This window comes from Gopherus evgoodei, chromosome 2, assembly GCF_007399415.2.
Source record: "Gopherus evgoodei ecotype Sinaloan lineage chromosome 2, rGopEvg1_v1.p, whole genome shotgun sequence".
NCBI classification, from domain to species: domain Eukaryota; kingdom Metazoa; phylum Chordata; order Testudines; family Testudinidae; genus Gopherus; species Gopherus evgoodei.
In genome coordinates, this window is record NC_044323.1 from 293036964 (window position 1) to 293107975 (window position 71012).

General features: G+C 47.1%; 3 protein-coding genes and 1 long non-coding RNA gene across 6 annotated transcripts in view; 3 read left to right on the top strand and 1 right to left on the bottom strand.

Moving 5' to 3' along the window:
• LOC115645074 (ly6/PLAUR domain-containing protein 2-like) overlaps positions 1-3049 on the top strand; it is a 5964-nt gene extending 2915 nt beyond the window's left edge. Inside the window, exons 2-3 of the mRNA XM_030549475.1 lie at positions 1865-1984; positions 2844-3049. Coding sequence (XP_030405335.1) covers positions 1865-1984; positions 2844-3049 — 326 coding nt within the window. The remainder of the gene's footprint in view (positions 1-1864; positions 1985-2843) is intronic.
• Positions 3050-8016: 4967 nt separating this feature from the next.
• THEM6 (thioesterase superfamily member 6) lies at positions 8017-13833 on the top strand. The gene is made up of 2 exons (XM_030553905.1): positions 8017-8614; positions 13616-13833. The coding sequence occupies exons 1-2, from the start codon at positions 8051-8053 to the stop codon at positions 13727-13729; spliced, it is 678 nt and encodes a 225-aa protein (XP_030409765.1). The 5' UTR covers positions 8017-8050; the 3' UTR covers positions 13730-13833.
• Positions 13834-27554: 13721 nt separating this feature from the next.
• LOC115647148 lies at positions 27555-56571 on the top strand. The gene is made up of 3 exons (XR_003999223.1): positions 27555-29508; positions 54356-54496; positions 55607-56571. It is a non-coding gene; the product is annotated as an uncharacterized LOC115647148 (long non-coding RNA).
• LOC115647147 (ly6/PLAUR domain-containing protein 2-like) lies at positions 33083-53282 on the bottom strand. 3 transcript variants are annotated; one of them, XM_030553906.1, is made up of 3 exons: positions 52623-53282; positions 35248-35367; positions 33083-33869 (listed from the first exon to the last, which is right to left on the bottom strand). In XM_030553906.1, exons 1-3 carry the CDS (start codon positions 52750-52752, stop codon positions 33658-33660), a joined length of 462 nt encoding a protein of 153 aa, XP_030409766.1. In that variant the 5' UTR covers positions 52753-53282; the 3' UTR covers positions 33083-33657. The 3 variants fall into 3 exon arrangements, with proteins under 3 accessions (XP_030409766.1, XP_030409768.1, XP_030409767.1); XM_030553908.1 differs by lacking the exon at positions 52623-53282 and adding an exon at positions 43746-43911; XM_030553907.1 differs by lacking the exon at positions 52623-53282 and adding an exon at positions 43342-43538.
• Positions 56572-71012: the final 14441 nt, after the last annotated feature.

Consider the following 71012-nt stretch of genomic DNA (forward strand, 5'->3'; position numbering starts at 1 on the left):
AGTAATATATCATTAGAAACAAATATCAGAGGGGTAGCCGTGTTAGTCTGGATCTGTAAAAGCAGCAAAGTATCCTGTGGCACCTTATAGACTAACAGACGTTTTGGAGCATGAGCTTTCGTGGGTGAACACCCACTTCATCAGATGCATGTAGTGGAAATTTCCAGGGGCAGGTATATATATATATATGCAAGCAAGCTAGAGATAATGAGGTTAGTTCAATCAATGCGTCTGTTCCAGCACGCCCTGGTAGCGGTTACCAATCCATGAGAGGACCTGCCCTTTAATCCCGTGACAGCTTACTTTGCTTAAGAGCCTTTTGTGAGGGACTGTGAATGGCTTGCCAACTACAGAACCAGTTTCTCCTCCCTTGGTTTTCACACCTCAACTGCTAGAACAGGGCCTTATCCTCCCTGATTGAACTAACCTCGTTATCTCTAGGTGGCTTGCATATATATACCTGCCCCTGGAAATTTCCACTACATGCATCTGGCGAAGTGAGTATTCACCCACAAAAGCTCATGCTCCAAAACGTCTGTTAGTCTATAAGGCGCCACAGGATTCTTTGCTGCTTTTATTAAAAACAAAAATCATTTCTTTCTACACTTTCACCAGGAGGTGGCAGTAGAAACATTTGTTGCATTTTAAAACTACTACTAGACTGATGTTTATAAAAAGGACACATAGGAAAGAAGGTTTCAATAGGTCAAAGGTCTTGACTGTGCAAGCAGCTGCTCTTTGCACATTACAAAACAACTGTAACATCATCAGCGGTTTTATACGGCAATAGATGAGTGCATGTCCTCGCTCTGTCCTCAGTAACTCGGGTAAATCTGAAATTCACTGGCCCATATTCTGATATCAGTTACATCAGGGCATTTCACACACACACACACACACACACACACACACACACACACACACACACACACACACACACACACACACACAACTCAGATGATGGCTGAAACAAGTTAGTCTAAAAAACAACTAACTACGTAAAATTCTCTTCTGAGCGGAGAGAACGTGCATAGAAAAATTCATCCCGAGAGGAATTTCTTTTGAGAACCCTCTGAGCAAGTGAAAGGGATCCTTGGAGTGGACACCGGAGCTCAGATATAGTGGTTGCTATGGTAGGGATATAACTAAGATTCGTTTTGTTTCTTGTGAACGGCACCTTGAAATGACAGCAACCACTTTGCCCTGGGTGCTGCAGCAGTTTGATCCAGAATACACACACAAACATGCACACACACTCATGAGAAAACATCCCTTTTGTTCTTCGTTGCTTTTCTTAATCTAAAACCGAAGTCATTTCAGGCAGCTGGAACACATTTGCTTTTTGTGCACTGCCGCACAGCAGCTCCCAGCACTGGCTCTCGTGTATATAAACAGGCATGACAGGAACAAGTGCCTGTACTGCTTGGCAAACATGCTGGCCATGCAGGCACCTGATATAACCTCAGAGATGGCAATCCTACATGGAAGTAATGAAGATTGCCAGGCAGATGATTCGTACCAGATCCCTGCACTTTTCAAGTTGCAGAACCCAAACTAGGAGACTATGGCTCTTAGGTCCTTCCAAAATAAAATAATATCAATAATTAATGAGCCAGCTACAGCTTGGGTTGTTAGCTCAGCTGGTAGAGGTTTATGCTTTTAGCTCTGAAGATCTGGGTTCAAATACCACTGCACATGGCTGGTTATCAAGGTACCTGAACCTCTGACTTACAATCTCAGCATACCCTGGGGGGAAGGAAATCTGCTGTTCTAAACAGCCATTTAGCACAATTGCAGGTTCTCCAAAGCTGACCAAAAAAAGCAGAGCCACACTCAGCTCCTGCTATTTTGTTCCTCTTGACAGCCCAGGCCTTGCGATGCTACACCTGCAAAGAACCGACAGATCTCTCAGCATGCATCTCGGTCAGCAACTGCTCTGAGGACGACACGGCGTGCAGGACAACTGTGCATTCTGTAGACTCTGGTAAGTCTCATCCGATCACAGCAAATACAATAAACACAGCAAAGGAAATGCATCCCTGATGTAACTCAGTTATAATTTCTCACACACCCTCTTCTCTCTTTTCCTCCTACCCACTTCCCCAGCCAGTGTGGCATTGCCCCCTAGGCTGTCTTTGAGGAACCCAGATGGAGAAGTCCAAATTTAAATTTATAGAAGAAACAGAATAGTCTATTTAACTCTACCCTAGTGGTAAATCACCAGGATCTGGGCTCTCTCTCCTTACTTTGCTTCATCTATGTATCAGGTGATCTTACCTCTCTAGCTTGTGGGGATTGGGACTCCCTTTGTTCACTTTGCTTCACAGAAGCTTTGGCCAGCGCTGGTCGTTTACAAAGGAGGATAACAATGCGCCGGTGCTAATTTTGCAGTAGCGTCTCCTGAACCCTCTGAATCGATAGTCTGCACTGTGCCATTATCGGAGAAACTAAATCCTGCTCATATGGCTCTTCCCCATCATAATATGCAGTGACTTTTCCCTTAACTTACATGGGCATCAGCTCAGAATCAGGCCCCTGAAGAGGACGGAAATACCAGCTGGTGCCTAGGTCTGAATTCCATTTAACTTTGGCACAGTGACTGTGTCTTCACATGCACATACAGAACTAGCACACTGTGAGTACCACCAGCTTATAGATACTAAGAAAAGCCAATGAGCCTTTTTTCCACTTGCACTCAGGCTCTTAAGTTTGTTTACCCTTTTAAGGCCCCTTTCTAGTTGCAAGGCAGTGTCAAGTGGCCTTAGCATAAAGGAGAACCTAAATCTATAAACCTCCCTTCACCATTTCTCTTTCCCTGGTTTTTCCTAATCCATCCTTTATAGGTTACCCCTTTTTCGGGAACATCACCGTCTCCAAATCCTGTGCTAAGATGTGCATACCCTCCGACCCGGATGGAATCGGGGAGTCCCACCCTGACTCGTGCTGTCACACCGACCTGTGCAATACCGACGGCGTGCCAGGGCTGACAGCCAATGCCATGGCAATCACAGCTGCCGCTCTCTGGACCCTCCTGAGGGTCATGCTGTAGCACAGCGGGGTCTCAGGCAGAAGTCCTCCTGGCCAAGCTGCCCAACACGTGGAACTGTTAGACACTTGAGGGAGCTATTTCTCCAGTTAACTGTGGCTTCTTTGATCGATGCCGGGAATTTAATGGACCATTGGAGATCAAACCCACCCAGCTTTGAAATCCTGGGCAGTGCTCTGCTCCCAGCTGCTAATCAAGGGGACATGTTGCTTCAGCATTGACTGCATCCTGCCACTGCACCCCTCCAGGGATGGGGACACGGGAGAGACGTGGCCGTTCTGCATTGCAGGAGTTGTCAGGAGACAGAGACTGTGGGGGGGTGGGCACTGTTCTGTGCTGGGGGGTGGGGCAAGAGCAGGACAGGGCCATGGCAGGCAGGTCAAAGAACTACCCAAACTCAACTCTCACCTAAAGGCTGTTTTCTTGCGCAGGGGATCCAGCATTTAACCCCAGTCCTGCCACATTTGATTCCTTCCTCGCAGCTCCCAAGCACTGCAGTCACCCACTTCCTGTCCCATAAATAGCTTAACGTAGCGATTTCCTGTTCTCTGGGGGCATCAATTTCCACTTCCCATTTTCTCAGCATGCTTTTATTTTGAACCCCAGGAGGACTGTTTTCAAATGCTGCTTAGGACAATGAGTGAGCTCATCTGAGAGTTCCTCTAGGCTGCACATCCCGCTGCCCAGCTCAAGAGAGAGGCCCCGAGTTGGAAGGGCAGGGTGGGTTGTGCAGATCAGAAACGAGGGGCGGTAGCAGAGCTGCAGGTGCAGCCAGTAGGGAATCTGCCTGCCCTTTGCCTGAAGTGAAATAGTGATCTCAGGCCTTTACTTTCAATTGCACTAAAATCCAGACAAGTTCCCAACTGACTTCAAACACCTCCCTCCACCCGCACCCCCACCCCAAAAATAATAAAAGGGAAATGTATTACTGGGCCACATCCAGTCTTCATAGTCCATTGAAGCATGTTCTCTGCTGAGGATCTGACCCTGCTGAGGATCTGGCCCCTGACTCTTGAGAAATGTTTCGGCACATTTGCCCCACCTCTGCAGTAAAACTGGATCCAGCATAACCGGATCCAGTTTGGAAACGGCTTGCCAGGGATTCCTAGCTCTGTCCCGTCTAGGGAGGAGAATTTGAACTGTGCTCCACTCTCATTCCCATGACAAAGACTTTGGTGTGTGAGCTGCCCCGTTGAAATCAACAGGATGACTCACGTAAATGAGGGAAGGAGGTCTGGGCAGCAGGCCCTGAATTCCAGTTATAAATGTTTCTCTTTGACCAGCCTTTCCTCTGTGTTACTTTCCCATGCGTGGTAAGATCCAGCTTCGCTCCCATGAACTCTGGCACATGGAAACTGACCAGAAACCTGATGGGCAAGATGTCTGCTCTGTCCTCTGCTGCACACTGCCTCTAGCTGGTCCTTGCACTTGGCCTGGCTTGAGCCCGTATGTTTGGAGTCCCACAAGGGGGCACAGCATGAGCTTGTGGCAAGGGCAGAGAACTTGCCCTCTCATCATGACTCTGTCACTGACTCCATGTGCGACCCTGGGTTCAAGTCATGGGTTCATTGCTCTGTGCCTCAGTTTCCCCAGCTGTAACATGAGGACAGCTTCGTTGACACAGCTTTGTAAAGTGCTTTGAGATCTAGGAGTGAAAAATGCTGATTATTGCCATTAGAGGGGGCACACTGCCTCAGGCAGAGCAAGGTCTTGTCCTTGGGTTACTGCTGCCCTTCCATTTCAGACTGGTAAGCCCCTTTCCTTCACATACCTCTGAGAGTCTGAACTCTAAATGCCAGATTAGACCAACCTCACCATTATTATTTTTTAAAAGAAGGTCCCGCTTTCCCCACTGTAAAGACTGGAGTTCAGCATTATCTCTCTGGTCTTTTGATGCAGATCCCAAGCCAGAAGTGGTGACACAAGCAGAGCTGAATTCTCCACATTGTATTGTCTGAACATGTAAAGTTATTTGCCATGGTCTATACGAGGGGGAAGCTGGCAGGGGCCCTGAACTCCCAATGGGGTATTGTTCAGGCTGGCAGGCCTGTGGAAGGATCCAACAAGCAAAGTCCCATTCACCAGCTTTGCATCTGTTCCTGCACAGTTTCAAACCATTGCCCAGGGACCGACTCCCCCCCTCCAATGGGGAACAACAATCTCATCACAAGCAACTAAAATTTGATAATGGGCATTTCAATCTAGCAGACAAAGACTGAACAAGATCCAATGGCTGGGACCTGAAGCTAGACAAATTCAGACTTGGCAATAAGGTGCAAATTTTTTATGGGGGGTTAATTACAGAGGGTAATTGGAACAATTTACCAAGAGTCGTGCTTGATTCTGAATCACTGGCAATTTTTCAATCAAGATTGCGGGGTTTTTTTCATTTTTTTAAATCTGAAAAATCTGCTTTAGTTCAACAATTCAGGGAAGTCTTATGGCCTGTCTTAGGCAGGAAGTCTGTTGTAACCAATGGGCCTACAAATTCACCCTCCTTGTGAGCAGTGCTGTAAAAAGTAAGTGAATGTTTCGAAGATGTCACAACAACAACAACCCATGTTGCTGAGAAAAGGCACAAAAAGACTGAACTAGTCCAAACAAAAACGCGGACCAATAGAACTCGGGCTGTGTTAAGATCATGCCTCGTAAACTATAGGAATTGAGGAGCAAAAATTAATAAACCAAAATTGATATGTCAGATATTAGGCCTAACTGGTGGACAAAATAACTTAGGGATGGGCTATTCCACCCATCACTGCCTTTTGGGGTCCTTAAGAAAGAGACTTAGGAGAGAAAAACTGGCAACTGGCGTGAACTTTGCCACCCCTACATCTCCTGAAAGATATCCTGGCCAGATTGGGCCAGAGAGAGAGGGTGCAGATGACATTACCACCGCTACCAGCTTCCACTAAATCCTGAATACCACCTGGGATGTGAGACTTTGTCTCTGCCCTCCCGCACCTTGTGCTTTTCCTTCCCTGCCTGGCTTTTTTCTTGTTTCTATCCTTTTTTTTTCCTTCTGGATGAGCTAGCCGAGATGGCATATTTTGCAGCACTTCTGTAAGCCTCTGACCCGAAACAAGTGGCTAAAAGCACTGCCCTAAACAACCCAATGCTGGCATGAGTTTGCCAGCATTGGGTTGTTTAGGGCAGTGCTTTTAGCCACTCAGAGTGGCTGATCAGCCCCTGTGCTGGGCCTGTTTGTCAGCATTGAGATTGTATGTGAGAGTTACCACCAGAGACAGAAGCTACATTGTCTCTCTTTGCTGTTCTTTTCTCTCTCCTTTTGTGTGTGTTGGTCTTGTTTTGTCTTCTCGGAAATGAGACTGGATTTTAACAACAGCTCCCAGCCCATCTCTTCCCCGCTCTCCCCAATCACATCTTGAATAACATCAAAAATACTGTCAGATAAGGGGAGTTTTCCTTCTAAAAGCTCTCTCCCGCTAAAGGAAAAAGGGTTGCAGTTAAAAGCCTGACTTGATGCTTTCCATGTCAAATGCTTGAACTTTTTCTTGCTTTTCTGTGACTTTAATAAAAAAGTCAAACAAAAATTCAATGGTGGGTTTGCCATGGCACTAAGCAGGCTGAGGTCTCTGTGTACTAAACCTAGCCCTTGCTGGACACTGTTGGGTTATGTTAAGATCTTTGGCCCAAACATTCCATCTAAGTGAATGCAGCAGATCAGACTCCATCCCAGGGCTCCCTTCCGGCTTTATAATCTCAGCCAGCCACTCTGCAGAGGGAGCCTGGCTCAGGAAGCCCAAGTCCCTGGGCAAGCCCTGGAAAGGTGACTTCGTCTAAGGCTCTGTCTACACTTGCAGAGTTTTGGGGCTGTCAGTTTCACCGGTGACAGTGAACCGGTGAGAGAAAAGCGCTGGTTTGTGTACTCCCTTACTTCCTCCAGCCTCAAGAGTGTTTACATTTGCAGCACTGCCATCCCCACTAAGAGCAGAGCACTGAGGGCAGCTATCCCACAGTGCAGCTCTCTGCATTTTGAGGATGGGTCTTGTGGGAAGGGGGGAGAGGGGGGGATGATCATGGCACATTCTGGGTCCCTGCACAGCCTCCTCTCCCCAAACCCTGATCAGCTCCAGCAGCTCAGCATTGCTCCAAGCAGGGGAGCCTTTGCTTCGTGGGGCAGCCATTGTCACCTGGCCAGATGATAAGTGAGCACTTGCAAAGAAAACAGGAAGGGGAGTTTCAAAGTTCCCGGGGCTTCACAGAGGGAGGGGTGGACGTCTGTTTACCTGGCCTCAGAGCAGCAGAGCTGCTGGCCAGAGTGGCCACCTAGGCACCCTGGGATATCCTGCGGAGGCTAAAAACTCTGTAAACAAGAAGAGCGTGTCTTCACTTGCACATGGCCGCAAAAGGATCACCGGTAAGAGCCGCACGCCGCTCGTGCAGGTGGTTTTCTTTTTGCAGGGAAACTGCGGCGTGAGACACTCCCAGGGGTTTTGCACCAAAAAGGGACTTTTCCCGCTTTCAGTGGCAAACCTAGACGTGTCCTAAGGATCCTGGCTGAATCATGTGCCCAGACGGGCTGGCTGTAGCCCGCAAGCTGCCTCTGGAGATCCTGAGCACAGTCTGGGATGGAGGGAAGGAGGGGAGCGGCTCCTGCAGCGATCCCAGGCACCCGAGCGAGGCTGGGAGAGGACTGAACAGGGAACCAGAGCTGCAGGAGCCGGAGAGAAGCCGGGACAGGGCGGAGGCCAGGGCTGCACTCACTGGGGCAGGGGGATACCATGCACGGAGACCGGCGTGGCAGGAAGGGGACAGCCGGGCTTGTGATAGTCCTCGTGCACTGAGAACCTCGAGATGCCTGCTCCAGCGCGGGCCCATATTGCTCGCGGGGGGAGCAGAGGCTGGGGGCTGGGCTGGGCTGGGGGGCGGACTGAATGGGGCCTTGCGGAGCAGGAAGGGGAGGAAGCAGCCGCGGCTCGGAACCGGAACAAAGGGCGGGGGCGCGCAGCTGCTCGGTCCCTCCCCTTCCCGGCTCTATAGATGCTGCCGGGAGGCGGGGGGCGGCGGTACTCGGGCGTCCCCCCTTCCTTCGCTGCGGTGATGCTGCTGCTGCTGCTGGGCGCGGGGGCCGCGCTGTTCTGCCTGCTGGACGCCTGGTTCCTGCTGCGCCTGCCGCTGGCCTTGCTGCACGCCCTGTGGCTGCAGCCCCGGCTGCGGGACGTGCTGCAGGAGCAGAGCTGGCCGGGCCTGGTGCTGCCCTCGGACCTGGACTGGCTGCTGCACATGAACAACGCCCGCTACCTGCGCGAGGCCGACCTGGCGCGCAGCGCCTACCTGGCGCGCTGCGGCATCTTGGACGCCCTGCGCGCCCTGGGGGGCAGCGTGGTGCTGGCCGCCTCCTGCGCCCGCCACCGCCGCTCGCTGCGCCTCTTCGAGCGCTTCGCCGTGCGCACCCGCCTGCTGGGCTGGGACGGCCGCGCCTTCTACCTGGAGCAGCGGTTCGTGAGCCCCCGCCACGGCTTCGTCTGCGCCCTGCTGCTCTGCCGCCTGCACGTGGTGGGCAGCAGCCCCGGGCGCCTGGTGCAGCACCTGTACCAGAGACAGGTGAGGCCACGCCTGGCCCATCGGGGGCAGGATAAACGGGCTGGGGGGGGGAACAACGCCCTGGGGAAACGGGCACCGCGGGCAGCACAACCCACCCAGAAACGATGATGGCCAGAGAGCAGCTCAGGCCAAGAATTAGTATGAGTAGGAGCATTGCCAGTGATTATTCCCCGCTATTCCGCACCGGTGAGGCCACATCTAGAGTATTGTGTCCAGTTTGGGGTCCCCCATTGCAGCAAGGATGTGGACAAACTGGAAATAGTCCAGCGGAGGGCAATGAAAATGACCAGGGGGCTGGGGCCAGGGCCAGCTCCAGGCACCAGTGCAGGAAGCAGGTGCTTGGGGTAGCCCATGGAAGGGGGCATGCAGTGTAAAGGCCCCATCTTGCCAAGCTGCTGTTCAGATGAGTAGATGTGTCCATCTGCTCTCCAGTCAGACTGGTGTGAATCATGTTACCTTGAGACGATCATTGTGTCTTGCATGTTTACAGACTGGATACAAAACGTGCCTTCCAGGGCTGCTCTACACTACGAGGGGAAATCGATCTTAGATACGCAACTTCAGCTACGTGAATAATGTAGCTGAAGTCGAATATCTAAGATCAGATTATTCACCCGTCCTCACCGCGTGGGATCGATGTCCGTGGCTCCCCCTTTCGATTCCGCAACTCCGTTGGGGTTGGTGGAGTTCCGGAATCGATATAAGCGCGCTCGGGGATCGATATATCGCTTATAGATGAGACGCGATATATCGATCCCCGAGCAATCGATTTTAACCCGCCGATACGGCGGGTAGTCTAGACGTAGCCCCAGTGTGACTGGTTGGTAGCCTGTGACGGGTTGGATCACTGATTTCCTCAGATCACCCTATCTTGAAGCTTACCCTTCCCCACAGGGGAATGAGCAGGGGGCTCATCCTCCCCTTCTCATAGCTGGGGCTATTGGGTGGGAGTGGGACACTGTTGGATGCTCATGGTCATCTGTGTTGGAACCCTGTGTCTCTATCTGTGTGACAGGGGCCACTCCAATGGAGCTACGGTGTTGCCTTTACCTCATCTTCCCTCCAGGCCCTTGTCCTCCTCTCCCGAAGGCTCCCACAGCGCTCATAAGGAACAGCTAATGCAGCTTCAGGAGTCGCTACCTTCCCTTGGGGCTGGGGGGATGGGCTGCTGTCCTTCCCCATCTCCACTGGGGCCCAACCCCTTCCACACACGTGTCTACTTCTCCCTTTCCCCTGCATAGGAAGGGCCACCTGTGCCGTCAGAGGACTTTCACCATGTGTCCATCTCAAGGAATGAATGCCCATACGACCCATGAGCTGGGGAAGAGATCAGAATGGCAGGAGGCTACTGCAGTGTCCCAACCATGAGGGAGCAATTATCCCTCAGATTACCAGAGAAAGGTGGGGAGGGATAGCTCAGTGGTTTGAGCACTGGCCGGCTAAACCCAGGGTTGTGAGCTCAGTTTTTGAGGGGGCCACTTAGGGATCTGGGGCAAAAATCTGTAAGTGACAGTACTTGGTCCTCCTGTGCAGGCAGGGGACTCCACTCAAAGGCTCTTAAAGGTCCCTTCCAGCTCTATGAGATAAGTATATCTCCATATAATAAAAAACATACAATAAAGGTGTCACTCAGGGAGGCCAGGCCACACCCAGACAGAGCCCCTCTAATTCCATGAGCATTCATGGTCTGCCACACAGGTTTTTATACCTAAATGTGGCCCTCAGGCCAAAAAGTTTGCCCACCCCTGTGCTATGGCATCACCTTTTCCAGGGGTTAGTGCTACTTTCCAACTTGGATATCACACTGCTCATGAACAGTGCCGCTACCTACACAAGGCCAACATAGACTCATTCGTGTCCCGCTGCAGGATGTTCCAGCCCCTTACAGGGCAGCATCATGCTGGGTGCCTCCTGCTCCCTTCCCCACCACCCCATGCTCCTCCTTAAGCACTTTGCCGTATGCACCCACCTGCTGGACTGGGACACCCATGCCTGCTCCCTGGAGCAGCACGTTGTCAGCGCCCACCACGGCTTTGTCTGCGTTGTGCTCTTTGCTCACACCATGTGATTAGCAGCACCCCTGCCAGGAGAAGGTAAAGCCAGGTACATCCGAGGGGTCTTGAAAGCCATCAATGTGCAGTGTGGTCATAGGGCTAACCCGTCAAAAGAAGACAGGAAATATCTGGGCACCAAAGCATGGTATGAGTAATACAGCAGCCAGGCTAGCCAGTCAGCTACAGCTGCAAGCATGGAGGGAAGCTGGCACAGTGGGTTGCATGCTTACCTGGGACTTAAGAAACCTGGGCTCAAGTCCCTACCCTGGCATGGGCTCCTTGTGTCACTCAGTCTCTCTGTGTCTCAGTTCCCCATCTGTACAATGGGGATATTAGCACTGTCCTGCCTCACAGGTGTAAGGGGAAGAGAAATAGATTAAAGGTTGTAAGAACCTCAGATACCATGTTAAGAGGGGGCTGTCAACTGCTCTTGGGGCATTCTCTCTGTGGGTTTGAACTGATCCCTTACAATTAGACTAGTGCATAGTCTCAATTTAGGTTGCGTTCATCAGCCCTCAGACTCTAGCATTTGCAGTCTTCTTATGTCTCTTTGTCAGTTTCTTAGAGGCAGCCTGGATTGGGGCTGTTGCAGGTCTTTTCCTCTCTGTTCTCCCTCCTTTATAGCTGGGCTTGTTTCTTTAGGGATTGCAGCCGCGGGTACCTGCCTCCAAAACTGGCTATTCTGGCAGCTGGGTGAGGATGTGTTCAGTGTGATAACCTTGGAGCAGGGAAAGCCTTCCCTGCCATTCTGCCTATGTTCAGTATGGGGTTTGTAAACCCCATTGCAGGGCCAGATAAATACCTACGGTAGATGTATGGACAGTTAGTTAAGTGAGAATTGAGCTGTCTATAAATGCATACGGTGGGTCTGACTTGCTGCCGTATCGCCTTCAGTCAGTGATGGAAAAGTGGAGGAATGCAGTGATCAACTGGGATCAGGGTGACCAGACAGCAAGTGTGAAAAATCGGGATGGGAGTGGGGGATAATGGGCACCTATGTAAGACAAAGCCCCAAATATCGGGACTGTTTCCTATAAAATCAGGACGTCTGATCACTCTGGCTGGGACCTATGTGTTCTGTATTGTGGTGGATTCTTTTTTAATGGTATATCAGTCCAGAAGTTTCTCCCGTGCTGCTGTGTGAAAGACCTGGGCAAACAACCATGGGGACTGACTACCTGACTATATAGGGGAAGGAGTCGATCCTGTGCAAAGTGCTGCCCAGATACACACAGTGAATAACAGAGAAAGAAGATTTTCTCACTGATGTCTCAGTTCCAGGAATCTTGGCTGTTGCTTTGCAACAAGAGTAGGGACATATTTACAGATGAGTGTGATTTTTTTTTTTCTATTCAGTTTTTTCAGTCTGACAACATTCCTGTTAAAGAAAAAAAAATTTCACCCTTACAGAAAATTGTAGAGGATTTAGAGCAAGGGTCTCAAAATGGGGGTTGTGACCCCCCCTCAGGGGGGGTCACAAGGTTATTACGTGGGGGGGGTCACAGTCTGTCAGCCTCCACCCCCCAAGCCCCACTTTGCCTCCAGCATTTATAATAGTGTTAAATACACAAAAAGTGTTTTTAATTTAAAAGGGGAGGGGGTCGCACTCATAAGTTTGCTGTGTGAAGGGGGTCACCAGGACAAAAGTTTGAGAAACACTGGTTTAGAGAATACTCATCTTTCCTTAAAAATTTAAGGAATTTAAGCCAGTTTTACAACGTTAATAGGCTACGGTTCTCCATAAAATCCTGTTGTTTTTTTATGTGAATTTATGTATAAACTTATTCAGTTGCTGTAGAATCGTATTGGTTTAATCCCTATTCAATTGCAAAGGACTTTTCTATAAGAGAAATGTTTCAGATATTGCCTTTTTTGTGCTTTTAAAGGTAGATGAAGGGGATTTATTAGTAATGGGTTAATAGAAAAATGACGTAAGCTTAGTTAGTATCACTCTGCTAGTGAGAGAAAAATCATACCAGATCTTCAGCTGGTGTAAATGAGCACTGAAGTCAGTATTCACCAGCTGAAGATGATGTTGATAGCTCGGTGTGATGCCGACAGAAACGACAGACCAAAACTGCCAAGCTTGGGTGTCCCAAGTCAGACCCTAGAATCTGAATTCAGCCCCTTGAACAGAAGTGAGCTGACTCTCCGCGGTGCTGGGGTTTTGTAGCTCCCCCTGACCATCAGTGGGTGCTGTCTGAGCTCAGCACCTCTGAAAACCAGACCCCTTCTACTTTGAAAAATTGTGGCCCATAGCGCTAGGCACCGGAGGCTACTGAACTAACTTCTGTGCATGGCACCGTGCCCAGAATGGACTGTTGCAATAGGACTAGGGCCGTGTGGTAGCTGCAGCTGCTACCATGTGCAGCAGCCTACACCTTGGCAAAGAAAGGCTGTGAAATGCTGCCCGTGTTTCTTGAGGGCCAGCAGTAGATGCAGGCTGAGAAGGGCTGGATTCTGGAGATGCTCACGGTAGGTGGAGCTGTGTAACCCAGAGAATGCATCTGTATGTTGTAACTAGAGCTGCAATCACTGGTAAGGAGAGGAAAGCAGACCTAGCTTGGGAGTTGGAAAGTTAAGAAACATGAACAGCAAGTAGAAAATAGGTAAGATTTTTAGCCCTGGAGTATTCTTTTGTTAAAGAACTTATTTCAGTCTTATAGGGCGCAAAATCAGAGTGGTCTGGATATACTAGTCCTTGATACTTAGTCCTGCCATGAGTACAGGGGACTGGACTAGATGACCTCTCGCGGTCCCTTCCAGTCCTACCATTCTATGATATCCAAAATCTTGGGGGAAACATAGTGGACAGAAAGGGGAGTCGTGCATATTGCTGAACTAATGGTGATTTTGGGATCAACTGAGTTATCTTATATGTGACGCTGGCAGGGAATCTGTAAGACCTGGACCCTGAACCAATCTATCCTGCCTCTGTCTCCTCCAGGTGAACTCCCCCGAACTTCCAGAGGAGGTGCAGCATTGGATCAGCTACAACGAAGCCAGCAGCCAGAAGCTAAGAGCTGAAAGCGGCCTGGGAATCAATACCAAGGATGAGTAACCAGATGTTGTTTTCCCCTGCCTGTCTTTCTCCAGACTGTAAAAGCAGCAAAGAGTCCTGTGGCACCTTATAGACTAACAGACGTTTTGGAGCATGAGCTTTTGTGGGTGAATCCCCACTTCGTCAGATGCATGTGATCTGACGAAGTGGGTATTCATCCACGAAAGCTCATGCTCCAAAACGTCTGTTAGTCTATAAGGTGCCACAGGACTCTTTGCTGCTTTTACAGATCCAGACTAACACGGCTACCCCTCTGATACTTTCTCCAGACTGCAATAGACCAGTGCTCCAAACAGACCCAAGTGCTGTATTCTCATCAGCTCTCCTGCTCATGCCGCTGCGGATAAGAGACTGAGCCAGATTGCCATCAGCTTGCTAGACAAAAAAGCCAAACAGCTGGCTAGGAAAGGACCCCCAGAAACCCCATTATGTTGGTTAAAGCCCTCTCTGATCTCAGTGGTACACTGAGCTCTGTGGTGGCTGGGTAGCACCTAGAGCCCAGCATAGTGGGGAGTGGCACCTTTTGGTCTTTAGAAGGGAGTTTGCTTTCACTAAAAAATTTTATTTCCAGAGACTAGTAATATCAGGAAAACAAAACTTTAGTGCAGCCCAACCTGCAGGGGATCTGGGGCATCAGCACATCTAACATCCTCCTCCCCGCCAGGAATTTGAAACATCCATGTTCACTGGCTGATGTACTGATGTCTCCGCTGTACCCACAATCCTTTGCAGTAGCCCTGCCTCCACACGCCTTCAGTCATTAACACTAGCACTGTTTAAAAAATCCTGACCCCAGCCGCATATTCATTAATAACAACCCTATCCTGGGATTTGTCTGGAGGGAAATACATCAGTGCCATGGCAGGGAGGCTAACTTGGTGTTTGCTAGTAAATAAGGCTTCACCACATACATATGTTGTCTCCGTCTTTAGACAGAATGAATGTGATCACCAGGGTTATTCCAAGCGTATTTGGGAGAAGTAGGTTAGGACCAGGAGCCTCCTGCGTTCCCATCATGGCTGTACCACTGAATTACTGTGTGACCAATCTCTCTGTGTCCTGGATTACTCAGCTGTGAAAGGGAGATGCTACCTCCCTACCTTCCAGGGGTAGGGGTGAGAACTACCGTAGTTCACTGATGTGCTTTGAAGAGGAAAAGCACAGCGCATGTGGTAAAGTATCCCCTGGCCCTGCTTTTCTTATCTCTGTAGCTGCAAATGGGTTGTGCAGTGTCTTGAAATCGTGACTAACACAAAGTCCTAGGAGTGCTGGTTCAAGGTGCTAGCTAAGAGCTTTCCTGATGCCTTCTAAAATTTCCTAGTGTAGACAAAGCAGTGTACATGGCACATGGTAATGGCTACACTAGAAGATTAGAACGTGTCATGTCTTAGCTAACGACAAACCTTGAAATCCTAGTCGAGATGAAGCCTTTGAGTATTTGCACTTGGGAAAACCGGGACTGTAACACTCCACAGGTAGGGTACTTGTAAACAGGATTCAGAGCAGGGTTAGAGGACGCAGCGGTAAATACATTGGAGCCCATTCAGTGCTACAATCTCTCTTTATTGGTACACACCATTGGAGGGGCAGTAAAAACACAAATGGTCCCAGCATAGACATGACCCAGGTGTTGCAACCTGCTTTAGAGCAGGACTCAGGGAATTCAGGTCCCCTTTGCCCATGTAACCAAACAGGGCAATTTTGTTTGTGATTGTTGGATATTTGATTGTATTTATATTTGGAACAGTTCTCGTTATGTACTTTATAAATGGAAGATTGCTGTATATTACATGAACATTTTCCTCTAATGAGCACTTTACACCAGGATTGTATTGAGGGAACATTTTGAAGTGTGGCTAACCTGTGAATTTGTGCATGTGTTCTGTAATCTAAATACCAGCGCCTCCTGCAATGGTCTGAACCCAGACAGTGAGATAGCTGTGAATTGCCTCTGAATGTATATTTATTGCCTCTTCTAATGGTTTTCTTGACTTGCAACTACTACTTACTGGAACTGCTTAGCTACAGTATCTTAACATTTACTTGAAGACATTAAAGAATTCTAAATGAGATGAAATCCTGAGAGAAACTTTGTTTTTTAAAGGAATAAATGGATCTATTTGCACCGCAATCTAGCAAAGCTGTCAGGCATATGCTTAACTTTAAGGAAGTGGAGGCTGCTCCTGGCTAGAACAAGGCTATGGGGTATAAACATTAACCAGACACTGTCAGATGGTGGGGAGAGAATCATATTAAGTGTAGGACTGGAAGGGATCTCAATAGGTCATCTTGACCAGTCCTCTGCACACAAACCAGGACTAAGTAATAACCAGCCCCTCCCTGACAGGTGTTTGTCTGAGCTGCTCTTAAAAACCTGCAGTGATGGAGATCTCATCCCCTCCCTAGAGTTGGAGGAACTCCACCAGGCAGTGAAAAAAACAATCCAGTAAAGACAACTGGTGGCCACTGCAGACAGAATCTCACTCAGTCTTTCCTGCAGTTGCACCTGACGGTGCCACATTTTAAATACAAAGAACCAAAACCTGAAGCCTGTCCCCTGCCAGCAGGGAAGTAAGAGAGGGGAGTTGCTGCTGTTGTGACTCTGTGGAGGTGTCACTGTGGTGGCAGATGCCAAGTTTGGGACGTACATAGGTAGGCGAGAACTTACCTTTGAGCTGGATCCTGCAAGTTGTTGGGAACTCTGGGCCCGATTCTGCAAAGCTTTAAGCACATGCTTAGCTCGAGGCACGTGAGTGTCCTCATTGAATTGTGTCAGAGGGACAAAGCACAGAAGGCCAGCCCTCTACCACAGATGGGGACCAACTTGAGAATGTATCTCTGCCTTTCCCCACTGCCGTGAGCCTGTCCCTGAAACCAAGCACTGCGCGAGCCTGTTAGCAGCACAGCTAACAACTTCATAGATCACTGACAGCTCTGCCAACCTGAAGTATTCAGGAGCATGAGTCAGGCCCCAAGGAGTGAGGATGCTCTTGGTTCACATTTTTGGGCTTTCCTTTACAATCAAGGGTGAGAAACTTTTTTTCTTTTTTTAATGAAATCTGAGATTCGCGTGTACTGAGCTGACCCAGAGAGCTGGGCCTTTGAGCTTGAGACTCGATATTGCAAGGCTTGCGATAAAGTATCAAGACTTGACAATGTTGCATGTTTGACCAACTGTCCTTTTAATCCACCCAGCCTCACTCTGTGATCCGTTGTCATATGCAGAGGGAATTACCACCCATCCCTTATTACTAATCACTATCTGAAAGTCCCTTGTGTTGCACAGGTGTCATTCAGAAAGTCATACAATACATATGGGAACAGATTGCAAATACCAGTGATGACTGAACCTGATGATCCTGGGAACAAAAATTGCTCTCCATCATGCGTGGCAAAGCATCTTTTTCACCACGTCAGTCTCTGCCTTTCTTCTGCTTTTGGGACCACAGGGGCGTGGAGTAAATCAGTCCTACCCTGGAGGTTATTAGTTCTTCTCTTTGGTTTATTTACAACATTGACAAGGCAGTCCTGAGTTGATCTCTTACGGAAGAAAACCCACAATGCAAAAGAAACATATTTCCTTGTGCCCACCAGAACGTTGGTGCTGGGTTCTGGTCCCCAGCTGTTCCCCAAACAGAAGTAAACTCAGTGTTTTCCTGAGAGGGAGGAGAACATGCCTCTACGTAGGAGAAACCTTTTCTCACTACTGCAACTTATTTCTTCAACCTCCTCTTGCTTCCTTAGCAGAACAGGGATTTTGAAAGGTCACTGGCAACCTCTTAACTGGAGTCAGATGTCTCTAATTAACCCCTTTTCAGTTCGTAGTAAAAAGGGCCTTCACTATACTAGCACTGAGAGACCTGTCTTCCTTCACCCTTATCCTGTCAGATCTGACTTTTGTCTCACATGCTTGTAGCTGTTTCTACCACTTCACACTGACTCAACAGACATTCTAGGCTTCAGCATGACACGACATTCCCAGCACCGTATTATGGAAATTATTGTTGCTTAGTTTACGCAAGCAAAAAACTAAAGACTTACAGTTTGCTAGACACAATATTCATCTCCACTATTCACAGAAGCACTAAAATATCATGCATTTCTCAAGTATATGGGGGCTATTCTACACCACCCATTGTGTCCTCTGCTACTTTACATGCTGCTAAAATGGCTTAGGCCATTCTTTCCCTCTCCCACACCTGGCCCTAGAGGGGTCAAGTTTTGCACACTAACATGTGTAATATTTCTTCCTAGGGAGAATGAGTCCCTGATCTCTCACTCAGGGTGCCCCAAGCAATAAGGGAGATCTCTATCCCTCATCCCCCCAAGCAGATAGGGAAGGAGCCAGTGGAATGGAGTGTAGGATAAGCCTGGAGAGCTAGAAGGAAACAGTGTTGGATGAAGTCAGGGCACCTAGGAGCAGTGTTTTATAGGTGCCCCAAACACAGTCCTTGCTAGCAGATAGTCAATCTTCCCTATAGAATATTTCTCCCCCTTTTCTGTTCAACTCATGGCGAAGTCCTACTCCCCAGCAGTACATGATTGAGGTTTAGTTTATGGTGAACCCTCTTTCAGGGCATATTAAGTACAGTTCTGTTGCCTGTTAGTCACATAATAAGGATAGTACCAGTATTATTTTAATTATAGCATTATCATTACTCCTACATCCTAAACTTAAATGAATTTTAACCAAAATGTTCACCAGGCATAGTGGATATCTGCCATGCAAATAAAGGCTGATATTTTGCCTCTTCCTGTATTTCCTTGTAGCATGGAATACCAACATTACAAGTGAGATTAATGCATGCAGCATCTTACAGGCATTTCATAGAATCTAAACACATCCTTACAAAGTACCCATCACATATCCTGAATGATATAAACATCAGGTGAGCTGGTCTGGTTTCCAGTTATGAATGTGTCAGTCCTCAGCTGATGCCTAAAGACTTGGAAGAGTTGGCACCTGGTTTATCTGCATCCCATGGGGTACCTCAACCAGTGCATCAAATGCCCCGGTAACAATTATATGGGTGAAATCAACCAGTGTGATCAACAGTTCCTTTGACCAACTGTGAGCCCCACCCATTAAATTCCTTGGGAATTTTGAAAAGTCCCCTTCCTGTTTGCTCGGTGATGCGTGCTGTGGTCTCAGCGCATCTCTCCAAGTGGCCAGAATGAATCACCTGGCAATGGCCTGGCACATGACAGCGCTCCGTGTTCTCAACCCTTTTTGGGCTGTGCCGGGTTGCAAAACAGAGTTTTCAGCTGGCAGGGCCTGCTGCATAAACCCCGATTCCATGGTAGTCCAGGGTCAAGCACCTACTGAAAAAAAATAGGAGGTGCACAGCACCTGGAGGGCTGGACTAATCTTTTGTGGGCCCTGGAGCCCAAACCATAACCTTGACCCCTGCTCTACCCGCCCTCCACCTCGAGGCCCCGCCCCTACTCGGCCTCTTTCCCCTGATGCCCCGCTCACCACTCTCATGGCGGGGAGCCTGTGGTCTGCTGCCTCCCTATTTGATTACGTTTGCTAGAAGAGCCTGCTGTAATGGAGCTTCCCCACAGTGCAGCTTGTGGTTTCCTGTAGATCACTGACAACGTTCACTCTGCTACCCTGGCCCACCCAGGCCTGTGGTTGTAGAACTTTCCTGGTTGGTCTTTTCTCACCCTCTGTCCCTATGGAACAGAACCACAGCAGGCCTCTGCTTGGGACTTCTCTGGCTATGAAGAGACCAGGAGCCTTTGCTCCTTAATGCTTACCCTATATAGGAATCCCATCAGATCTCTGATATTTGGGAATCAATATTATGTCCACACCACAATGGACAGGAGGACCCACATCCACTGCAGCAGAGGGTGGAATTTGGATCTTAATTAGAAAGTGACTATACAAATGCAAGCATTAAGATTGTCAATGGGGATAAAACCCAGGGTCTTCAGCACCATGGGATCCTCACTGTCGAGCCAAAGGGGCAGCTCCACTAGCATTTGGAGGTAGTAAGTTGTTATCCTTTATGTAGATTAGCATAGAAGGGGGAGCGGGGGATATGACACATACTTTGCAATCCTGTTACCTGTTTCCCCTGTGCAGGGCAGCTAGGCTAACACATCTGTGGTCCACAAGAGGTTGCATCCCCTGGGTCTATTATTCCTCCCATTTGGGCTGTCACTTTTCTGTCAGCACACACTGTACAAACGTGTTATGCTCACGTCCTTCAGGATATTTCTTTCCCAGCTCAAGCTCAGAAGGTTTTTGGAGAAGAAAATGGATTTTTTTGCTTCCATAGCAGGCATTGCCACCGCAGGAATTCATGGTAACCCTAGAAATGTCACTAATAAAAATTTTCACTGCCTTGTAGAACATGAGGTGGGGCCGGTGACGGGGAGAGGAATCTTCAGATCAGGGCTCTGGGAACAGAGAAGGAAGCCGGCATTGTTTCTGAAAGGTGGCATTTACCTTTTGGCTGTGCCAATAGAAAGCCGAGTATCAAGAAGGTCGGAGCAAAGGTACCTCCCTGGGTGCAGCCAGGACAATAGGATGGTATGTCATAATGGCTCCACTTAAGGGAAGCCTTCCCAACATGCTGCCAAGACATCACTCAGCCGCTTCTACTTTGCCTTCACGGTGTGATTCCCAGCTCAGAGATAACCCTGGACACCTGCTTGCTTTCTTCTCAGAGACGGGGGCCTTGTCTACACTGCCAAGTTTCTGCGCAGTAAAGCAGCTTTCTGCGCTGTAACTCCTGAGATGGACACGCTGTCGAGCCACTTAGTGTGCAGAAACTGGGCAGTTGCAGCGCTGTAAAAAACCCATCCCAATGAGAGGCTTAGCGCTTTCTGCGCCAGGGCTACAGCACTGCAGTGCCAGTGTAGACACCCTGGTCGATTACAGCGCTGCCATTGGCCTCTGGGAGATGTCCCACAATGGCTGTTCTTGCCTCTCTAATCATCGGTTTGAACTCTACTGCCCTGCCCTCAGGTGACCAACTGTGAGCCCCACCCCTTAAATTCCTTGGGAATTTTGAAAGTCCCCTTCCTGTTTGCTCGGCAACGCATGCAGTGGTCTCAGCGCATCTTTCCAGGTGGCCAGAATGAAGCCATAGAGCGGCTCTTAAATGTTATGGAGTACCAAACAGACATGCTCCAGGTGCTGCTAGCACTGCAAACCAAGCAGCTGTGCGCCCGCCCTCCCCTGCAGCTGCTGTCACAAAACTCCTTCCCATGTGCCCTCCCAGACACTGCCAACACACTCTTAACCTCCTGGCTCCAGTCTGTACTCGCTGCATTCCACTCCTGCCCCGCCATCGTCCCGCCCTGCAGACTCCCACTGCCCACTGCACTCAACACCCATCCCTCTGCAGTTTGGCCTTGCTGAAGTACCGCACTCGCTGCACTGTACTCCAAAGGGCAAGGCTGCATATGATCCCTGGACATACACAAATCTTTCACCCTCCTGGGACCCCACCTCCTCTTGGGACCCTCCCTTCCCCCATCCCCCACAGTGCTGTTGTGATTTTTTGTTTGTCTCTCTCCTCCTGTTGTTGTTGTTTAATAAAATAATGGTTTTGTTTGAAAGCATCTTTATTCCATTAATTGATAGTAAACAGAGCCCTGCAAAGCCACAGGCAGTTTTCTTAAACCTTCACAGCGCATCGTCTGCACCAATCACAATCACCTCCTAGCATTGCAAGCACTGCACTCCGGAGCACAGCAACAATTATTAGTGGCTTTCAGCTTCAGACTGCAGCCTCAAGGCATCCTTGATCCTTATGGCCCTGCACTGGGCCCCTCTAATAGCCCTGCTCTCTGGCTGTTCAAATTCAGCCTCCAGGCACTGAACTTCTGCGGTCCAGCCCCGAGTGAAGCTTTCACCCTTCCCTTCACAAATATTATGATGCGTACAGCACACAGCTATAAGCATAGGAATATTGTCACTGGCCATGTCCAACCTCCCATATAGGCAGTACCAGCGGCCTTTAAACAGCCAAAAGCGCATTCAACAGTCATTCTGCACATGCTCAGCCTGCTGTTGAATGGGTCCTTGCTGCTATCATGAGCTACGTACAGCATTAAGGGGTAGGCAGCCTCTCCCAGGATCACAATGGGCATTTCGGCTTCCCCTATCGTGAAAGTCCCTGGGAAGAAAGTCTAGGAAGAAAGTCCCTGCTTGCAGCTTCCTGAACAGGCCAGTGTGCCGAAAGATGTGTGAAAGATTAACCAGCCTGCGTTAATGTCTGTGAAACGCCCACGGTGATCCACAAGTGCCTGGAGAACCATTGAGAAATACCCCTTGCGATTAATGTACTCAGTGGCTAGGTGATCTGATGCCAGAATTGGAATATGCATGCCATCTATCGCCCCTCCACTGTCAGGGAAGCCCATTTGTGAAAAGCCATCTACAATGTCACACATGATGCCCAGAGTCACGGTCTTTCAGAGCAGGATGCAATTAATGGCCCTGCACACTTCCAGCAACACATGTCAACTTTCCCACTCTGAACTAGTTAGTGACCCACTGGTAGCGGTCTGGAGGAGCCAGCTTCTACAGTGCACGTGCTCCTCCAAAGATAGGGCAGCTCTCATTCTCGTGTCCTTGCACCATAGGGCTGGGGCAAGCATCACACAGTACCATGAATGTGGCTTTTCTCATCCAGAATTCATCCCACCTTTCATTTGGGCTCCAGCATAGCAACATAAGAATGGCCATACTGGGTCAGACCAATGGTCCATCTAGCCCAATGTCCTGTCTTCTGGTGTTGGCCAGTGCAATGTGTTAATACCCACCCTAGGGGCATCTTTGTGGATACAAGCTTACCAAAGCTTCAGCTCAGAACAAGCATGTTCATACTATGTTCAGTTTCCTTTCTATACAGATCAGGAGTCTTTGATCTGGAGTTCCCAGAAGCAGGTAATTAGAACACAATGGGCCACTTTCCTCAAGGCATATCGTCAAAGAGTTGGCTTTGGAGGGGAAGAATTGGCATTCCTCTCACCTCAGGGTATTTCCTAAGGAAATCCCCTTCATGGATATTAATCCAAAAAGATCATGGAACTGCCACATACCCCCAGAGATTGCATAAATCTTGTCATTCTGCTCAAGAAATTCCATGCAATCTCAATACACCATTATTTGCATTTGTAATACAGTGAACTCCAAAGGAGTAAACCCTAAGTCACTAAGGTTTAACTGAATTCAATAAAGCTTATCGTAATTCCATAAGATTTGTTCAGGATATTACAGGATACTGTCAGCCTGTCACCCAGGCTCTCTGGACGCTGCCATAACACCAATGATAACAAACAGATATTGACAAACTGGAGGGAGTTAAAAGCATTTATGACGGAATGATTAGAAAGATAAGAACTAGTTACATCTAGCTTCTCAAAGTAGTGACAGCTCCATGGCTACTCTATAACTGCCTCTGGTCCTTGAGTGTGCAAACACCAAAGAGGGATTGGAATTATTTAGTGAATATAAGAACAAAAGAACGTCCATACTGGGTCAGACCAATGGTTTTTCTAGCTCAGCATCCTGTCTCCTGATTGTGTCTGGTGTTAGGTGCTTCAGAGGGAAGGAACAGAACAGGGCAATTTGGAGTGATCTATTTCCTGACATCCCATCCCAGCTTCTGGCAGTTCATAGAATCATAGAATATCAGGGTTGGAAGGGACCTAAGGAGGTCATCTAGTCCCACTCCCTGCTCAAAGCAGGATCTAATCCCCAACTAAATCATCCCAACCAGGGCTTTGTTAAGCCTGACCTTAAAAACCTCTAAGGAAAGAGATTCCACCACCTTCCTAGGTAACCCATTACAGTGCTTCACCAATCTCCTCGTGAAATAGTGTTTCCTAATATACAACCTAAACCTCCCTTGCTGCATCTTGAGACCATTACTCCTTGTTCTGTCATCAGGTAGCACTGAGAACAGTCTAGGGCCATCCTCTTTGGAGCCCCCCTTCAGGTAGTTGAAAGCAGCTATCAAATCCCCCCTCATTCTTCTCTTCTGCAGACTAAACAATCCCGGTTTCCTCAGCCTCTCCTCATAAATCATGTGCTCCAGCTCCCTAATCATTTTTGTTGCCCTCCGCTGGACTTTTTCCAGTTTGTCCACATCCTTCTTGTAGTGTGGGCCCCAAAACTGGACACAGTACTCCAGATGAGGCCTCACCAATGTTGAATAGAGGGGAATGATCACGTCCCTTGATCTGCTGGCAATGCCCCTACTTATGCAACCCAAAATGCCGTTAGCTTTCTTGGCAACAAAAGCACACTGTTGATTCATATCCAGCTTCTCATCCACCATAACCCCTAGGTCCTTTTTTGCAGAACAGTTGGAAGTTTAGGGACACTCAGAGTATGGGGTTGCATCCCTGACCATCTTAGCTAGTAGCCACTGATGGACCTCTCCACCATGAACTTATCTAATGCTTATTTTACTGCAGTGAAGGGAATATCGACAGAAAGACTGGAATTAAATCAGTCCAGTGTGGTTTGTATATGTTTACCCATCACCATGCTGTCTGAGAACATAAAGAACTGTGCTGGAGAAGTCTGTCTCTGACAGTCCTGATCCAACGCCCATTAAAGCCATTGGGAGATTTCTATGGGCTTCAAAGGTTTTTAGATCCAGCCATAAGGAAGAGGGGAAAAGCCCCTTAACATTGAGCTTTAAAAACAACTGTAGATTGAGTAAATACCCAGAAATGGATTGTAATAAACAGTGCTGCACTGGCAGAGGGGGTGGGAGAGACAGATCTAACCTAGGTGATGAGTGCTAGATAGGATAAACCCTTTCAGATACCTCAGGGATGGGTGCAGTAGGGAACTCTAGACAGATCTAATCTCTCTGTCTATCCAACAGGGGATGACAAACAGATTGGATAAACCAGAAATCATAGACTATAAAGCCTCGAGGAACCACTGTGATCATTTAGTCCAGAGGTTCTCAAACTGAGAGGGGCGCGAAATGTATTCGGGGGTGGGGGGCATGAGAAGCAGCCACCCAGAGCTCTTCGGCTGCCCAGCTCTGAAGGCAGAGTGGTATTCATATCAGTACAGGCACTTGTGTGGCAGTGGGAATAAATTACTACAGATACAAAGAAGTAGGGGGACGATCAAGTAAGTTTGAGAACCACTGATCTAGTCTGACCTCCTGTATGACATAGACCATAGGACTTCTCTGAATTAATTCCTGTTAAAACTAAAGCAGCATCTTGAAAAAAATATCCAATCTTGATTTAAAAATGGCCAGTGATGGAGAATCCACCACCTCTTTTGGGAGGCTGTTCCAATGGTTTATTATCCTCTCTACTCAAATTTGTGCGCTTTAACCTTCTCTGTGTTAACCTAACTTGATTGAGCTCCTTAGGTCTAGCACTGTAAAGCAGGTTTTCTCATCCATTAATCATTCTCATGGCTCTTCCCTCTAAACCAGTGGCTCTCAACCCTTCCAGACTACTGTCCCCCTTTCAGGAGTCTGACTTGTCTTGTATACCCGCAAGTTTCATTTCACTTTAAAATGACTGCTTACAAACCCAGACATAAAAATACATAAGTGTCACAGCCAAACTAGTACTGAAAAATTGCTGACTTTCTCCTTTTTACCATATGTCATGGAGTCCCTGGGCGATGCTCTGGAACTGCTCCCCACAAAGCCAGTCGGGACCTTGGGTAGCCTCCTCTCCCTTGGAGCAGACTTTTTCAGGGCAAGAAGCTCACACGTCTTCACCTCCTGGGTCTCTCCTTGGAGCATTCAGCATCCTCTGCCCCTCCATGCGCTTCTCACCGCAAGCCCGCCCCAGTGGGGTCCTGGGGAAGCCACAGGGTCCTGCACCCCCACTTTGCAGTCAGACATGACTCTCAGCCAGCCAGTAAAACAGGTTTATTCGATGACAGGAACATGGTCTAAAACAGAGCTTGTAGGTACCACGAACCAGACCCCTTGGTCGGGTCCATTCTGGGGGGCAGTGAGCCAGACCCCCACATCTGCACTTCACTCCTAGTCCCCAGCCAGCTCCAGAGTGACACCCCCTCCAGCCCCTTCTCCTCTGCTCAGTTCCTTTCCCGGGCCTGGAGGTCACCTGAACTCTTTGTCTCCCATACCTTTAGCATCTCCTTGCAGGGGGGGAAGGGCCTGGCCATTAGTTGCTATGTGACAGAGGGCGGCCAGGAACTGAGGCCCCCACACAATATTCAGAGAAAACATTAAGAACATTCCCAGTTCATCACACCATATAACTATAAAATAAAACAATTGGATCGCAAATATCATACTTACATTTTGGTGTATAGTACATAGAGCAGTATAAACAGGTGATTGTATGAAATTTTAGTTTGTACTTACTTCGCCTGTTGTAAAACTAGGCAAATATCTTGATGAGTTGATGCACCCCGTGGAAGATCACCGAGTACCCCCAGAGGTACATGTATCCCTGGTTGAGAACCACTGCTCTTAACCATCTCCAATTTATCAACATCCTGCTTGAACTGTGGATACCAGAACTGGACACAGGAGTCCAGCAATGGTCTCACCAGAGCAAAACACAGAGGTAGAATAACCTCTTACTCCTACTCAGTATTTCCCAAGGATTCCAATGTTGCACTTGTGTGCCATTGATTATCCACCAGGAGTCCCCAAGTCATTTTCAGAGTCATTGTTCCCCAGGATGGAGACACCCCGTTATATTCTCAGATACTATAGTGATGGCTGTGATATACAAAACTAGATATATCATCTCTATCTACCTCTTGCGCCTTTGATTCTGAGATAATGGATTTCCCTGTGGACTTTTTTAATCGCATCATTATAACATCATCTCCTAGATTTAAAGCTTTGGGTTCCTATCCTATCTTACACAACCCAGCACCACCATAGCCTCAGAAACTCACCCTCTCAATGCCTATGACTGTGGTGATGTTCTTAGATGAACTCAGTGAAATGACCTTATAAAATGGTAATTCAACTCCTGAGGTATTTATTTTTCAAATTCTATACAACGCGGTCAATTTACAATGTTCCAGGGTGTGCCTGTCTTGTGTAACAAACACCACAGGGCAAAGACAAATTAACATGATGCTAATCATCCATCCCGGGAAGAGATACTGCTGTGCTTTGAACAATAGTGTGGGCGGGTGTGGAGAAGCTGTCCTTAAGTAACGTGAACATGTATTTAGCTAAGATGTCACAAGAGAAAGTACTGAAATACCCCTGCACGATCGCACGCACACACATACACACACACACACCTTCACCATGTTCTTATGAGCCTGTAGAATATGTTGTGGTGTAGCATTTAACCTGTTTGCAAGCATCTAAGAAGGAAGACAACATGGCTGAAAGCCTGAGGAGACTTGGGTTCTCAGACTTGCCTCTGCTACTAACCAGCTGTGTGAGCTTTGGCTAGTGTGTTTACCTCAGTTTCTCCAACTATATCATGGGGAGATCAGCAATTACTCTGCCTTAGGAAGGGCCTTAAGATCTGTGGCTGAAAAGAGCTAAGTATTATGATGTGAAAAACAGAGCTGGGGGTAGGGTTGCCAAGCCTCCAGGATTGTCCTGGAGTCTCCAGGAATTAACGATGAATCTTTAATTAGAGATTATGTCCAGTGATGAAACCTCCAGGAATACGCCTGACCAAAATTGGCCACCCTAGCTGAAGGGGGCCATTAATGGGGCAGTGATTGTGAGCAGGCCTGATGCCTTTACCTTGACTTAGTGTGAATAATCATTCAGGCTACGATTTGTCACAGCAGTCATGGATTCCGTGACTTTACCAAACCTCTGGGACTTCTTTGGCTTCAGCTGTCAGTGGCTGAAGCCGGGGCTGGAGGTGGGACTGTGTGCCCCTGCCCTGCTGCTGGGGGTGGAATCAGGACTGGGCACCCCTGCCCTTCAGCTTACGGTGGGGCTGGGGTCATGTGCACCTGTCCCACAGCTGGGGCTGCAACGGGGACCATGTTCCCCACTCGTGGCTTCCCAGGGTCATGCGCCCCCCGCTGTGGCCAGGGCTGTGCGCCTGTGGCTGGGGTTGGAGCCAGGACTGTGTGCCTCTGCCCCGCAGCCAGCCCCAGAGTGCGGGTTGTGTGCCCCCCATGGTGGGGGAGCTCGGCTTGTCAGTCCCTGCCCTGGGACTTCAGCTGTCATTCCTCCCCCCTCACTTAGCCCTCTCGCCCCCCTGATTGTTTTTAGTAAAGTCACAGACAGGTCACGGACTCCCGTGAATTTTTGTTTATTGCCTGTGACCTGTCCACGACTTTTACTAAAAATAACCGTGACAAAATCTCAGCCTGATTAATCACAACTGGGAGCCATTGTGTCTTGAGCATAGCACTCTGCGCTCTCATTGAGTCTCGTTAACGCTGGTTCTTGCGAATAACCTGGGATCTAGAGGCAAACTCACTGACTAACTTCCTCCCTTTGCCATCTATTCTCTTCAGCTTCTTCCACGGCATCCATCCCCTTGGAATCTGAACACCTGCCCTTCGGGTTGTATTTTGCAAGGAAAAGAGCTAGGAACTTTTGCTTTCATGAAAGCCACATTTAGCCCTGACCCAGCCAAGTCCCCAAAGCAGTCAACCCCGAATCTGCTTCACAAAATCCAAGCTCTATCAATCACCTTCCTGCATCATTTCTGCTCCCCTTTGCCCGAATTCCTGTTCACTCCTGGATCCCTTGTGTTTATATAATGACCCTGCCTGCACTATTGGTTCCAGTTTTTGAAAATTTCCATGAGATCCCTTCCGAGTCTCCAGTTGTGCAACCACAAAGACGTTACCCCTTCGCTGTGATCTTCCAGCTTGATACAATCTTTGCTGCCCTTTGTTCCATTCTCGCCTGGGCTGTAATCTCCCTGTGGTCTGGCGATGGGGATTGCCCAGGGAATTCTAGCTTGGGAGGAGAGGGGCACCTGCGGCAGTAACAGCGTCATCTCTGTCCTTTAAAGGGCTCGATTTGCAAGAGGAGGGGCATGCTGGCATGTAGAATATGCTCAGTGCAAAGTGCAGTAAGGACACATCCATGCAGACCCTCAGAGCATCCTCTGCCGTGATGTCCGAGCCAGGTCTGGGCCTGTGGGAGATTAGACGTGTCCAACAGATTCAGGGTTTTATAAAATGGGGGAAAATAATAAAATCTAAACTAAGCACCAGACCCCAGAGGCTCCATTAGGAACGTCCCCATTGCTACTGATTTTACCCAGAAGGCACTCGTGTTCTTCAGTGAAGGGCAGCAGTCAAACAGCTTCAGATAAGCCAAGTGGTGGGTGTTCTGGAGACATGTCAAAGTACAGAAACAGCCAACGCTAGACAGAATACAGGGCTGCTGTATAGAATCGCTCCACTATGCACTTGTACCTATTAGGGAGAGGCAGCAAAGTGTAGTGGTTAGAGCTGGGGTGGGCCTGGGTTCTATTCCTGACTGCTAGTGACCTTGGGCAAATTGCTGCATGCCTCAATTTGCCCATCTATAAAACGGTGGATCAGAACCCCACAGCACTGAGATCACCAAATGGACTTAGACGCGAGCTATATTAATGCTGCAAAGGAATATTATGAGATTTGTATGTAAACACCACTTAGCTCGGTGGGAAATGTGTTGCATGAGCTGTGGCGTGCAAGCGGGAAGTAAAGTGTGCAAAAGAGCATGTGCAGAGAACTGCCACTTGCACTGATGCTGCAGGTGCAATTCTGAACATAATTCTTATTTTTTCTGTGCAATTTTGCAGACCGGACCCCTCGACTGAGCATTTTCCTGCACACCTCAGAAAAGGAGGTCTATTTGGTAAATCTCATTTTAAATCAGTATTTCCCAAAGTGTGGGGAACAAACTGAAGTTCTTGCCAAGGGTGCAGTATGGAGAGACTTCTATTGTTTTCCAGAGTCAGTTTTCATTTTAGTCAAAACATAATTAGTCTTATGGCTGTGAAAACAACCTTCAAAATGTGACACAAGTTTAGCTGATGCAGCAATGTCTGCCTGAGTTTGCAGAGTGCCTGAAACAATAGCTTTCAATGGGTGCTATTAGATGCCAGAGATGCTATTTTAACTCCCATTTTGTTAATTATTTCACTGCTCATCAAAGCAGGTAAGAAAGGAGAGGAAGGATGATATTATGATGATCTACATCAATATTTCCCAAACTAGGGGCATAAAGGAGCAAGAAGATGTATACAAATTGAGAAATTTTGACCTTTTTTCAGAAGAACAAATTTGGTTTTATTTTCCTGAAGGGGGCTCAACTTTTAATAGTTTCAGAAATGCTGACTTAAATTATCATGTTTCATAAGCTTATAAGTAGAAGTAGACAGGAAATGGTTTTCCCATCATGTGAATTTTTTCAGGGTATCAAAAAAACTTCCTGTCCTGTATCAGGAAGGAATGTCAAAAATCTCAGAAAATTTCATGTACCAAAAATATGAAAATGATTTTGTTTGGGGTCAATCAAAATGTTTTGTGTCAATAATTTCAAAACATTTCATTTTGATTGCATCCATTTTTTCTTGGAGTCTAAATTTATTAAAATAGCTAAATTAAAGTTTGCTTTGACTCAACAAACCCAGAATTTCTAGTTCAATAATGTCAAAACAGGATGGTTCTACAATTTTAAAACTTTCTTTCCAAAATTGTTGGAGGCGGGAGATTTGCGAAAACCAATCCTATTTTGTGAAGTTTCACAAATCAGTATTTTGGGGGTGAAAAAACAGTTTGTCGAAAAATTCCTAACCAGCTCTTCTCACAAGTGATCTTTTGAACAGGAACACCTGACTCAGAGGACATAAATCCTGCTGCTGTCTCAGACTCTTGTGAACATAAGAACGGCCATACTGAGTCAGATCAATGGTCCATCTAAACCAGTATCCTGTATTCCCACAGTGGCCAATGCCAAGTGCTTCAGAGAGAATGAACAGAACAGGTAATCGTCAGGTGATCCATCCTCTGTCACCCATTCCCAGCTTCTGACAAACAGAGGCCAGGGTCACTCAGAGCATGGGGCTGCATCCCTAACTAGGATGACCAGATGTCCCGATTTTATAGGGACGGTCCCGATTTTAGGGTCTTTTTCTTAAATAGGCTCCTATTACCCCCCACCCCCGTCTCGATTTTTCACACTTGCTGTCTGGTCACCCTAACCCAGACCATCCTGGCTAATAGCCATTGCTGGACCGATTCTCCATGAATTTATATAGTTCTTTTTTGAACCCACATATACTTTTGGCCTTCACAACATCCCTTGGCAAGAAGTTCCACAGGTTGACCGTGTGTTGTGTGAAATACTGTACTTCCTTTGGTTTGTTTTAAACCTGCTGGCTATTAATTTAATTGGGTGACCCCGGGTTCTTGTGTTATGTGACAGAGTAAATAACACTTCCTTAGTCACTTTCTCCACACCAGTCAAGGTTTTATAGACCTCTGTTATATCCCCTCTTCATTGTCTCTTTTCCAAGCTGAAAAGTCCCAGACTTGTGCCTCTCAGTTTACCCTACCAAGGCTGTCTCTTGATCCTGCTGTCTCTCCCCTACCTGTGTCTTACAAGCAGCATGATCCACTCATGGACATTCTCCTGCACTGGAAAGCTGAAAGGTCAGCAACATTGAAGTTAGACAAACTGGAAGCATGCCCGTTTCCTGGGAGCTCCAGACACTGAGCCCTGGTCTACACTGGGCGGGGCGGGGGGGGGGGGTGTCAACCTAAAATATGCCGACTTCAGCTACGTGAATAGCGTAACTAAGGTCGGTGTATCTTGGGTCGACTTACCTGGCCGCGAGGATGGCGGCAAGACGATTGCTGCCACTCCCCTATTGACTCCACTTCTGCCTCTTGCGAACTGGAGTTCCAAAGTCCATGGGGAGCGCTATCGGGGGATCAATTTTATCGTGTCTACATTAGACACTATAAATCGATCACCGATAGATCAATCACTACCCACCAGACCTGCTCTGAGACTCACTAGGGAGATACATGATGACTGAGCAATAAGTGCCCCCTCTGCGTGGTGTTTCTCAGTCTCTGGATCTTCCTCTTGTTTCCTGGCTGGATCTGTCCATTCTCACAATCAGTCTGGCCTGTTTCCATCTCTTCTGCCAACTCTCCCATTATTTACTGCATCTTCTCTGGTAGTGCAACCTCCTCCCCGGGGATAATATTATTAATAATTTATTATTGTAATTCCTCTAGGGGCTCTTGTTATAAACCTGGATCCCACTGTGGGAGGCACTGTATAATTTATAGGTGCCATTCTTCCCAGGGCAACATTCACCAGGGAGGAAATTCACCCCATGCAGAGAGGCCAGAACAATGTCTAACCACCACTTGAGTCCCCCATAGACTTCAATCGGACTCAAGTCATGCCTGACCCTTGGGCAGGCTCCCTGCACAAGGATGAATGTCACCTAGCAGATGGGCCATGGCAGTGCAGACTTCCCTCCAGTTGAGGGCTGAGGGTAACACCTCTGGAGTGAAAGGGGAGTGCACTGACCAACCTCCTAGCATCAATTCAGGGCACTGCCACTGTCTCATGAGTTAGTGCAATCCATTGCCATTGCTTTATTTTGAAGCCCATCATTCATGCCTACTCTTTCCTCAGCACGTACTAAGGAATTAAATAACTGTTCCCAATAAATCAGGGAGGGAGGAGAGGCCAGGGGAAGGGACCTTTTTCAATGGATACTTGACATTAATGTGGAGAAGGTAGAGGGGAGGGATAGCTCAGTGGTTTGAGCATTGGCCTGCTAAACCCAGCGTTGTGAGTTCAATCTTTGAGGGGGCCATTTAGGGAAGTGAGGTAAAAATCTCTCTGGGGACTGGTCTTGCTTTGAGCAGGGGGTTGGACTAGATGACCTCCTGAGGTCCCTTCCAACCTTGATATTCTATGAGAGATGGTAGGAAGCTATTAGAAAAGGCATCAGCTGCAGCGGAGAAGGCTCTCGTCCCACCAGCTCTGTTGAGATGACAGAAGAGGTCAGAGCTGAGGGATGGGAGAGGGAGATAAAGAAAGAGACAGCAATGTCAGGCATTCCCAACCCAGAATCTGAAATAAAGCCCTGATTCAGCAAAGCACTTAACAGCATTGCTCAAGTCCCACAAAGTCTTATGCGCAGAGTGCACAGCTTAGAAGTGAGATGGCACTCCCTTCACTTGTTGCCTAAATAGCATTTCAAGCCAGAATTGAAGGTCAAAAAAAAATCCTCTAGTAGATTTCAGCAGAGAAAAGTTGACCTATAAATAACTTTAATTATTACAGTTGATTAAGCAATTAATTCCTGCTCATTATTGTTCCTCTTAAACAGGGACACAAAAGCACAGAAGAATTTCACCCACCTAGATCAGATCATTGGCACGTCAAGTCTAGACTCCTGCCATGGCCTTCAGAGCTAGGCCAAAGACCCCTTACTCATCATGCACTGAGAATGAAATTTACCCTGTGTAAAGGGCCAGCACAAAAGCTACAGTGCCAAGGGGTTGCACTGGCTCACTGCATTCAGGTGAATTTCACCCCAAACTGGTTGTTTAGCAATGATGTCTGTAGAATAGGGGCGTGTGAAATAGCCATTTGCTAGGGGTGTTGGTCACAATGGTCATGTACTTAATTCAAATAGTTCGGCCTTGAGTAACTGGGTGTGCCATGGAATTTTCCACAAGTAATTGACACAAAGACATTCCAGTACAGATTAGCTTTGAATTTAATTTAGCAAGGAGCTGGTAGAGAGATTGTCCGACTGGGCATTCCTGAGCGAGGTCCGTTTATTGACAGGGACAGGAATGCAGAGATAACATCTTTCCAAGAGGCCAGTGTGTCTAAGAAAGTGAAGAAGCAGCTTCCTACAAGTGTCCAAGGCCACCCATTCGGAATGCAGATGGCAAGCGCAGCCAAGAGGGGCTTGACTCTTGTTGGGTGGTGCTTCGGGAGTAAAGGCTTCACCTGCCTGACTCCTCACAGCCCAGTTCTGAGGAGGACACAGAGGAAACTGGCTGAAATCCCCATCACCATGTAGCTGATTTGTATGCTGACTGCCCCATCCAGGTTGCACAAGTCAGAGTTACAGCAGAAGGTGGGGCGAGAGCTCCCGATTTCATCCACGTCAGACGGGATGCATTTCTGAGCACAAGACTTGACGACGGTTGAGTCGCCCACGAAGGGGTAAACTACAACATGTCAAAGCAAGAGAGAAGAAAAGGGTATTAAAGGGAGGATTAGGGGTGGGGGCAAGTTCCAGCCCTGCGGGGAGCATTAAACATCTATCCCATTGGATTCCAGCTCCAATTCCAAAAAGCTTCAGAGGCTGGATCAGCTGGGAACTAAAACAAACAAACCTTTTGCTGGTTTCCTATGTAGAGAATGCCCTACATATGTTCCTTGGAGTCTCTCTCTGTCTCTTTGGGCACTGACCCATCTCTGGTGTCCTTCCTGCGTGTCTCCCTCTGGCTCAGTGAATGTACAGGCAGTTCCACTGGGGCAGCCACAAGCTAAGCAGGGATACCTGGCGCATGCCCCTGCCTTTACCTAAGCCTGGGTGCATTGTGTGTCATCTGTCTCCCTGCAGATACGACATCCCATCTCTAATTGCTGCCAATCCTAGGCACAGCACGTATCCCTGTGCCCCATTTCCTCTCTCTGGAGGGGCGTCTCTTTACTCGGCAAAGCTCAGCTATGGGCCAATGCAAGCCCCATCCGGGGAGGTACCAAGAATGCTCTGAAGTCACAGGATCCAGTTTAGGCTCCTAAGAGCCCAGTGATTCAGGCACCCACCAGGGAAGTGGGAGATATAGGCTCCAGTCACTCTTTCATTATTTATCCACAACAGGAGAGATTGACGCTGTCCCTGTGGGGATGCCCTAGAGCTCAGAGCATCATCTGAGAGGTGGGAGACCTTTCTCCTCTGGTGGCAGAGAGGGGAATTGAACCTGAGTCTCCCACATACCAGGCAAGTGCTCTAACCACCTGATGCTTTGTGTGGCACAGAGCAGGCACCTAATCCATTCTTGCAAGAACCCCACTACGTGCCTAAGCTGCAGTTGGTTCCCATTTGCAAATCACTAGCAGACAGAGGTGCCTCCCTGCCCCTATTGCTGAGAGGGGTGGGACTTAGCAAACTCCCCTCTCATCAGCCTCTCCCATTGGCTAGAGGTGTGTCCCCACCTAACGTACTGGCTTTTGTGAATCGCCGTCTAAGGTCTCTATTCATTGTACAGGAGCCTAGGTCCCTAACTCAGTCTTTGTGGCTCCCAGGGCTGTTCCTGTGATTTGCCAGGGCACGAAAAGTTACGCGCTGTGATGCTGAGCGTGGCGATGCCTAAGTCCCTTTGTGGATCTGGACCTAAGTGACTCACCCAACGCGAGTCCAACTAAGTCAACGGCAGAGCCAAGACTTGGATCCACTGCTCCCAAGTACCCGTGTTGCAGCCTGGGTCCATCGCTAGCAATCACAGGGGAACTCTAATCCCTGGGGCTGGGGCTGGATGGACGTTCTTCCCTTCCCTACATTTGAGCACAGGCTTCTCCCTCTGGGAGTCTCTTCCTTACCTTCCTCTCGGGAGTACATTACTGTCTTGCACACAATGTCATCCGTGGAGCAGTTGCTGATGGTCACGCAGAGGGGGGCGCTCATCGGCTCCAGGCATGTGTAACACTGCAAGGCGTGGGCTGGAAAGAGGAACAAAACGGGGTTGCAAAATGGGGAGCAACAGGTGCTGTCTGCCCTTCCAGATCACCCCTGTTAGGGAAACCACTAGCGCCACTCCCCAGAGGTAGTTCTCAGAATGTGGTGCCGTAGGACCTGGAAGTTCCCTACGCATCTTGTCTGATGTATGGAGGGGCATGCTGCAAAATCCACACGCCATGTCTTCGGTGTCACGCCAGGCTACTGTTAAACTGCCTCCAGGCATGCGGATATCAGAGGTTAATCCAGTCCTTTGTAACAATTAGCTAATCAGACCCATCTCACACAGTTATCTGAGTGGCAGAAACCTCAGCCAGCTAACCAGATCCAGAATAATGGACAGGCTGAAGTGATTTACACAGAGATCATTCCACTGGTGGGCCGCTCATTCCTGAGGCCTGACTGTGATTTAGATTTACACTAGAGTCTCCATGCTCATCCCCTCTATATCTCCAGAGCAGTTGCCAACTCTCGCTGGTAAATAAGCACCCCGACTTTCACATTAAGCCAAAAACCAAGCTAACCCCATTTCAAAACAAGGCCAGAACAAGTCAATCCCTAAGAACCCCAACACTCTGTGCCTAGATCCCCCCGGTGTGCAGTCTGGGACTGTGGGGGGGCTGCTGTGCACCCCTGACTCTCTCCCCCAGTTGCCCCTGCTTGCCAGGAGCCAGTCAAAAAAAAAAAAGACACTACAAGCCAAACAAGACAAAAACAAGCCCAATTTCTGTTTTTTTTCCACGGGTTTGGCATGTCTGTACCAGAGTGGTGTAAAGACACCTTATAAATGGCATAAAGGAGCCTTCATGTAAGTGAGAATCAGACTCTCAGCCTATAAGCTCTTTAGGTCAGGGGCTGGTTCTATTTTGCACTTTCTCCAGTGCTAAGCAGTGGTCAGCGCTGACCACAGAAGCGTCCTTGGGGCAGCTAGGTAAGATCTCATTGTAGAGAGCTAGAATAGGCCCATGGGATTTGTGTGGGCCTGAGGGAAGTCAGGCAGGCCCCAAGGCTAAGACCATTCGGTGCTGAGATGTTTGTTCCACATCCAAAGTGGGTCTCACATTATTTTATAAAGTTAAACATTTAAACACAGGACAAATATTATACCAGAAGCAAGTCCTTCGACCAGGAGGAAACAACTCTGGAAAGCACTTGCTGGATAAACTTCCTCTAAGGAGAAGGGCCCTCTGAAAACCAGCCAACCAACCAAGCCCCCAGCTTCTAACCTGAGGCTTTTATAAATGAGGGCAGAACCCAAACAAGCTGCAGGGAAGCTAATTTCACCCCAGTTAGACCCCTCAAAAGATCCCTTAGAAAACTGGACCTAGCTGCTCCCTTTCTAATGTAGAGGGGGTCACTCTGCAGTGCTTACTGTGGTCTGGCTGTTCTCTTTGACAATTAAATTATACTGCTCCTGTATTTAGCAAAGCACTAAACTCAGCATTAGAGCAGTAGCTCATAGACTCATAGACTCTAGGACTGGAAGGGACCTCGAGAGGTCATCGAGTCCAGTCCCCTGCCCTCATGGCAGGACCAAATACTGTCTAGACCATCCCTGATAGACATTTATCTAACCTACTCTTAAATATCTCCAGCGATGGAGATTCCACAACTTCCCTAGGCAATCTATTCCAGTGTTTAACTACCCTGACAGTTAGGAACTTTTTCCTAATGTCCAACCTAAATCTCCCTTGCTGCAGTTTAAGCCCATTGCTTCTTGTTCTATCATTGGAGGCTAAGGTGAACAAGTTTTCTGCCTCCTCCTGATGACACCCTTTTAGATACCTGAAAACTGCTATCATGTCCCCTCTCAGTCTTCTCTTTTCCAAACTAAACAAACCCAATTCCTTCAGCCTTCCTTCATAGGTCATGTTCTCAAAAACTTTAATCATTCTTGTTGCTCTTCTCTGGACCCTCTCCAATTTCTCCACATCTTTCTTGAAATGCGGTGCCCAGAACTGGACACAATACTCCAGTTGAGGCCTAACCAGCGCAGAGTAAAGCGGAAGAATGACTTCTCGTGTCTTGTTTACAACACACCTGTTAATGCATCCCAGAATCACGTTTGCTTTTTTTGCAACAGTATCACACTGTTCACTCATATTAAGCTTGTGGTCTACTATGACCCCTAGATCTCTTTCTGCCATACTCCTTCCTAGACAGTCTCTTCCCATTCTGTATGTGTGAAACTGATTGTTCCTTCCTAAGTGGAGCACTTTGCATTTATCTTTATTGAACTTCATCCTGTTTACCTCAGACCATTTCTCCAACTTGTCCAGATCATTTTGAATTTTGACCCTGTCCTCCAAAGCAGTTGCAATCCCTCCCAGTTTGGTATCATCCGCAAACTTAATAAGCGTACTTTCTATGCCAACATCTAAATCGTTGATGAAGATATTGAACAGAACCGGTCCCAAAACAGACCCCTGCGGAACCACACTTGTTATACCTTTCCAGCAGGATTGGGAGCCATTAACAACTACTCTCTGAGTACGGTTATCCAGCCAGTTATGCACCCACCTTATAGTAGCCCCATCTAAATTGTACTTTCCTAGCTTATCTATAAGAATATCATGCGAGACCGTATCAAATGCCTTACGAAAGTCTAGGTATGTCACATCCACCGCTTCTCCCTTATCCACAAGGTTCGTTATCCTATCAAAGAACGCTATCAGATTAGTTTGACACGATTTGTTCTTTACAAATCCATGCTGGCTATTCCCTATCACCTTACCACCTTCCAAGTGTTTGCAGATGATTTCTTTGATTACCTGCTCCATTATCTTCCCTGGCACAGAAGTTAAACTAACTGGTCTGTAGTTTCCTGGGTTGTTTTTATTTCCCTTTTTATAGATGGGCACTATATTTGCCCCCTTCCAGTCTTCTGGAATCTCCCCCGTCTCCCATGATTTCCCAAAGATAATAGCTAGAGGCTCAGATACCTCTTCTATTAACTCCTTGAGTATTCTAGGATGCATTTCATCAGGCCCTGGTGACTTGCAGGCATCTAACTTTTCTAAGTGATTTTTTACTTGCTCTGTCCTTATTTTCTCTTCTAAACCTACCCTCTTCCCGTAAGCATTCACTATACTAGACATTCCTTCAGACTTCTTAGTGAAGACCGAAACAAAGAAGTCATTAAGCATCTCTGCCATTTCCAAGTCTCCCATTACTGTTCCCCCCTCCTCATTGAGCAGTGGGCCTACCCTGTCCTTAGTCTTCCTCTTGCTTCTAATGTATTGATAAAAAGTCTTCTTGTTTCCCTTTATTCCCATAGCTAGTTTGAGTTCATTTTGTGCCTTTGCTTTTCTAATCTTGCCTCTGCATTCCTGTGTTATTTGCCTATATTCATCCTTCGTGATCTGACCTAGTTTCCATTTTTTATATGACGCCTTTTTATTTTGTAGGTCACGCAAGATCTCAAGGGTAAGCCAAGGTGGTCTTTTGCCACATTTTCTATCTTTCCTAACCATCGGAATAACTTGCTTTTGGGCCCTTAATAGCGTCCCTTTGAAAAACTGCCAACTCTCCTCAGTTGTTTTTCCCCTCAGTCTTAATTCCCATGGGACCTTGCCTATCAGCTCTCTGAGCTTACCAAAATCCGCCTTCCTGAAATCCATTGTCTCTGTTCTGCTGTACTCCCTTCTACCTTTCCTTAGAATTGCAAATTCTATGATTTCATGATCACTTTCACCCAAGCTTCCTTCTACTTTCAAATTCTCAACAAGTTCCTCCCTATTGGTTAAAATCAAGTCTAGAACAGCTTCCCCCCTAGTAGCTTTTTCAACTTTCTGAAATAAAAAGTTGTCTGCAATGCAGTCCAGGAACTTATTGGATAGTCTGTGCCCCGCGGTGTTATTTTCCCAACATATATCTGGATAGTTGAAGTCCCCCATCACCACCAAATCTTGGGCTTGGGCTCTGCCGGTGGCCTTGATTTCTACCCTATTAGCTACCAGCAGAGTAAACGTGACAGGATTTTCCTTTCTCTGAGTCAGTAACGGGAAAGTATATAGGGATCTTAATAGCAATAAGATTTAGGCCCTGAGAGCGTGTACTGTATGTTTAAATTAATGTCCTTTGGGTTAGCAAGATGTCATCAAATATTGGCAGCTAAGCTAACGACTAGTGTATTGTTATTGTTTTATTTGTAAAGGGGCCCTGCCTGGCCAGACACTCAGGGTGCTGTGCAGTTTAAAGCATGGGTGGAAATGGAATGAAATAATCCTATGAAAATAGATACAGCCAAATAATGGGGCTTTATTGAAAAAGGGGGACAGGTCATCCAGAGAGACCCACAGATTAAAACACCTGGAGTCAGCTAGGGTGGGAGCTGTAAAGCCACTCCTCTCTCTGAACAGGAGAGATACTTAACCCTAACTGTTCATTGTTTATTAGAAAACACATACCAGTCAGGGGTAGAGGCAACAAAATTCACTATTGAACACACAGCATCAAACTGGCATGAGCTTTGACCAGCTTTGCCCACCTTAGCTTAGACAGTGATGGATCATCCATCGCTTGTCTCTGTATTGGGTGCTTGGACAGCAGGATGGGTGGCATCTTAGAAAATACCTGCAACATGTAGATTTTACTCACGTCAAGTAGACAAGGGCCGATACAGCTAGTTATTGCGGTGTTCTTCACATTAACACAAGGTGAGCTTGTGTTAAACAAATGAACGCCTTTCTTCTTAGCATATTATTCACCTAACAAAGCAAAGTCTGCTCCTAGCTAGTACATGCTGCACCCTGCTCTGCTCAGCATTCAGGCAGCTCTCTGCTGGATCATCATTCAGATCCGGCTGTGTTGTTCTATGAAGGGTGGCCATTTGAACACTCCAGCCACCCTTAAGTAACAATAGCAGCAGGTTCCCACAGTTATACCCCATTGTCGTGTCATTTCTGTAAATGATGGGCCAAGATACTGTCATCACATGTAAGCCCAGAGCTCACACTGACTTCCAGGGGAGATATCTGCTCACATCCTCAGGCAGAAATTGACACTGTTGCTGTTTTCTTTAAAGAAGTGTGGCTTGATGGATGATCATCTGAGGATCATTTCTATACTAACTAGAACTGGGCAAATACTGCCAAAAATATTCATGAACATTCATTGGAATAAGCAACAAAGAGTCCAGCGGCACCTTATAGATTAACAGACGTATTGGAGCATAAGCTTTCGTGGATGAATATCCACTTTTTTAGTGGTCTCGATGCCACTATATGGGACAGAACACCACACCCAGGAGGCTGCGGGTTACACAAGCTTAAAGTATCTGCATAGAAACCTCCTGTGTTTGTTTGATGGATTGGCACAGACACCCTGTAATCCTCCCAGACTGCACATCTGTTCAAGTGAAGACATGAACCTGTTCTTAAATACCAGTCACAGTGTTGATGCCCCAAAGACATGTGGGGTGCCATGCACTACCATGGGTAAAAACCGATTGAGACTTTTGACCTGCATCGCAGTAGTAGTTTGATCTCTAACTCCATGCAAAAAAAAAAAACCCCAACGAACCCCCAAAACAACACACGCACACACACACACACACACACACACACACACACACACCTAGGAACTGCTTGAAAAAGAGCTATGGAAGGAGTTTATATCTGCAGAACCCCTTCCTCAACTGACCTCAAATTTGGGTCACTGGCCCTACTTTTCACTTCCAGGAGGCACAGAAAATTTCAAGAAAATCCATGCAGCCATGCAGATTTCAGAGCACTGAGAAGCACTGTCCTTTAAACAGGAAGATTAGACCCTGGAGAGGAAGGGCTCCTCTGTACCTCCGCCTGCAGCCCAGGCAGCTCTGAAAGGTGTGAACTGGCCCTTTCCCTCTCAATGGTATGGTCTCTGCTGATCTCCCCAAGGAGATGATACAACCTGCAACACTAGCTCTGACCAGGGCCGGCACCAGGCACCAGCTTACCAAGCAAGTGCTTGGGCCGGCCACTCCAGAGAGGGGCGGCACCTCCAGGTATTCGACGGCAATTTGGTGGAGGGTCTCTCCCTCTCGCTGGGAGTGAAGGAGCTCTGGCTGAATTGCCGCAGATCACAATCACAGCTTTTTTATTTTTTGGGGTGCTTGGGGCAGCAAAACCCCTGGAGCCAGCCCTGGCTCTGAGACATGGGAATGGCTCCATTCCTCTCGTTGGCTGTTCTTTTCCCTCTCCTGAGTGCTTTAGGGCCAGCGATATACATGAAGCATGCCTGTCCTCAGCTCCCCACCCAAAGGGGCAGGGCTCTCCTGGATCCTGGTTACATTGGGGGCCTCCCCAAAGGGCAAGCCGACCCCAAGCCAGGTCACCTGAGGCAGGAGGGGAGGGAACTGGACTCCTCTCCTTCCCCTGAGCCCAGTGGGGGAGGAGGAAGAGGGTGAAGAGGAAGGCTTCTGGGACACAATATGGTGGCTCCTATTAGTCTGGATAAGAACAGATGGCAATCTCCAGCCATCAGCAGGCTGGCCCCGGCCGCCTTACAGATGCTACACAACTTTCCCTGACAGAAAGGAGTTCCTGCTCGAAGCATTCCCGCTCACTGAAGTCCTGAGGGTTTCATATCTCCCAGGCTGGGATCTGGGCCGTAATGCCCCCAAAAATTACACCAATGGGGGCTTGCCCAGCCATCACCACAAAAAAGTGGCCATTTGTCCTTGTCACAATGAAGCAGAGAAGACCAGATGCAGGCCGCGTTTGCGGTTCCTGGGTAGCTGGAAGCCCCCAAGGAGGGCAGAGAACAGGGACTGTCACACATTCAGTCACAATGTGGCTTGCACAAGGTTGTTTGTTTCCTACGTGAGGGGGAATGAGGGGATCACTGTTTTGTGCCCCATGGTAATCCAGGCATCATCTTGAGCTGGATGGAGATGGCAGCATAGCGAGGCAACCCTTAGAAGAACACGCTTGACCTGAACGGAAGTTAGATTGTATCAACTTAAGTCCTTGTGCGTGCTCACATGGGATTTTTCCCCCACCCAGCCAGACACAACAGCAGTTTCTGCTTGGCCACTGCCATGACCGACAGGGACTGTGCTCTCATAACCCACCCCTGGTGGCACAGGCGACCCTGACAGGGAGGTGGCAAGAACAGGCTGCCGACACACCAGTGCATCCAATGACGTGCACTGGAATAATGTGGATCAAAGAGAAATGCCAGCAGGCCATCTTGAACACCACCGTAAGGCCTGGGTGCAGTTAGGGAGACATGGGGGAGCTGCCCCCACAAATTGCAAGCTTCGGGCAGGTGCAGAATTCCCCCCACCCAATGTGTATGGCCCCATTGGCCTGACTGAAGCTGCTCCCTCCCCAAATATAAAAGTCAAACTACCCCTATGCTGAGGTCTCTTGTTCTGGGGAACAGCCTCCAGACGGCAGTGGTGCGAATCAGTCCCACCGCGGAACCTTGACTGGGTGGCCTAGCCCATCATTTCCATGTCTAAATGCCCAGGTGTCTATGAATCACACGCGGTGCATGAAACAAGCCGCTGGAGAAGACAGCTAGCAGAGTGTGTAAAAGAGGATAGAGACTCCTGGGTTTGTGTCAGGCGAGAAGAACACCAGCCCGTGGGAACAAGGTAAAGCAACAGACTCTCTAAAGCATCAGGCCTCATGGCAAAGGCAGAGCCAAGAGAGGATGAAAGAAATCACAAAGCCAAGTAATATCTATCAGTGGAGAGACATCCATTGATAGCTGCTAAAAGAATAGATCTTGGGTTAGGGATCCCAACCTGAAACTTACTATTTTTGTAAGTGATGCTCTGAAACATCTGGGCAGGCTGCAAAGACCACTTCTGTCACATCAGGCCACCACCCATGACTTGACTTCTAGGTTCCCACAGGGACAGATCTTTCTGCAGTTGAAGTCAATGACATTTTGTCACAGATATCCCTTCATTCACCTTTCCTACCCCACCACAAAATCAGGGCTTGGTTAATAAAGCAGAATCTTACCTAGCTCCATGCACACAATGGCAGCCAGCAGAACAGACAGAAGCCCCTTCATCGTGAGCAGCTCCTTGCAGCCTGGAGCTCCTCGTAGGTCGCTTTATCAATGCACCCGCTGGGTGGGTTTTTCTTTTTACTAATTCTGACCATTTCTCTCTCCCCCCTCTCCTCTCCCAGAGATCCAGCTGTACTGGAAAAGCAAGTCTGAGTCATAAAGAGATTAAATCTCTAATTACAGAGCCCCACCTCCTGCTTTGTTGTACATTTTTTATTAGATTTTTCATGCTGCTTGGGAAAGACAATAAGGGGTTGAATAGCAGACAATAGCTAAGCTAATTATGTCCACCTTCTTTGCAACAAGGTATGATCCCCATTTATCCCCTGGTTCTTCACAACAAAGTGAGTGTTACCTAATCCCAGGCATCTCCAACTTCCCCTGGGCCTTGTTGACATTACTTCTTTTCTTTAGCAATTAGTGTCATCTGAGCAGTTTCTGTAATGACAGATGGGACTTTTAAGAGGCAGTGCCAGCAGCTGTGGGCCACAAGGGTTTAAATCTCAAGAGATTTCCCTCCCCACTTTTTGCCCTTGAGAAGTGGCAGACCATGTGAGACCAGCAAGGGGTATGGGGGGCATGGTAATAGCTGGTTAAATTTGAACCCTTTTCCATGCTGAGCCTCCAAAATACACGCAAAGGGCCTCTGTGCAGATGCTAATTTGTGCTCACAAAAATCGGTACCTAGAATCCTGCAACTAACTGCAGCTGCAGATTTCAGCTCTTGGGCATCTGGCTGGGGTGTGATGGCAAAATTTACATCCAGGGAATTGGAGACTGGAGTGAGAGACTCATTTAAAAATGAGGACCCAAAATCTCCTTTAACCTGGAGGGGTGGGAGGAGAGAATGGGCGTCCATCCAACATAAACGTTGTAACTTGATTCGCTGCCCAGAGTCACAGATTGCTAATAATTCCCAAAACAGGACGTGAACTCAGAAACTCAATGCCTTAAGCCTCAGAGAGGCTGGATGTAGCTGAAATCAGGAGGATTGAACTTCAATTTTTTTTGCAAACCACAGCTGACACCTCATCCTTCAACAGAAACTTTGAGAACCCAACTGTCAACTCACACTGGGTCTGATACAAAAGATGAGGCTGTGAAATGCCTTTAGTATCAGGTACAAATAATATTCATATCACTAACATAAAATCATCTGGTATCTCATGCTAGTGCAGAATTCAGAGGCCTACAGGTAACGGGAATATCTACCCCTGAGCATATTCAACCAGTGCCCCATGATCTGCACTGGCTGCCTTTGGGTTTCCAGGGGCTGTTTAAAGTCTTGAGTTATACTTACGAAACCTAATTGAGACACTACCATTCTCCCCTGTCTTCTCTGCTAGTTCTGCCTTTTCTATGTCTATCTTGTGCCTTCATTGTATGTCCTGTATCATGCTGAGTGCGATGTTGGTGCTTAATACATTCTGTCTGGAAGGCGGGGTGCTCCTGTTCTGAATGTGTTCTTCTTACACGTTTGCAACCACTGGCTAACAGGTCCTGTTGTGTAGCTCTGCCAGATAACTTTGCAGCTGGAACCTTCGTTAGCCAGTCTGATTCTGATTCCCGTGGCTTGCAGTTTATAAATAGAAAATAATAGCTGAGCTGAAAGGAGACAATCCCACCCAAAGGTTATTAAATTCTCATTCCTTGGGTTGTCACCAGGACTCTGAGATGGAATTATTTCCCGGGGATTCACTGACGGCCATTTGTTGTCGTTGTTTAAAATTATATGGACCTAGAGTTTAACACAATAAAACATTAATCAGAGTAACTGCTATGCTAGAAACCTGGGTTAGGATTGTATTAGTTACTAGACTAGTGAAAGGATCAAGACTTCAATTATTCTCAGAATAACTACTAGATCCTCAGCTAGTGTAAACTGACATAGAATCCTAGATAGAATTTTAGGGTTGGAAGAGACCTCAGGAGTTCATCTAATCCAATCCTCTGCTCAAAGTAGGACCAACCCCAACTAAATCATCCCAGCCAGGGCTTTGTCAAGCCTGACCTTAAAAACCTCTAAGGATGGAGATTCCACCACCTCCCTGGGTAACCCTTCCAGTGCTTCATCACCCTCCTAGTGAAAAAGTGTTTCCTAATATCCAACCTAGACCTTCCTCACTGCAACTTGAGACCATTGCTTATTGTTCTGACCTATATCTACTCAGGCTCCTTAGCTTTAACTGAAGTTGTGTAAACTACAGCTCCCATCATGCTTATGAAAGAAATTTTGGAATGATTTACAGTAAATTCTTAGCTACTGTTCTCCTGTGAATTCAGTGGACTGTAATATTTTGATAACGTTTTATTGATTATGTTGGTTATGAATGTCCAGTAATTGTCTCCATCTCGAGACTATCTAGTGAAGAAGACAGTGGTGTCCCCGACCTCACTATGTACAATATCCCTGCTCCAGGATGTCTCAGATTTCCCATTTGCCAAGCTGAGAACTTCACAAACTTTATAGCAAAGTGGAAATGTACTAACTGCATCTGTTTTATTATTCAGAAAAGAATGAATTGGAAGAATTGTTTGACTGGGTTTCTGGTATTAAATTACCCAGAACAATATGTGCTATATGGGTGGATTCATTTGTATGCCTGACATTTGATCTCATTTAAGCAGGCTTTTGGATGGAAGAAGTTTAATGACTTTGACACTTTGAGGAACACGCCTCCTCTTTTTGTTGAGATCACATGCTATTTGTTTTGTGGTTTCATCACCTCTCATCTGTGTCTAATAGGAAGGGGGTTTTGAACCAGAGGAATGTTAAGAGAATCAGTCACACAGACCTTTTTCAACTCTGCAAAAAGTTACGTAACACCCTATGGTAACTGAAATGGTTTCTCCTCTTCCACCCACCCTATGCCATGGTTATGTAATACTGGCAAATAGCAAGTAAACTTTCTGTCATGGAAAGATACGGCTCTGACATTATTCTGAACACATCCCCTCTTATGTAGAGATCACGCTCTAGTTGTGTTCTGCTTTCATTGACTGATAAGCAAAAAAAAATCCACAAATCAAGCCAACGTCTGGCAGAGTAAAAGGCCAGCTGCCAAAACGTGTTTGGGAAAAGACATTTGTTAAGGTAAAACACTTAATGCAAATTAGTGCAACCAAAACTGGATTTTGGAGGAATTTCATGCCATAAAAAAGATGATGGGTCAGATTATCAATCTGGGACCCATGGGAAGACCCAGCTTCTAGCCATAACCGGCCAGCTGAGAATTCCTGCTAGCGAAAGGAGTTCTCATCTAGGGTAGCCAACTTCTGTGCCAACTGAACCCCAACTTTGAGATCTGGCTCCAAGGGTCCTCTAGCTCACACCTTGTTCTGGCACAGAGCAGCCCCCAGAATCAGGGTGCTGTAACAGAATCTCTGACACCCCATCTCCTGCACTGAGCAGATCTAGTAGACAGTTTAGCCTCATATTAGCGCTACATTTCCATAGCACTGACAATGCAGGAGGCACTGTGCAATCAAACTCCAGGAACAAAGTCCTGTCCTTATTCAGTTTACCCAGGCAAGTGCATGCATGTTGAGGGAGGTGCCTACATCACTCTTGATCCCTTGGCTCTGGTGTTCATGGCACAGTGATACCTGAGGCCTCGTGTTACTAAAACTTCACTGCTTTTTCCGAAAGCAAGTGTTCATAGTTTGTAACAGGAGATACTGGGGGAGTTGTTCTGACTCAGTCTTGCCATCTCTTCTCAGCAACATCTCACTGGCGCACTGCTAATGTCCAACTTCCATCAGCCAAAAGCACTCAGACACCACAAGGATAGGCTTCCTGAATAGACTAGATTATGACGTGATAGTCAGAGGTTCCGGGAACCAGCTGCTCCCATCAACTTCAGCTGGAATTGTGGGTCCTCAGCACCTTTGAAAACAATGTTGCCAATTGCAGGGTTTTTATCCCGAGTCCCATGATATTTAATGTGTTTCTTAAAGTCCCAGCTGCTGGAGTCATATTATTGCATGAGAATCTCAGCTTGCTTGCTTTCTCTCTTTTTTTTAAAAGAAAGTTTCTGCCTCTTGTGTCAGCATAAAGAAAAGCTTCAAACAGTGACTCAGGTGCTCCTAAAGGCTCAAGCTCCAGGAAGCAAATATCCCCAAATGCATTTTTTAAAAATCTCATGATTTTTAAGCCAATTTCATGATTTTTGAATCCTTCCAATCAGCAATTTTCTGCAAATCAGGGCTCTGGGGGTCTTGGGTTAGACACCTAAAGTTTGTGACCATTTAAAAAAATGTGAGCTTAATCTCCCAGTCACCTATTTTTAATGGTCTTTGAGCTATTCACGGTGGATTCTTCCCCTATGTAAGAGAAACAGCCACCACAGCTCTTCATCTTTATTACAGTGACTCCAATAGCACTCGCAGTTTCGAATCTGATTGTATTTCATTAATGATAGCCTAGAAACCCCTGTACCATGGATGTTTCTTTGGATGTCTTATTTCTGTATTGCTTCGCATCTCTGTGCTGGGATTGTTTAGTCTGCAGAATAGAAGAATGACTGGGGATTTGATAGCTGCTTTCAACTACCTGAAAGGGGGTTCCAAAGAGGATGGAGCTAGACTGTTATCAGTGGTACTTGATGACAGAACAAGGAGTAATGGTCTCAAGTTGCAGTGGGGGGGGGGGGAGTTAGGTTGAATATTAGGAAAAACTTTTTCACTAGGAGGGTGGTGAAGCACTGGAATGGGTTTCCTAGGGAGGTGGTGGAATTTCCTTCCTTAGAGGTTTTTCAAGATCAGGCTTGATGAAGCCCTGGCTGGGATGATTTAGTTGGAGTTGGTCCTGCTTTGAGCAGGGGGATTGGACTAGATGACCTCCTGAGGTCCCTTCCAACCCTGATATTCTATGATACCATGTTGACCTCTTGGGAATGGAATTTTTATTTTATTTTATTTTCCATTTTGAAGCAACTCTTCTTTTCAATTTTTATTTTGTTATAAAATATAATATAAAATGGAGGGGGAATATAGGTCAAAATCTGAACAAAACATTTCAGTTTCATTGATACAAAATGTTTTGATCAATCTGAATTTTTTTTTTAAAAATTTCAGTTCATGAGAAATTTCAAAAGTTTTTGGTTTTATTCCATTCTGAAATTCAAGAAATGTCTAAATAGCTAAATTCTTCTCAAAACAAAAAAATCCAGTTTCTTCGCTACTCTATTCCCAGGTCCTTAAAAAAGAGCAGAAGAAAGCCCTAATTCCTCTACGCTCACTAAAGGGAGCTAGGACTTTTTTTTAATGAATTCAGGTTCATTAATTATCCACTGCCTTCCTTCGCATCCTAGGTCATCTCATCTTGCTCAGCTGGCAGACATGTAGCCTGATTTAAAGGACAGCATCTTGTCTGGATCCAGTTTATTCTGGGGGTTCCCAGTTGCTCCCCATCTCCACCCTGCTCTGCATTCTGGTGAACGTCCTGCTGCTGGACCGGTCTGAATGTTGCTCCCAGTGGAGCTTGCTAAGGCCTAGACCACATGGGGAATGTGCCTGGGTCTGGCCCCCAGCCTAAGTCTGGCTATAATGCTCTAAGATAGCTAGCTTCTAGCTGACCAGGCGAGTGGTACAGCTTCCAGAACGTTCCTAGCTAACTGAGCAAATGGTACGACCCAGTTGCTGGAACATTCCTACCTGTTTAGGTGAGTGGTACAGCCCAACTGCCTCCAGCTTCTGGAACATGCCGAGCTGGCGGCAGGGCAAGAGAGTATATATAGAGGGTTAATGCGCGTCCATCACAGAGTTACAGAAGGGGAAAAAGTATGGGCACACCAGGGCAAAAATCTCCCCAGCAGCACGATGAGTGTTTTGTTAAAATAAAAGAAAAAGTGGGTGTTCTAAAAGGAGGTGATTTCACTGACCCCTCAATGCACAAGTTAATATTTAAGAAACCTTTATTAATTTTCAAAGTGGAAAGAGCAGAGCAACCTGCTGCTTCAGCTCTTTCTTTCAACACAACCTTAACTACTGCATAGCTACCAACACCCTCCATGAAATCCCTTGCTAGCATTCTCTTTTGGCTTCTTGTTTAGTGTTCACATGTGGTATTTTAAATCATTTCTTAAAATAAAATAAAAATAACTGGAGATATACCTATCTCCAAGAGCTGAAAGGGACCTTGAAAGGTCATTGAGCCTAGCCCCCTGCCTTCACTAGCAGGACCAAGTACTAATTTTTGCCCCAGATCCCTAAATGGCCCCCTCAAGGATTGAGCTCACAAACCTGGGTTTAAGCAGGCCAATGCTCAAACCACTGAGCTATCCCTCTCCCCCTCACTGAACTTCCAAAACAAGGAAATTTCAGAATAGAAAACATTAAGATGGAGTTAATGTTGAGGGAACAGATCAGTAACATAGTTACAAGGATGCTGTAATTATCTCTAAAACAAGCCTTGCAAAGCCAGGAAATTCACAGTTAAGGTTACACTTGAAAGAAATCCACACGCATCAAGGCATGAGATTGCACAGAAAGGAACAAACAACCTTAACTCAGCCCTGTAGGGGCACCATGAGGAGAAAACAATGCTCATATCTTTACATTCACTTTAATATACCTGGGACTACAAACACTATTATTAACTAATTATTCTTAATATTTGTATTATCCTAGCACTTCAGAGCCACAGGCATGGACCAGGCCCCCATTGTGCTAGGCATTCAAAAAACATGTGTTAATCAGAATTGTGTGACGGCCACTGTCTTGACCAAACACCAGGGACTGAATCAGGGACTTCCAGAGCTAAAACATGAGCTGTTATATCTGGTGCGGTGATGTAATTGGGTGCTGTAACAAACTCATCCTCTGCAGATCAGACGCAGTAGTGGATTCAAAATGTGCACAGGCCAGCTGAGTGCCAAGTCTCCAATCCCAAGGACATGAGAGAAAACCCTCTGGTTCCACTGAGCAACATGGAGTTCCACCCAGTGACCAAGGCAGGAAAGGTGATAGAGAAGCAATTGAGTGATGAGATCCAAGATGACACTTGGTAGAAAAGGCCCAGTGTTAACCCCAGTGGGATGCATTGCAAAGAGGAGGTGTTGTCTCTCCCTGGGTGGGTTCAGCAAGGGAAACCCCCTCTCTGCCCAGCACTTCACACTCCAGTCCTGACAAAGGTGATGACAAAGCCAGCAAAGATGCTCATTGCCAATGCTGGGTAGCCAATTCTCATGTCGACCACCCCATTGCACAAATCTTCCTGGCAGCAGAGAAAAGAAGATTGGGGCGGGGCAACAGTTGTAATCATTGTAGAGAGCGGGCATGATGGGGAACATTTCTTCTCCAGGAGAAGTCAGGAGTGGAGCTGTCTAAACAAGGAGAGGAAAGGAGCATGGGGGAATCAGCATTTAAAAGTTCCCAAATGACTCCTTAAAGACTGTATCCATCAGTGTTGACTTTATCCTAAATTCCATTGCAATCTGTAGACGGGCCAGACTCACCCCCACGGCGCCTCCTTCTGGTTACTTCTGGGAATTAGCTCAGTTCCAGCTCTGGAGCGCCCTCTGCAGGCCGGTGATCCACCTGTCCTCTGGCCCCATGTCCCTCCCTGGACCCTGTGCCCTTTTACATGGAGTGCTGCCCCCAAGCAGTCACCCCTTTCTCTGAGGGTTTCCTCTTCCCAGGCAACCCCCACCCTCTATCCCCACTTCGCTTCAGTATAGACTACTGCCCAGTCTCCACCTAGCCCCTGTTCACTGGGGCAGATTGCAGTATCAGCCACTCATCATAGGCAAAGGGGTTTGGACCTGCTGCCCTTGCCTACCCCTGGGTTGCTCCCAGCAACCCCCAGTACCTCTTGGCCTAATGCTAGGTGGCAGCCTGGGGCTTTCCAGGCAGGAGCTCCCCAGCTCCTCTGCCCTTCCCCAGCCCTGCCCACTCAAGGTACCTTGTCTCTAGCTTCCTGCAGCCAGGTCCCTCCCTCTCACAGCTAGAGAGAGACTGACTGCTTCTAGCTCCCCTGGCCTTCTTATGAGGACCCGTTGCTCAGTTTGGGGCATGGCCCCAGCTGCAGCCACTTCCCCAATCAGCCCAGCCTAAAGGCTGCTTTCTCCAGCCCCAGCCCCTTCCCCCAGGCTGTTTTTAACCCCTTCAGGGCAGGAGCAGGGGTCCACCCTGCTACAGGATCATAATGCCATGGAATCATCCATTTATCCCAGGGAATTTATCCATTTGTTTCTAGTTAAATAGCACCCTGAGACACCTCAGATTTGACAACTCCTGGGGAGGAGGAGGAGGAATTGCCCACAACTATCTGTTGAGATCTCTCAGAGGGAAAAAAATAAAGCTGCTGAGGAAGAACCCTTTCTATTCCTGTGAGGGTCTGCCGGTGAGCCCAACACTTTGTGATAAATGGCACCAGCTGATCTTCATCCATCACCAGGAGAACATCATTGACCAATACAGTGTCTGTGCCATAACTAGATCTAAACCTAGAATGAGAAGGGCCCAGGAGATATAAGGCGTCTGGAGGTGTCTTACCACAACCTTCTCCACAGACTTACACAAGAAGGGAAGATGTCAATATGTTGAGTGATAGCCCCTTGAGCAAAGGCTGCACTAATGCTTACTTCGAAACACTAGGAAGCCTGTCCTCACTGAGAGAGACATTGACAATGTCTACAACCAAGGACCAATACTTCTCCACTGGCCTTCACCAGCCAGGAAAGACATGAGCATAGGTTGTGGGATGAAGTTCTCTCACGCCTCCAATACCTCAGGGAAAATCAACAGATGGATTTCTAACAGAGACAATGAGGTCCTTGTTCCCCCAGGATCTTGCTCTGCCAGCAGTTCATGCCAATTCTGATCAGTTTTGCCCACAAAATAACAAGAAATTTTCTCAAAACGGCATGCCTGGCCCCCAGTGGAAAGGAGAGCAGCCTTGTGGCTGGTCTAACTTACACTCTATTTTCCATTGATTCTGGGAAGAGAAAATAGCCATAGTGCAGGGCACTCCTGGCATGATGCCCCCCCCCCATGTTCTACCCTGGGGAATAGGCGCAGGACAGCTTAGGACTCTTATACCAGCTTGGGCACCCAGCACATGGGGTATTCTCAATGGGACCATTTCTGCTCACTTACTTGTCTCCCTCCCCTTAATCAGCTACTCCCTAAGCAAGGCTCTGATCTTGCCATTGGATTATGGGCTTAGGGATCTGCCTGTGCTGATCCACTCCAGAATTTGGCCCTAAGCACTAGTAATACTGGGACTTACTTCTAATAAATGTTGTGCAGTAACGATCAGCTGTTGAGCAATTGATGGGATTCGTGCAGGTGTTCGCAGTTGTGGTGTTGCACACATGGCAATTGAGTGAGTAAGCTGTGAAAAGAACATAACACAGCATAGCTATCGAAACAGTTTCTTTTATTTGGGAAATCAGCCTTATTCTCCCAGTGAAATGTCATGAATACTTGCTTGGTGTCAACCAGAATTGTGTAACAGGCAGCAGGAATGTCACAGCTGAGGATCAGACCCAGTACTATTCAGACACAACACATTGCTGGGCCAGATCCTCAGCAGCCGTAAATAGGTGTATGTCCATCCAGGGACCCAAACCGATTTAAACCCAAGAACTTAAGTGAGACTGGGCAGTGCTGGCCCCCTGTACAGGGATGAGTTTCACCCATGGAAAATGAAGGGAAACTGGTAATGTTACTGAGATGTGCAGAAAAGAAGGAAAGCAAAGCAAATACAGAAGCAAATAGGAATAATAACTGGCAAAGGGCAGACAACTGGGGAGAGTTCTGAAAAGAGCTACAAGAATTGGAGATCTGAAAACCCTGCCTTTGTAGTGAGACACTTAAGACAGCAGATGATCTATTTAGTTTATTGTGGTGTTTAGATGTTGCTTGGAATTATTAGAACTGGGAGCACTGGCTGTTGGGAGCCTGAAAGGACAGAAATTAGAAGGAGTGGGGAGGAGTTGAGGAGGCTGAGTGAGAGTTACAGAGGGTGCAGCAGCAGCTTGGTAAAGGTGTTTCCACAGTAAATAAAGTCCCATTGAAGCTTGTTAGTAGCTTGCCTGTTTGATGCAACATTTATGCAAGAGCATGCTAACAGAGGCTTGATCAGAGGCTCTGATCCTACATGGGAAAGAGATTTCTGAGAGGAGACAGTTCTGTAAACTGACAAAAAAATGATAAAGCATTCCAATGGATGGAAACGGAAACTAGACTAGAACTTGACTAGAAACAAGGCACTATTTTTTAGCAGGGAGAGTAATCATCCACTGGAACCGATTTCCTAGGGACATGGTGGATTCTCCATCACTTGCAGCCTTTAAATCAAGGCTAGACCTCTTTCTAAAGGTCTGCTCTAGCTCCAACAGAAGTTATAAGCGTAATACAGAAATTACTGGGGATAATGATTCTGATCACATTTGTGTAGCGCTTTGTGCACTATTGATGAACAGTGCTAGATAAGAGGCAGGCGGTGGTGTCATTATTATTTCTGGGTCCAAGTTCTTCATCCTGTATTAAACAAAAAGTCAGAACGGATTGTCATAACAGTCCTTTTTGGCCTTAAAATCCACGAAAACCTTTCATTCCCGCTGATTTTTCAGATACTTTAATGGGCAAGGAAGAAAAGAAACCACTGGGGTCTTTACAAAGAACTTCAGCATTTATAGCTGGGGATAAAGAATGAGCCTGCACAAGGTGGAAAGAACACAGACTGCACAAAGAACAGCAAGAGCTGCAGAAATTGTTTATCTCAGGACAGAAGAGGAGCTGGCAGAATGTGCAAATAATGAGAAACTATCCCATAGGGTTCAATGTTCCTTTCTCTTCCCATCCTAGCTTCTGTAAACTCTTCCTTTGGGGAAGGAAGTCCACTGAAGCCAATAGGGAGTCTTTCCGCTGACTTCACTGGGCTTTGGATCAAGCTCATAATTGTAAGCGATGGAAAGCATTATTATCAATGGAAGTCTCCCCTCTCTCTGCCCACAGGACTGCGGCCAGCAAAATGATTAGAAAAGCCTCTATCTCCTTGGGATCCTCTCAGCTTGCAGAGAAAAGGACAGCTTCTCCGGTGGGGACGATGGATTGCCTTGGCAAACCAGGACAGCAGTTTTAAATGCTTGGTCGCAGGTAGGTATAACAATAAGTGGCTCAATAAGTTGTGGCGCATACATATGTACCTACCTCATAAAGCAAGTCTTTTATTTGCCTTTCCATTTACAATTTTTGTCTTGCCTTATTCTCCTTTGTCGTAAGCAGAGAAAACAGGAGAGGGGATTTTACATCCGTTTTCATTGCATTTCCTTTTAGCGAGGGCTCCATTATAACTCTGAGATGTCTGCAATTCAGTATATTGATCTGTAAACCCCTTTCAGCTGTGGATCAATCCATGAACACCCCACCCCACCCAATTCAAACTTCTCTTCCCTCCCCAACCCAGCTGCTGTGACCCCTTCCTTACCTAATGTTATCATCCTCAGTCCAGTGTCTGGATCGGTTTGTCTTCTTGTTCCCTCTTACTCTCTGTAGGACATAGAAGAAAATCCTATCTTCTCCCTTCCTATTAGCATAGGTCTGTGAGATGCATGAGCTAAGTGTCTTGTGTGATAGGTGGTTATTGGCAGGCTCCTGAATATTTTCAGATGCACTTGGACTTTGTTAGGTTCATATCAGGGTCACCACTTCTAATGCAGGCCAAGCCAGTAGTGACAAGGGCCCTTCACCATCTGAGTTCTGAGTTCTGTCCTACATAAAATGAGTTCGGCAGGGCTCAGTTCTGTTCCTAGAGCACAGGTGTCCGCAACACAGAAACAACTGCCATCTTTGACACTTGCTGGCCTCCTTGTTAAGAGTCAGCAGGAGGCCAAAGGCTGACTAAGGATTGTCTGTGCAGACCATCTCCAAGTCACTGCTGCTCCCTGCAGGTCAGGGTTGGGGCAGTGTGGGCGACGTTGGCATTGTACTGCGTCAGCTATACCTGTTCTGTGACTAAATAGAAGTCTTCAGTGCTATCAGTCAGGCAGCTTCCTCTATCTGCAAAGAGCAAAAAGCATCTCTCTTTACACACATCCCCCTTGTCTGTTAACTTTTTCCAAGGTTCTCCCGAATCTGTTCACTCACAGTCCATATCTTACTGCACATTCTGCATGCCAGGTTTGTAGTGGGAAACATTGCTCACAAATATCAGTTTGGAAATTTAAATGAGTTTGCTTTGACTCTATTATGTTTTTCTTTTCCAAGAGCCAACACAGCTCTGACAGTCTGGATTGACTTTTGTTTACAATTTACAAAAATAGACAAAGCAAAAACAAAAGGAAATCTTCATATGAGAGAAAGAGAGAGAGATAGCACAGTGTATTCAACTCCTTCTGTAACAGCCATCGTGAACTGACAAACAGCACTGCCTCTAGTGGGAAGACAAGAAGACTCAATCCATTTGAAGGTGCTGTACATATGAGATGTTATCTGATTAAAATATGACCATGTAGACCATTGTTACTACCACTGTTATATAATTGCAATAAATCTTATACATAGTGTGCCATGTAAGGTGTCAGTGGAAAGGTTATGATTTGCTGAATATGATTATCCTATTTGTACGCATATATCCTTTTTGTATCTGAAGTTATGAATATTGACTATGTACTTGTATTTCAAATGTATTTGCTCCTATGGTAGCACCCACAGGGTTATTTGCATCCTGTCTGGCCAGCCCATTGTGAATGGAGTATTCAAGTTGATGGCGCATCAGTGAACACAACGGACCATGGAAGAAGCCTATCTACACCTGATGGACTTTCCTGTGAACGTTCTAACTAGAGTATGGGTAATATCCTCTGCTATGACTCAGGAAAGTGTGCAAGGGCATGTGACTAAAATCATGTGACCCTAAACTCCATCTTGTTACATGTATTTTTCTACAAACTGGGCGGAGGGCTTTGTTTGGACCAATGGGTTTCCCTCCACATGGCAGAAGCTAGGAAAGGCGCTGGAAACATCTCCATTTTGCCTCTTTCCCACTCTAACCTCTGGCCTGTGGACTTACACTAATGGGAGCATTCTAACCAAGGCACTGAGAACCTTCCACATTATTTGGAAGCAACCAGAGATTTAACAAGCCAGCAGCTTATGCCATCACTGCTACAAGCCTAATCCAAGAACTTTGCAATTATTGTATGTATTTGATTCCTTTAACCAATTTTAACTCTCACCTTTTTCTTTCTTTTTTTAATAAACTTTTAGATATTAGATACTAAAGGATTGGCAACAGCATGATTATTGGGTAAGAGCTAAGATACATATTGACCTGGGTATGTGGCTGGTCCTTTGGATCAGAAGAACCCTTTGGTTGATGAAATTGGTTTTCAATAACCATTCATCATTAAGTCTAGTGTCTGGGTGCTGAATCCAGGACTGGAATAATCTCAGGAGTCTGCATTTCTGACTTCTTGTTAGCCAGTGTGGTGAGACAGAAATTTACTTTTGTAGCTGGTCAGACATATCTTATGGGAGAATAATCACCAGTACTGGGGTGTGTCAAGGTTTCTTTCCCCACTTTGAACTTTAGAGTACAAAAGTGGGGACCTGCATGAACACTTCTAAGCTTAATTACTAGCTTAGATCTCATAACACTGCCACCAGCCAGAATTTAGTGTCTGGCACACTTTCTATTCCCCCAAAACCTTCCCTGGGGAACACAGATCCAAACCTCTTGGAACTTAAAACAAGGAGAAATTAACCATCCCCCCTCCTTTCCCCCCAGACTTTCCCCTCCCTGGGTTGCCTTGAGAGGCTTCACACAGATCCAAACTCCTTGGATCTTAAAACAAGGAGGAATTAACCATCCCCCTTCCTTTCCTCCCACCAATCCCTGGTGAGTTCAGACCCAATCCCCTTGGATCTTAAAACAAGGAAAAATCAATCAGGTTCTTAAAAAAGAAAACTTTTAATTAAAGAAAGAAAAAAGTAAAAATTAACTCTGTAAAATCAGGATGGAAAATGGTTTACAGGGTATTCAGATTCATATAGACCACCCCCTAGCCTTAGATTCAAAGTTACAACAAACAGAGGTAAAAATCCTTCCAGCAAAAAGAAACATTCACAAGCTGAGAAAACAAACATAAGACTAATCCACCTTGCCTGGCTATTACTTACAATTTTGACACATGAAAGACTGATTCAGAAAGATTTGGAGAGCCTGGATGTATGTCTGGTCCCTCTCAGTCCCAAGAGCGAACAACGAACAAAACAAAAAGCTCAAACAAAGACTTCCCTCCACCAAGATTTGAAAGTATCTTGCCCCCGATTGGTCCTCTGGTCAGGTGTCAGCCAGGTTCACTGAGCTTCTTAACCATTTACAGGTAAAAGAGACATTAACCCTTAACTATATGGTTATGACAGGGTGTGTCTGCCCTATTTTGCAGCAGCTTGTTCTGAATTTGGTGTTCTCAGTTGTGACAACATGCAAAACAGAATCCTAACACCTCCCCTGTGTTTATGTGGCTAGATGCACCATAACCTGTGTTCATACCCTAGATATATTCAGGCAAAACAATATATTAGTACAACGTTCATGAAAACAGTCAGTTTTAATGGCGTATTGAAGAATGTTTTCTGACTATGAATTTAGAACTTGCAGTCATAGACTCAGCTTATTTAGCTTATGATCCACTGTGACCCCCAGATCATTTCTCCAGTACTTCTACCTAGGCAGTCATTTCCCAATTTAATGTGTGCAAATGTTGTTCCTTCATAAGTGGAGCACTTTGCATTTGTCCTTATTGAATTTCATCCTATTTACTTCAGACCATTTCTCCAGTTTCTCCAGATCATTTTTCATTTTAATCCTAGAATTTGGAATCCCTCCCAGCTTGGTATCATCTGCAAACGTTACAAGTGTACTCTCTATGCCATTGATGAAGATATTGAACAGAACCGGACCAGAACTGATCCCTGCAGAAGTCGTTTGACACGATTTGTTCTTGACAAATCCATGCTGACTGTTACTTATCACCTTATTATCTTCTAGATGTTTTCAAATTGATTACTTCATTATTTACTCCATTATCTTTCTGGGTACTGAAGTTAAGCTGACTCAACCCTGAGCTTCTACCCATCCAATCAGAAAACAGAATTATACCCTATAACCCCATGTGCTGGGTCACACCTGCTTGAATTCTGATTCTCAGAATGAACTACTTGCAATCGAGTTACAGATGCAGTGTTGTTTGCAGAAATCTTTTGGAGATGGAATTCACCCCTCTGGTGAGGGGCCAGCATACAGACAAGGCAACATGTACATCCCACTAAAGCCCACATTTTAGACACAACTTTTGATGAAGCCTTGATGAAGTGCAGGAGGAAGGAATTCAGTTTGACTCCTCTGTGTATCTAGCCAGATATTTACGGGGTCCTCATCTCCATAGTGTCTGAATGCCTTTGATTCCCGGCTGTGTTTGCAGGCCCACGGTTAGAAAAAACATGGAATCCTTATGAACTAGGTAAACTTGATCTGGGGTCATTGAGCGCCCAAGTGGGACTTGGCAGGCCTAAGTGGGACATTAGTGGCACCTTTATCTTTTGCCGTTCGGGAGAATGTCACCCTGTCAGTATGTGGAAATGACCAATTTGTTTGAGAAAATCACTATGTTATTTTAATGCATAATTTGTGAGCAGGGAAGAAGGAAAAATTCTTCAAGGAAATGTTCTTTTTGTAAATTACTCATCCAAATCCCGTTGACAATAAAACATGTTTGAAACCAAAAACAATGTGTTTCCTCTTTGGACACTCCCCCATCAAACGTTTAATCTCAACTCTTAGAGATTAGAATCTCTTATCGAAATTCCTGCAGTTTCTGGTCCGTAAACTAGCGCATAGTTGGAAAGGTGTCAGGCTATTTCAGTGTATTGCAGGATGTTAGCCAACACCCCACTTAACAGTCTTTTAAAGATCAAGGCATATAAGGATTAGGGACCAGTAATGAGTTATGATCTTCTTTTAACCTACACCACATATGCTCAAGATATGGCTGGCAGGTTAAATCCAACCTGCATGATATATTTCTGGCCCCAAGCACTGGTAGTGCTGGGACTAATCACATTATGGCCTAGTGACAGTCTCCAGAATCTCAGCTTACTTCCAAATGTGAACCAACTGTAACTGACAGTGCCTGAGTTTGCAGACAGCCTGATACCATTGCTCTGAAAGGTGTGACCTGCCCTGCTCCCCACTGGAATGTCATCCCTAAAGGCCAATGATGACACTTCAGTATCAATGTTAATGATCCATGCTAATCTTTCTAAAGGATGGAGCAGAAAAGAGGATGGGAATGAAGTCTTGGGGAAGCGGGAAACTGAGAGTTGCTGTGGGGAAGTAAAAAAAAATAGGGAAGAACAGAAGAGGCTTGCAAAGAAGGAAAGAGAGAGAGAGAAAGAGAGAAAGGAGGGTGGGGAAGGAAGAGAAAGAAGGCAGCAGTTGCAGTGACTTTACAGGGAGTAGATTTTCTTGCAGAATGTGACAATAAGAGACTGAATATATTAAAGTTTAATCACGGCATGAAGTCTGTATTGTTCCCTTAATCTCTGTGCAGTTCTCTAGTGACATCAGGAGAGTGTAAAGGGGTGTGATCTGCCCTGCTCCCTATTGGAGTGGGGATGCTGTGGACTGAGGTGGGGATCATGAAGTCCTGAATGTCTACCCTGGGCCTTAACCTAAGCTTAAACATGGGCACCAGCCAAATGAATGTGATACCCTAGCCTTACACAGTAAGTTACTAGTTCAAATCCTAGGCTTATCTGCAGTGATGCTAGATGATAGTGAGTTTTTATTATTATTTAAGATGATTATTATAGTGCCCAAAATTATGATCAGGTCCTCATTGTGCTAGTTGCTATATAAATCTATACAGATCCACGCCCTGATCCAAAGAGCTGAGCAATTGTCAGGCAAAAACGGAACAAGCTGGAGTTAAGGTTGTTATTGTGCATCAACATTCAGGGCCCAAATACCCTGAAATGCAGTTCTGCTCTAAAAAGTGACCCTGTAAAAACCGCATCATGGGTTTGTCTCCCAGTGATGCCTGATCAAACTTCGTATACAAGCAAAAAAGGATGCTTTTTTTCTAAATGCAAACTCGGCCTGAGATCTGAGCGTCAAGCTGGGCTCTTGTCCTTTTTATGCATCATCACCAGTAACAATGGTTCTGCAGGCCAAATCCTAGCCACAGTGACACCTGTGCAACCCCTTCCTCTTCAGATTCTGCTCTTCCTCCTGTGCCTTAGTGATGCTGTTATAATTATTGTATTACAGTGACATCCTGAGGCCTCAGTTGAGATCAGGGCCCCACCGTGCTCGATGCTGCACAGGCACTAGAGACAGTGCCTGCCCCAAATAGCTTATCATCTAAGTGGAAAAAGGATGGGAAGGGAAATGGAGGTACAGCAAGGTAAAGCTACTTGCCAGGGGCTCAGGCAGAGTCAGGAACAGAACCAGAGCCAGCTCTAGGCACCAGTGCTCTGAGTATGTGCCTGGGGCAGCATTTTCCAGGGGTGTCATACCAGTCCAACCTCCCCTCCTTTCTTTTTTTTTCTTTTCTTTTTTTTTTTTTTTTTTTGCTTGGGGCGCAAAAAGCCGGGAGCGGGCCCTGAACCAAGATGATCTTTGTGAACTGAGGCTTTCAGGCTGAGCTGGAACTGACACTGCAATTCAGGATTCAGTCACTAGATGGGGCTCAAGGCAGCCTGACAGGCTGAACCGCAGGTCAGGCTCCCCTGCAGCTGAGAGAGCCCCAGCATCACCCCCGGGAGCTGAGCCCGGGCTGCGGCGGCGAGAGGGGCTCTGCTCCGGGGGATGATGCTCTGGCTCTGCTCCGGGGGATGATGCTCTGGCTCTGCGGCGGCGAGAAGGGCTCAGCTCCGGGTAATGATGCTCTGGCTCTGCGGTGCGAGAGGGGCTCTGCTCCGGGGGATGATGCTCTGGTTCAGCTGCAGGGGATGATGCTCTGGCTCTGCGGTGTGAGAGGGGCTCTGCTCCGGGGGATGATGCTCTGGCTCTGCGGTGAGAGGGGCTCTGCTCCGGGGGATGATGCTCTGGCTCAGCGGCGGTGAGAGGGGCTCAGCTCCGAGTAATGATGCTCTGGTTCAGCTGCAGGGGATGATGCTCTGGCTCTGCAGCGGCGAGAAGGGCTCTGCTCCGGGGGATGATGCTCTGGCTCTGCTCCGGGGGATGATGCTCTGGCTCTGCAGCGGCGAGAGGGGCTCAGCTCCGGGTAATGATGCTCTGGCTCTGCGGTGCGAGAGGGGCTCACCTCCGGGGGATGATGCTCTGGCTCTGCGGCGGCAAGAGGTGCTCAGCTCTGGGTAATGATGCTCTGGTTCAGCTGCGGGGGATGATGTTCCGGCTCTGCAGCGGCGAGAAGGGCTCTGCTCCGGGGGATGATGCTCTGGCTCTGCTCCGGGGGATGATGCTCTGGCTCTGCGGCGGCGAGAGGGGCTCAGCTCCGGGTAATGATGCTCTGGCTCTGCGGTGCGAGAGGGGCTCAGCTCCGGGGGATGATGCTCTGGCTCTGCGGCGGCAAGAGGTGCTCAGCTCTGGGTAATGATGCTCTGGTTCAGCTGCGGGGGATGATGTTCCGGCTCTGCAACGGCGAGAAGGGTTCTGCTCCGGGGGATGATGCTCTGGCTCTCCAGTGGCAGGGCAGCCTGAACTGCAGGCCAGCCTGTGTGTGAGGAGCTGGGGAGGGAGGGAAGTGGGGCCCGGGATGCTGGGAGAGGCGAGGGGTCCCGTTGCTGCCGCTCCGAGTCTCCCTAGGGCAGTGCGGCGTTTCGCCGCCCTAGTGGGCTGTGCAGGGCACCGCCGGGCTGGGTAGGTGGCACGGATCCTGGCTCGTGCGCTGACGGGGCAAGTGGCTGGGCAGCCCGATTTGCCAGGGAGCTGCCGCTGCCCCCTCCTGCCCCCGGACCCAGCCCGCCACACACCTCCCCCGCCTCAGCCCCGCGCTGCCTGCCCTGGGTGTGGAGAGGCAGAGCTCGTCTCTGAGTGGGGCAGTGGGGGATACTGCCCCTCCAGGGGACCCCCAGGGCTCGAGCACCTGGGGGGGGGTCAGTGTCTGTCCTGTCGGCTCTGCCTGCACGGGGCTGGGGAAGCAGCTGTCAGCACCTGCCTCTCTCAGCCCTTGCACCCCCCCATCCTGCTCACAGCCCCTCCACTTGTACCTCCCCCCATTGCTCCTTCGCCGCACCCTTTCCCCTTGTACTCTCCCTTCACCCGCACCTCTCCCCTTGCACCCTCCCCCAGCCCCCTCCTCCCGCACCTCCCATTCCCCTGCACCTCTTCTCCCGCAAGCCTCCTGATACCCCGTCTCCTCCTCCGCCCTGCTCCATGAGTACATCACAACCTGCTTCTCTGCCAGTGTAGAGCCCCCAAGCACCCCCACACCTGCTCCTCTGCCTGAACCCTCTTCACTAGATCCCTGTCCCTTTCCGGGTACAAGGTTTGAGGGTTAGTCCCTATGCCTTCCATGTGCATTTGGAGCACTAAAGATGGGGGATGGGGGGGTGAGATTTATACTAAAGTGAAATAAAAATAGGAGAAACGGTTTGATCTCCACTGTAAGAGTAAACAGGGATTGCCATGGTGAACAAGGAAGTCATATTTGGGGGGTAGCCCAGGGCTGGGGCGGCAGGAGCTGAGGGAGGGCATTGGTGAGCGGGGGAAAGCCCAGGGCTGGGGTGGGAGGCAGCCAAATATTTTTTGCTTGGGGGGCAGCAAAAAACCTAGAGCCGACCCTGTCTAAGAGAACATACATCTCCTGAGTTCCAGTCTGGTGTCTTATCCACTAAATAACACTGCTTCTTGATAACCTGGCCATCAATGCCTTGAAAGCTTGGCTCCGGCTCATATTCTGGTTGCCACTTTCTGACTGAGCAACCGCCTCACAAAAAACTAATCTAGTCTCCCTTCTGCAGAAGAGAAGAGTGAGGGGGGATTTGATAGCAGCCTTCAGCCACTTTAGGGCGTTCCAAAGACGATGGAGCTCGGCTGTTCTCAGTGGTACCTGTTGACAGAACAAGTTGCAGTGGGGGAGGTCAAGGTTGGCTATTAGGAAACACTATTTCACTAGGAGGGTAGTGAAGCACTGGAATGCATTAACTAGGGAGGAGGTGGAATCTCCTTCCTTAGAGGTTTTTAAGGTCAGGCTTGACAAAGCCCTGGCTGGGGTGATTTAGTTGGGGTTGGTCCTGCTCTGAGCAGGGGGTTGGACTAGATACCTCCTGAGGTCTCTTCCAACCCTAATCTTCTATGATTCTCTGATCAGTTCCTCTCTGTTAGGACAAGATCAAATATAGATTTCTCCCATGTTGGCTACAACACCTTTTGAGTCAGGAAATTGTCATCTATAATATTTAGACATTCCAAGGGTGTTTTAGTACTGGCACCATGAGACTGCCAGCATCTGTCACTCAGATTGAAGACCCCCCTATTTACACAGCTTTTTCCTGCACATATTATAGATAGGCATGTAAAGAGGCAGTCATCCTGTGCCCAAGTGTGATTTGATGGTCAGAAGCAGGGACCAACAAATACCCCATCTCATAGAATATCAGGGTTGGAAGGGACCTCAGGAGGTCACCTAGTCTGCCCCTAGGCAGATTTTTCCCCCAGATCCCTAAGTGGCCCTCTCAAGGCTGGGCTTAGCAGGCCAATGCTCAAACCACTGAGCTATCCCTTCCCCCATATCATTTATGTATTAAGACATTGATCCATAGGCATTCAAGATCATTTTCTTCTGTGTTATCGGTGACTTGGAAACAGATAATGCCATTTTTTACACAGTGTGCCACTTCCTATGCCCTTTTGCCCACTTGATCTTTCCTAAATAGGTTATAACCATTCATGTTAACACTCCAGAATCATCCCACCGGGTTTCAGTAATGCTCATAAAAGACCAGTTCCAATCCTTCGTGTTTGTTACCCAGGATCTTAGCATTAGTGTATAGGCAATTCAAGACTTTCTTGAGTGCTGAGCTCCACTAATGCCCTATTCATCATGGAACACAATGCAAATGCCTGAATTCAGAGGAGTTAATGGATTGGGATCTAGTTACCTCAAAACCTCATCCTTCTTGGCCATCCTAGACTACTACGCTCCACAGAGGTAATGACAAGGTCCCGTGCAAGAGGATGTGGGTATGGTCCGATTTGGAGGGTTGGGCCGGTCTTTTGAGGGCACATCTGGTCCCAATCCTAGTCTCTGCCTGCAGGGAAGGCTGAGCAAGACTAGTAGGAATGATGATGCTCTAAATAAAATGTATTAAAGCTTTTCATATTTTTTTTATTTTTAAAATGTTTTACATCCGCCCCAATTTCATACAAAAATGTAAATCAAGCCCTGGTAGTTCCTATAAGAAATGTGAAGGGTGAGAGAGTGTGATGGTTCCCTTTTGGTGGGAGCAGCACATGGCTGGTATTTTGACCAGCTTTGGCTTTTGTTAGCTGGTTTTACTCACTGTGTTTTATTCTGTATTTTTTCTTTTACCGCATATTTGATGTACACGGCCGTGTGTTCTTTTTGCCCTAGGGCTACCATTGCTGGTACTCCAGTCACAGCCACCTCCATCTGCAACTTAACCTTGTAAATTTTATAAATAAAACCTGTGCAGCTGTGTGCTGTGTCAAAGACAACTTCTGTGTCAATCTCTTGTCTTTTACAATTGTTTCCCACAGAGGCCCACAAATACATTTGGTGCCCGGCTCAGAAAAGGTTAATCCAGTCCTACCCACTATGCAAACTCAGTTATCTCTAAAAAGATACAGCAGCTCTCAGAGCCTCATAAATGAGTCAAACTCAATCTTTTTCGCTCCTTGGCCGTCAAGGTATTTTTTCCACGTACCTGACGCCTGCCTCTAGTTTATACTTAACAAACCATCACATGAGTTTTGTTGCCAACCTCATGAAGGATGGAGTGCCACACATTCATTATTTTCCTTGCTGTCAAGCGTGGAGTGGGGGACACAGTGCTGTCCTCAGGTTTATTACAATACTCCGAATCCTTGAAATAGAGGGGTTGGGTTATCATTATGTTCACAAGTCATTAGGCAGCTAATTCAGTACAGGCTGTCAGACGTTAACTGTTGTGCAATTGTTTATTAAAAACAACGTCTAGGCATGCTGAGGTAAAACTTGTACTGTACTGACTTTGTTTCCCTCTCCTCCATCCTGTCTGTTTATTGTCGTCATGGACTCTAGTCCTGCAATGAACTCAGGGATCTGCCAATATGGGATGTCCTTGCAGGATAGAGACCCTAGATTGTGCAAGGGGCAGGAAGCATGCTTGTATGGCACCTAGCTGGGCCCCAAAGCTGGTGGATGACCAGGGATCTGTAGAAGGCCAAGGTTATCAATGTCCAAGGCCCATCCTGTGGCACATCTCCGGCCTCAGCAGGGTCCTTTGCTCTCTGGCTGTGGCTGCCCCTGGGGCCCCTGCAGGGAAGACCAGCAAAATGACAATACAGCCTGGGGAGAATTTCCAAACTCCCCACCCCACCCCTCTGTGGCCCTTAGGGGTGGCAAAGGGATTAAAACAACCCTTTCCCTGCCCCAGTTTGCGTGAGGGTCGCCCCCCTCGGTGGTACAAAAATACCGGATATCCAGGATGATCCTGAGCCCGTAAAACAGTATACTGAGCACCCTGACAGACATCCCAGCACAGCTACCTCAGAAAAGGGAAAACCTGGACAGGTGGCAATACTAATTCAAGCCCTGCTGACCCCATGTCAATTTGCAGCCCATGATAAGTATAAACTCTCAGGAGCAGCCTACCCAACCAGCTCTACCTGGAGTCCTGGGCAGCCGGCCAAGTGGTCGCCAGCAACACTCCAGCTTTCTAATCGCAGAGTCCTTTCCCAAACTGAACTGACTTTCACTTCCCTTTCCAGACTCATCACAGTCTTTTGCTCACCTTCTGACGTCAAAACACTGTCCAGACACAAACGAACTTGGCCTCAGTTACAGGCTTCCCCGTGAGGTAGTTAAGTACCATCATCCTCATTTAACTGAGGAAATTAAATGGCTTGTCCAAGGTTACCTAGGGAATTGGGTGCAGGGAACCAAACGCTGCTCTCTTGAACTCCAGACCAGTGATTTAAATGGCAGACTTTCTACTGTCCTTATAGATCAGTGCCCTTCATAACCATACCTGGCCCTTACCCCAGGACTGTGCCCTGCCTTTTCCTTTGCAGCTCAGGATGACTTTTTGAAGTGAAACACAAATGCCGGGCACAATGGGTAAAATTCTGGGCCCAATGACATCGAGGTGTGTTTTGTCATTGATTTCAATGAAGTCAGAATTTCATCCAATGAGTCTTAGAAATCTATTCATGGAGGAAGTAGAGAGGCTGGCAGGATAGGATGTAAAGTCATCTGCTTACAAAAAAACTATATGGGGATATAAATTCCTTTTTCTTTTCGTTATTCCCCTCTTCAGTTTCATTTGTGGCTGAAACTTCAAATAACTGCTGTACTGCCCTTGACCTCGAGTGCCTGAAGCAATGTTGTTTATGGTTCTCTTCCTACTAAAACTGAGGTTTATTCTGGAGCTGGTTGGGACCTGGGTTGCTGTTCCACTAGAAATTCCAACATTTCAGAAAAAAAAATTGTTCTGAAGCAGAACAAAAAGCTAAAATTTATCAATTTCCTGAAAAATGAAAATTCTGGAAAAAAAAGATTCAGTACCATCAAAAAAATTCATTTTTACTTTATCATTTTGATTAATTTCATTTAGTCTTGTATAGTGCACTAAAATATTAAATACTATATCTATTATGTAGTCTATTTATTATAAGTATGATATTAAAAGTAATATTTTACTATAATATAAAAGCTGAAATGAAATTCAATGTTTCAGCACTGTCCAATGAAACATTTAAACGAAATTAGACGAAGGTTTCTAACCATTAGAGGAGTGAAGTTCTGGAACAGCCTTCCAAGGAGAGTAGTGGGGGCAAAAGACATATCTGGCTTTAAGATTAAGCTTGATAAGTTTATGGAAGGGATGGTATGATGGGAGAGCCTAATATTGGCAATTGATCTTTGATTATCGCCAGATAAGTATGCCCAGTGGTTGGTGACGGGATGGGATCTGAGTTACTGCAGATAATTCTTTTCTGAGTGCTGGCTGGTGAGACTTGCCCACATGCTCAGGGTTTAGCTGATCGCCATATTTGGGGTAGGGAGGGAATTTTCCTCCAGGGCAGATTGGCAGAGGCCCTGGAGGTTTTTTGCCTTCCCCTGCAGCGTGGGGCATGGGTCACTTGCTGGTGGATTCTCTGCAGCTTGAAGTCTTCAAACCGCAATTTGAAGACTTCAATAACTCAGGCATAGGTTAGGGGTTTGTTATAGAAGTGGATGGGTAGGGTTCTGTGGCCTGCTTTGTGCAGGGGGTCAGACTAGATGATCTCATTGGTCCCTTCTGACCCTAGAATCTATGAATCTATGAATCTAAACCTTTCCTTTCCTTTCACAAAGTTCATCAAAGTTGACATATACCTGCAAATCATTTCAATGAAACTGCGTTTTTTGTTGGAAACTGATCCCTTGAAACATTTGCATTCAGGTGTAGCTATTGTGTGTGCTTGTATTTTATTTCTCTTGTCAACAGTAAAGGATCAAGCTTGGATGAATTAATACATCTTTTCCACCGCTATTATTTATGATTCATTAGCCTGCACATAATTATTTGGGTAAAAGTTGTGCTCCTTGGCATGCCTGACACTTAGAGGCGTGGAAACCTTGCAATTACAGTCGTTTGACAAATTTCTCATTCTGTAATGTTAGAACTTGAAAAAGATCATCCTGCTTCTGCTAGAAAAAAGAGCTCTGTGTCACTCAAAAGCTTGTCTCGCTCACCACCAGAAAAGTTGGTTCAATGAAAGATATTACCTCACCCACCTAGTCTCTCTAATGACCACTAGATGGCAGGAGATTCTAGGGCCTGATTCATGGGTTGCCCTTTGCACCTTATGAAGTCATTTGCTAAAGTGCAAAGTGAGTGTAAAATGCTACCATTGTTATTTGGCACCGTTTGAGACCCAGTTTACACAGGGAGGAATGATTGCACACTGTGCAGCCCAATGGCGAATAAAGCCCCTCGTGATGGCCTGTCTCAGGGCGGGTGTGTCTAGACTTGCAGAGTTTTTGCACTGTCAGAGTCTTCCTGGGAAGAGGATCTAGTAGTTAAAGGAGAAAAAGTCTCCAGCCTGCCAGACCTATTAGCACATTGAAACTGTTAAAGAGCCATTCAAGAGGTAATGAAAACATTTAACAGGTATTTGCCAACTCCCAGGAGTCTACTGTCAGTTTCTGAATGTACTAACAAAAACAGTTGTGCATGACTGTAATACTCTGTACCATTCACTTTTTCTTAACATCATCTTAATAAATGTTTTTAATCTGTTTACTCAGAACATGTCAGTCTATAGGACCTTAGTTTAAAATTTGCTTTAAAAATATTTCATTAGTGAGTTGGTGAAGATTATAAAATCACATCTCTAAAAAATCCTTGCATAGTTTTTTAGAAGCACATTCATTTTTAGCCTTGAATGCGTGGATCTTCAGACATATGTTTTTTAAAATACATTCTTCAAAAGACCACCCTTATCTAAAATACACATTTTAATTACTATAGTAAAAAAAACTTACTTCCAAAGTCTTCCTGTCCTTTCTGTCCATCCATTTCTCCATTCATCCCCTCCCCCAACCCCCACCCCCATTTAAGGAAGCAAAAGCCCTTTGCTTCCAGATTGCTGGGCAAAGAGTTTCCCTTTCTTTACTTCTGATTATCTGATGAACTAGTTTTAAGCATAGTCGGTACCCTAGTAAAATATAAAATCCTTTGTTATGCCTAAAATATTTGGAAACATTTTTTAAAGTTGGTGAAATTTCATAAACATGTCTATTGTTATGGAGATCGCACACAGTAAGTTAGTGTTCCCTTTTTCTAAAAGCAATGAACATTTTATGAACACACTAAACCTCTGTCCCTGATTAATTTAAAATATCTGTTTCAGTGAGTTAAATATGTAGTAATCTGGAATGAGTACATTTAAGAGTCCATTTAAAATATAAAACTAGCTTAGAAATACTGATTAAGAAAAGGGAAAACAGAAAAAAGCTGCATCATGTATTCCATAATATTTAATTTTGTATTCAGCAGGACAGCTGACCCACTCTTACTACAAAGTTTTTGCAAATAAATGTCTGACCAACTTCAGGGCATATCAAAAAACCTGTGACTGACATTTTTTATTCCCAAGTTTAGTGCTTTTAATTAGGTACCTTCTGCATGTCCATTCTGCATGAGGGAGAGGGTACAGGGGTCTCTGTGGGGAACTGTGACTCTCTGCCGCTGTGAGGCGGGCTGGGCGTCTTGTTATTCTCTCTGCCTTGTCCCTCTACCCCTGCCCCCACCAGGCTGCAAGCTCAGGATTCTGTCGGGCATAGGGGTACCGGTTTAATATTACTGCATAAGGCCCCATAAATCCTAAGGACTGCCCAGGGGCACAAAAAGCAGTGCCCTCGCTCGGCAGGGAGGAGCCGCCTTCTAGCAGCACCGGACAGCCAGAGTGTCGGCTTGCGGTGGCGGCGAGCCCCAGCCATGGAGGAGCCAGTGCGGTGCAGGGGAGCAGCAGCCCTGCAAAGGTGGCAGTGCTGCTAGCAGGGAGCAGCCATGCCCCCGCCCCTCCTGCCCAGACTGCAGCCTGGTGCCTCCCTGGGGGGCTCCTGCAGACTGCAGCAGATGCATATGGACAGAGGTCCCCATGTGCCCCCAAGCTCCCCTCTCATCATGCTCGGGCTCTGCAGCTCCTGGGCATGTGAGACGCAGCTGGAGCGAAGACCCTGAGCCTGCTCTGGGAGGGGCAGTGGCAGCAGCGCAGTGGCTCACACTCCCAGGAGCTACAGAGCCCGAGCGCAGCGAGGGGGAACCCAAGGGGGTGCATGGGAACCTCTGCCTACATGCATCTGCTGCAGGAGCCCCGAGAAGGCAGCTCCTCCCTTCTGAGCTGCTGCAGCGGCCCAAGCCCGGCAAACCCAGTGAGTGGACTCGGGGTGGGTGCTGCTGGGATGGGGTGAGGAGGGCTCACAGCGGGGCTGTGCACCCTCCAGGGGAGTTCAGGAGATGGGGGGGGGCCTGGTCTGGGGAGCAGCTCCTAGGCATGCCTGGCCCCTGAGGTATGTAAAGGTTTGTTGGGATTTGCCCCTCAATGAACCGATGTTATGGGGGCAGGCGGGGGGAGGGAGGACAAGGTGGAAGTCTTGCCTAGGGTGCAAAATATCCTTGCACCGGCCCTGGCAACAGCTGGTGCCTTGGCTGTCTTTTGAGCACTAGTTTGTGTGGATGTATTAAAAATAGCTCAGTGCAGGCACATGAAGTTATCTCCGTTTCATGATGCTCAGGGGGATGCAGGAGGCAGCACAGCTCTGTGGATAAATGTAGTAACTGGAGATATACCAATCTCCTAGAACTGGAAGGGATCTTGAAAGGTCATTGAGTCCAGCACCCTGCCTTCACTAGCAAAACTAATTTTTGTCCCAAATCCCTATGTGGCCTCCTCAAGAACTGAATTCACAACCCTGGGTTTAGTAGGCCA

What these genes read in the sequence shown, in the direction of transcription:
- LOC115647147 (XM_030553906.1), bottom strand. Translation starts at nt 52,752, where the DNA reads ATGCTGTGTTATGTTCTTTTCACAGCTTACTCACTCAATTGCCATGTG. An exon ending in CTGCACAACATTTATTAGAA is followed by an intron (nt 35,368 to 52,622) that starts GTAAGTCCCAGT and finishes TCCTCTTTCCAG; the next exon opens with CCCACGCCTTGCAGTGTTAC. An exon ending in AATGTACTCCCGAGAGGAAG is followed by an intron (nt 33,870 to 35,247) that starts GTAAGGAAGAGA and finishes GACATGTTGTAG; the next exon opens with TTTACCCCTTCGTGGGCGAC.
- THEM6 (XM_030553905.1), top strand. Translation starts at nt 8,051, where the DNA reads ATGCTGCCGGGAGGCGGGGGGCGGCGGTACTCGGGCGTCCCCCCTTCC. An exon ending in AGCACCTGTACCAGAGACAG is followed by an intron (nt 8,615 to 13,615) that starts GTGAGGCCACGC and finishes TGTCTCCTCCAG; the next exon opens with GTGAACTCCCCCGAACTTCC.